Genomic DNA, 72,089 nt, shown 5'->3' with positions numbered 1-72,089 from the left:
TCCCGTCAAACGAAGGGGTTTGCAGCAACAGTTTCGGTCGATGACGGGAATTTTTCCGACAATTTTGGACTACCTGTTGTACAAAAAAGAAAGTCACATTTTTTTGAGAAATCTTTAACGCGATGCGTCAATAAAACTATATATTTTCGTAATATAGAAGTGTATGATACGGTGCTTGTGTTTTGCAAACAATCTAGTCTCGCCGCAAGCTTCATTCACAGAATACTAAAAATAATATTGAAAAAGTATTCTCAATGTTATTTTTTACCGTTTGCGTGACGTCACGTGCCCCTTGCTGTTATTGGCTGATGGAGGGAAACCGAGTGGATGCGATGTTGATTTGCGTATCTGTGACTTGTAACTTGATGGAAAGTTTCTATAGGACCAAACTGTTGAGGTCATCGGTCCCTATGCTTACACTCTACTTAATCTAACTTTAACTTACGCTAAGGACAACACACACCCATGCCCGAGGGAGAACTTGAACCTCCGACGGGGGGAGCCACGCGAACCGAGGCAAGTCGCGCTCAGACCGCGCGGCTGCCCCCCGCTGCTGCTTGTCTGTGCAGCTGAATTGTCGCATTTGGTGATTTTCGTGTTTATATTTGATCACTGCAAAATATACAATTCAACAGATGCATCATGTCGAATAGCTCTCCAAACCGCGTCGTTTTTAGTACAATTTCTTACGCAAAATATCGGAAAATCCGATTTGCCGGATAAAAAGTTACCTGAATTCCAAGTTAAAAGTGAATATTTCTGCATTACAAGATTTTTTTGTGATCGGACTAGTAATCGCAAAAGAAAACTTTCTGAAAACTTGAAACAGTACATGGCTGCAAAGCTATTTTTTCTTTAGTTGATTGGATCTAATGGGTTGTATTAACAACTTATCTACAGCGGTACCTACTATCGATATTTCGGTTTTGTAAAATCGATGTGGTGAGATTCTTAGGATGTGGTTATTTTGTACTTAACCGTTTGTTTCATTATAGCTGTGTGATATATATATATATATATATATATATATATATATATATATATTTTCAAATCGTAATTTTGGCTTAAATAATTTGTCTACTTTAAGCTATAAGTAGTTGCAGATGACAAACTGTGAAACAAAACAGTCACTGTAGAAACATAATACATCAGGAATACCACACCACGTGTTAAAAATGTATGAATACATAATGTCATGTGTTTTTTTAATATCTGTAATTACGATTTAAAATCAAATATTTGCGTGTATACAGACAGTATAGAACATTCCTTATCTTTAACAGCCATAAAATAAAAGCCCACTGAAGATGCTGCAACTGCAGTGAAACATGTTTGGGTTAAAAAACAAAATTGTGTTTTGCTAAAGGCGGACTCTATCCTAAAACATATGTATTGTTGAAGCAAACACGGGAAAAAAGAACTTCAACCCCAACATGATTATTCCTGACAATTCTTTCTGCTAATTTCCTCTATAGAAGACACTCACACAATGCACCAAGCAGGCGCTCCGTGGCGCAATGGATAGCGCATGAATGTGGACAAAGAGGTCACATCTTCGAATCCTGAAAGAGTTGTATATTTTTAAAAGTTTTCACGAAGTATGAAAACAGAGTTAGCAAAAACTAATTGTAGCAGTTGTTTCGATGGTGGAATGTATTATATATATAGCTTCACATTACTCTTAGTCTGAGAAATGAACAACAGAGGATAAATGCACTTACTTTTCGAAGAAAGCAGTTCAGTTTTCTGGAAAGAATTGCTAGTTGTGAAGATATCACCATACGCCCACAGTACAACGAGTTGTAGGACGATGAGGTTTCCTGCACAGAGGGATATAAAGCATGTACAACATGCAGGTAACACAAACAAAAGGCTTGTGATATTTGTGAGTGTAAACTAACGTCAGTGTCTGAAACAGACTTACTTCGTCTTTATGTAAGATGATGAATCTTCAAATAAGAGACACTAAGAATCGCATTGCAAAAAAATTGTTTTTAATAAAGTAAAAAGTGTGGGGTCACGTAAGCTAGAAAACATCATCTTGAATGTGACGTGTGTGAAGGGCGATTGCAAATGTAAGCGCATGTAAACAGCAAGGAAAACACAATAATACTCTTTCTGATCGGTGTCCTGAAGTTTTGTAATTACGTTTGGTTTTCATATGAAAGGACTGTCGAGTCGTTTTACAATTACGTTAAAATATTATTTCGTTATAAATTCGAATCAGCGACCTATGGCCATCATCTTTTAAAATTCGACAGTCTACCGCACTAACAACTGACCTACCAAATAAATAAAGATGGGTAATACGACAATTTTCACTGAGAGTTTAATTTCGCTGAATGACGCTATCCTCCCTTGAAACAGAGGGAAAGCATATTGGAGACGTAAATTAATGTCAACTTCACAGTGCGAAACATTTTTAACTAAGTTGTGCGTCGACGTGGTGGCAAGTTGCCGGTGCAGTGCAACTACATTTTACGCATCTTCACAATCATTGAAACACTCGAAAAGAACTTTCAGCAGTTTTTAATACAGTGTGAGACTACACACGATTTGTAACCCATTTTCCGAAACGTAAATTTCAAACAAGATGTCACAAGATGTACTAGCAGCGAGCTAGCCTGTGACGTCTCAGGCATCACATAACGCGAATGGAACGATTTAGCGGGCTTTCAAATTATTTGAATTTCATTTCCGATTTTATGAAAGAATACTGAAATTCAAGGGGAAAAACATGTTAGGAGCATAATTAATCATTTAAGACAGCTTCCTGCAGTGATCCACAGCCTTACTTCAAAACTGAAGAGCTTGATACAGCTGACGTACAAGTCACGAACCCATCACTAAAAAGAAGACAGCAAGTAATAAGGAAATTGAAGAATCACAAGACTTGTGGTGAAGACCTGAAATACGCCGAGTTATTAAAAGTATGGGACCATAATTGGAATTGGAACTACAGTCCTTAAAAGAAGCAACTTAGAATGGAAAAACCATACTTGAAATTATATGCCCCATATCTAAGAAGAATGGTCACCTTGTGTCAGATAAACACAGAGGAACTGCTTTATTGCATGTTACTTATATAATCCCATCGATTTGTTTATTAAACAGGCTGATTACGATAACTGAAAAACTGATTGGGGATTATTAATGCCGTTTACGTCGAAACAGATACACATTAGAGTATTGATTCACTGTGAGATCAATAACTGAGAAGGAATGGGGATTCAGTGTGAATGTCCACATATTATTTCTAGATTTCAAAAAATTTCCATTATAACATACACCGACAGACACTCCTAAATATAATGAGAAAATCTGAGATGCTCTCAGAATCAGTCAGATTATTTAAAACATGTGTAGACTGAACTGTATGTCGTATGAAGACAACTCCTGTAGGAGAAGTTTAAATTTAAAGTTATCTTAGATGAGATAGATAAAGAACTTACTAAAATTAATCCACAAGGGATACAACTGCAGTGTTACACATTACTACACTGGATTACATAGATCAGGGCTTCCCAACGTGTGGTTCGCGGACCCCTTAGGGGTCCGCCAGCTCTTTCTAGAGAGTCCGCGGCCACCTTTCACCAAATCGTGTAAAATAATGAGTAAAATTATTTAATAAAAATGTGAAAATCAAATTCATCACTATTTGTGTGTGTGTGTGTGTGAAAAACGTGTACTTTTAGTTCAGGTAGTATTCCCAAGCAGCCTTTGCGGTTCCTAAGTGAGAACGTATACACAGTTTAGTGCCGGAGAATGCGGCTTCTCTGATCGACTGTTTCGCAACAATACGGGGGTCGTTTGTGCGCCGGCTCACGGTGCTAGATGCGCTGAAATGTTTTACCCATGCGCGGAGCGAGCTTTGTCGACCAATCACAGCGCTCGCTGGCACGTATGCGGCCCCAGGCATCATCATTAAATGTTAAACTTGCTTTGTCAGTGCACTACCTATTTCATAAGCCGATTTTTGACGAGTTTATTACTTCTAACATGGATCGGTGGCTGAAGTCAGGATCATCGAAGAAGGGTGCAGTTTCTCCATCACCTTCACAACAAGGGAAGTTTCCAGTTGAAATGAATGAGGAGAGAGGACGACCAAAGGAAGACTTTACATACATTTGAACATTTTTCTTCTGATTTCACGAAAAACCACACACACACACACACACACACACACACACACACACACACGACTGTTACGAATTATGCATGCTCCTTACACAGCAGTAGCCAAACAGTGGAAGTGAACAGAACATAAGCGGCAGCTTGTCAATAGCGAACAGTGTGGACGTGACGTTGATTGATCTTGGAGGAAGACGGCTCCATCGTGTGAAATTTCAATTACCAAGTAATTTTAATCAGGCTATAGTATGTTGAACAAAGGGAGTATCCACTAGCAAGTGTCTGAATACAGTGGGAATTCAAATTGGATCAATAATTTCAAGTTGTTTTCATTCTTCTCTAAACCAAAGACTATTGATACTTCGGGGGGGGGGGGGGGGGGGGCATTGGGAACATGGCACTTGCATTAAGAAGCTTTCAGTTCCCATGGGTTTCGCTCTGAAATTTAAAGTTACTGTTCTCTTGCTTGACTAGGGGTCCGCCATGGATTTTCGACTGAAGAAGGGGTCCGCTAGCTGAAAAGGTTGGGAAGCCCTGACGTAGATGATGTGGAATTAATAAGTGATTCCAAAACCAAATTAATCATAGATACAAAATTATTACAAAATCGTTGAGAGAATACCTTTATTTGTTAATGAAGAAGAAAAAGGGTGTCTAGTCATAAGTAAGAAAATCCGAAGTAATATAATTTTAGCTCTAGATGATTCCATTCAAGACAGCCGGTCATTTAAAGTACTTAGGAAGTCTTTTTAATAACAATAGAACGGATTTAGGAATAGATGCCCGTCTAGGAACAGTGAACAAAATACTTTTAGTTTTAGCAATATCTTAAGCTAAATATCACTTAGTACTAACTTCTAAATTCGCTTGTATCGATCGACTGTTATGCCAATCACATTGAACGGATGTGAAACATTCATATTTAGTAATAAAGATGAAGAAAGTCTTTAACATTCGACAGAAAAATTCTAAGGTACATTTTCGTACCTGTATGTGATGAAAATAACATGGACTGGAGAATAAGAAGTAATGAAGAATTACGGGAGCTGTACACACACGGTAACATCGTCGAAATGCTGGTGAAGAGAAGGTTAAGCTGGACTGGTCATATAGTAAGAATGACAGAGAATAGGCTATCGATAGAAGCATTCTGGAAGGTAATAGAAAAGGAAGATCCAGAAATATATGGCAAGATAACTTCCAGGAGAACACAGGTACAATGAACATCAACAACAAATGGACAAACCGCGCACTCGACGGATAGAAATGAAAGAGACTCGCGCAGCAGGCGTATGGTTGGTGAGGCCCTTGCCCCGTGTAAAGAAAAGTAAAGTCGTCTTATGTAAACTGTAGCCTAGGATACAAAATTCTTCGGTGCAAGGATTGCACTACAGTTACATCAAGACTTGATCGAGGAGGTACACAATGTGGCGTGCTCTATCTATCTATGTAACATGAGATGTTTAATTCCATGTATAGCACCTTTTACCCTGAAACTTCCTGGCAGATTAAAACTGTGTGCCCGACCGCGACTCGAACTCGGGACCTTTGCCTTTCGCGGGCAAGTGCTCTACCATCTGAGCTACCGAAGCACGACTCACGCACGGTATAGCACTTGCCCGCGAAAGGCAAAGGTCCCGAGTTCGAGTCTCGGTCGGGCACACAGTTTTAATCTGCCAAGAAGTTTCATATCAGCGCACACTCCGCTGCAGAGTGAAAAATCTCATTCTGGAGACCATTTATCCTTTCTCCGTTGTCTTAGGGCTTGTGAGATAGAGTGATTCTGTGGTCAACGTAAATAATGTGAGCGCGAGCGCTTGACTACCATTTTATCGGTTTCCTCCTCACTGTTTGATAACATTTTCGTAATCTTATCCACGTGCGTTTCTTTAATCTGTGTATGGGGGCGCTGGTAACCTCTGCGTTGAGCGCCCGTAAGCTCCAAACACACAAACATTCACACACGCACACGCGCATCGCCACGCGCACGCGCGAACGCACGCACGCACGCACGCACGCACACACGCACACACACACACACACACACACACACACACACAAAACGAGACGTGAAGACACTGCACAATACCCGCAACTGCGCTGCGGCTTAAAGGCAGTCTTTTGACTTTCAGTTTTATAACTGGAATCGAGAGACAGTCATGTTAGGGAAGAGTGTGATGTGTGTTTGGTGATAATGCAGCATTGGTTTATTATAGTAACTTGCGTTACCACCTCCCACAAGTACCTTACGTCCATTTTTGTAAATCCTTTTAAGATGCAGTCTAATAGGAAAAGAGGTACCTCTGTTAGAATAAAGTTTTGTTTAGAAATTTAAAAAAAATGTAGTGAAGTACAGCTGTGAAAAGCGACACTGCAATCTTCTTTGATTAATTCGACTTACTTAGTTTCTCAAACCAAAAGTAAATTTAACAGATCAAAACGTGTAACTTCATTTGTATTTGAAAAGATTCGTTAATTTGATTTCTAGACTGACTGGAGTTAAATGTCATGCAAATTTCGTTCTGATAGTAAAAGCGAAACTTCATTCTTTCAAGGCAAATTTCACTAACGATTACAAGTTAAATTAAAAGTACTTTTCTCAGAGTTATTCCCTTCAGGAATGGAGACTAATTTCAATAGACAGTATTATTTACTTTCAGAAGGAAAACATTCAATGTGAGTTTCATTGGTTCGTTAGTCAGTTGTAAATATTGAGACACTGTGTTTTGGTGAAAATACTGAATTATCTGTTTCTGCATAGAAAGACACTCTAAACTCCACTGAGTGCTTCAGAATAATAACGTTAGCGTTATTAATAGTCAAACAGGTTTTGTTTTTCTTCAATCGAACTTTTACATTGTTCACAAATTGCAATACCTTCTAAGCTTTTCACACTATTACAGTCATAGAAGCACGGTCTTCTTCAGAAGTACTTCCAACAATGTTAATCATGCCTTTTGCGCTCTTGTGGTGATATTTCCATAGAAACTTTCATCCGCTAGCACTTATTTCTTTATATCTAACCGAGAAGTGAAATACCAGTTTTCACAGATTTACCTTTTTAATGTTTTTAATACAACGAAATGTTTTCTTTTTATATTTCACCCACTATTACGCCACCTAAGGGTTGAATTTCCAAGAACAGTGAGATACGTTTTTTAAATTTCAAACAAGGAAACTAAGAGCAAATTTTTATAGATTTAGCTTTCAAAATATTTTCATAATGAAATAATTTCATAAAACTTTTCATCCCCTATTTCATTCCATTGGGGACCTGAACATCCAAAAAGGCTGAAACAAGTATTTTATTATTTCTAACCGAGAAGTCAAATATCAGTTTTCATAGATTTAGCTTTAAAATGCATTAATAACGAATTATTTCCAAAAATCTTTCACTCACTATTTATCCCCTGAACGGTTGGATATCCAAAAATGCTGAGACATGATTTTTTTAATTTCTGACTGAGTTGCCAAGTACCAATTCTCGTAGTTCTATCTTCAATTGCCTTTATAGTGACATATAATCAGGAAGCTTTTCATCCCCTATTTGGACCCCATTTACGAGGGGAATTTCGAACAATACCTTCTTAAGCGATACCTGTAGTATGAGATCCACATCCTCTACAAATTTCAAGTTTCTGTCCTTAGCGGTGTCGGCTGGGCAATGATGTATGACTGGATCAGTCTGGCCCTATTTCACCCCGTTTGTGGATGAATTTCCAAATCTTGTCAAACGCGTATATCTTTACTTTCTAACTGAGAAGTCATATACCAATTTTCATAGATTTAGCTTTAAATATGGTTTCACAATGAAATATTTTCATAAAACATTTCACCTCCTATTAACAGTAACATGTGTAATTTTTATTTTCTGGCAAAGAAGCCAAATACAAATTTTCACAGATGTCTCTTCAAAAAACGTTACGCAACGAAATATTTCCACAAAGAATTTCAACCTCTGTTTCACCCCCATAGGGGCTGAATTCCCAAAAACAAGGACCCATGTATTTTTGTTTCTAACTGAGAAGCCAATTGGAAATTTTCATAGATTTAGCTTTGAAAATACGTTCGTAATGAAATATTTTATAAGACATTTCATCTCCTATTTTACCCCCTTAGCGGTTGAATTTCCGAAAATATTGTTTGTAACTGATAATTGAGATACCAATTCCATAGCTTTAAAAATACTTTACTAGTTCTTTAAGATTGGTTTCTTTGTAAAAAGAAATTTCAAACACTATTCCACTCAAATAGGTTTAAAAATTCCAAAAATGCTGAAAAACATATTTCTTTATTGCTGACCGAGAGACCAAATATCAATTTTCATAGGTGTGATTTTGAAATTGCGTTAATAGCGATATATTTTCGAAAAAGACTGTCCCCTGGTTCAGAGCCTGATGGGTGACATTTCGAAAAATACTTTTTTAAACGACGTCTGTACTATAGGATCAACACACACTGCCAATTTCAAGTTTCTGTCCTTAGTGGTTTGGGCTGGATGATGATGACTCAGTGGGTGAGCCAGTTAGTTGAGACTTTTCCTTCTACAAATAATGATTACAGGTTTCACTATGGCCTAAAATGAAACTATCAGAAGAAAAGGAAAATGCATGTTTTCACTGGACTTAACTATTCTGTGTGACATATGAACGAGTGAATTCACCAAATGGCCTCACGGTGAACTGAAACTCGCCATATGTACGAAAACAAGCCTCCTGACAGCTAGCAGAGCCTTTGCCAGCTTTCAACTGCGGTGCACAAACAGCTACAGGACAAAACAGCAATCATGAGTGGAGCTGTGACAACATTGAGGCGTTGCCGTAGAGAGATATACAAAATCACCTTACATTGACGGTTATGCGCCCAAAGCAGCTGTACCAAGCTCTTTGCAAGAATAAGGCATCTTCTTTCGCCGACTCTGCTGCAGGCAGATTAGTGTGTAATGGCGCATGGGCTCCTCACAGTAGGGAATGCTAAGGTAGGATGCGGGATATTGGACCTGAACAAAATCCAGTGCACGGTGACATTGGCCGGGGACGAGACCATATGGTCTGTAGCATTACTTGCCTGTGGAGAAGCACACAAGAACGGTTCATTTGGACTGAGTCAGCTCAGTTTGCACTAAAAGGAGTCTGACTGCCCACACCATGCTGCTCGGGATCGCCATTTGGCAGTGGTCTGCGACTGTCAAATATAGACCACTTTCAACAAACGGCCACAAAGCTATGAACGAGGAGGAATTCCTGGAACTGCCGTTTGTATTTACATAAATAAGCGACGTATTCGAAAGGACAGCTTCCAGCTACAAGACAGCTGACTCATACAAAGTCAGGTCATGACCTCTCACTCGAGCATGGGTGATTAGCGAAGTCATTTACGAATATTACACTGCAGGAAATACTCCAACCAGCTACAAGCCTTTCTTAAAAATGATTTTATTGTACCATTACTAATTTCGGACCTGAGTCCATCGTCAGGTGGAATTCTTTGCAAGTTTTACGTTTGTGATCTAAAATATACCAAAGTTTTTGTGGTGCATAGTTTACAAAATGTTTTACATTAGCGGCCTAAAATATAAGAAAGCTTTTATGATTATGTAGTTTTCGTTTATATATGCTCTGTACAATGTACTTGCTTCCTGAAGAGCCCTCCTTTACATATTATAAGACAAATGTTTTTTATTTTTTTACAATGCATACTGATAAATGAACTGAACTAAAAAAACAAGGTGGCAGAATATTTGTTTACATCGCTGCTGATCTGATGTACCAAAGAACTCGGTATGTGTATCGATATGGAACACTTATGTAGTTACTGCAAAGATACGTCTACGTAGTAGAGATAATTTGTACAGTTAGAGATTTAATTATTTTGGTTTGAAAGATGCTGGTAATGGCCGAAGAATATCCTCTCTGTCAATTAATTATTATTTCTATCATTTCAAATTAAAGGAATTGGATGGAATTTCGGAGATACATTTGGCTTTTTAATTCTAGTTGATGATTCAGTATGCAGTGAGGTTTATTGTGAATATGGCTGTATATTTCTAATTCCTCTAACAAATTCACCTGTATTTCTTTTTCGGCAAAATGTAATATCTCTACGTCTTATTCGATGCTTATCTCTGTGTGCCGGTGTTGGGCCAGGCTGACATATTTAGGTTGTTAAGCTTGAGAGTGTCCACATAAGCACGGTATCGTATATTGAATCACCTATCAGTTTCGCCAATGTAAAATGTGAGGGACACGGATCAATTTAATTTATAAGTGCCAGACCTGCAGTGTACTTCAGTTTTTAAATGTTACCTATAACAGTTCTGTGTTTTATTTTATTATTTGTGGAAAAACTGATTTTGATGTTTTTGGCACGGAGTAAATTTGCAATCTGATATCACACTTTAACAGCGAATGGTATGCAGACGTATATCACAGCCTTCAGGAGCTGTTTGTGCTAAACTGCTGTTTGCTTTGGACTTAGAGCTATATTTTATACGTATTTGTTTTCAAATCTATTGTGAAGTTTAGTGATGATGTCACAGCTGTAATCATTACTGTGGGCTATTGGTTTGAGTTTATCTTCAGCGTGCGAAGGGATCTTTTCTATTCAGTTGAGCATTCTCCTATAATATGCCATTTTCTGTTGCTCGGGGCGACATGATGAACTGTTGATTGTGACATCTGTTGTAGTGGGTTTGCCGTACGTTTTAAATTTATGTTTACCATCGTATTTAGTAATTCGTAGATCCAAGAAATTTATACCATTATCAGTTTCATGTTCAACAGTAAATTTTATGATTGGTTGGCGTTTGTTAAGCTCTTTCGGAAACTGATCAATTTCTTCTATTATTCCATCAAATCAGATTATTGTATCATCCACATAGCGTTTGTAATATATTATTTTTTGTTTATTGTCATACTGACAATGAGAAAGGATGTTTCTAAATGATTTATGTAAATGTTGACTAACAGGCTGGCTTGGCAACTGCCCGTTGCAAAGTCATCTTCCTGTTCATGAAATTTTTTTAAGGCTGAAGTAATTATGTGATAGCACTAAGTTTAGAAGTTGAACAAGCTCAAAAATTTCGGGTAGACTGATCTTTTTATATTTAAGCAAGTTATTCTTAGTACCGAAATTGTTTCTTTTACTGGTGTAACTTATTTGTATTCAAGACTACATCAAAGGACGAGAATCTGGCTGTGTTTGGTATGAGATGTCTTTGATGTTTTTTGAAAGCTAAAATAGGAAAATAATCTTCAACTGTAAAGGCCTGATTTTGTAGAAAGTGCTCTTTTGTGAGTTCGCATTCAGACGTATTTCTACAGCGTAATTTACGAAAACAGCTGCAGTGTTCCCCGATTAAAATGGATGAAGTAATTTATTTATGAATGAAAGAGACTGTGTGGAATAAATTGGTACAATCGCTCATCTGTGTGATCAGGAGACAACTAATGTGACAACCGTCACCCTGCGCAATAGACTGATTTCGGTATTTTACAAATGTGTGTCCACTTGATGAACTGAAATTTTCCGCAGTTATTTCCTCTTAGGTTCGCGGCAGTTAATTCCTGACATCTGTGAAGCGAATCTGCGTTGTGTCGAAGACTACGTGAAGCAAGGAAGAGACAAAAATAATACTTGCAGTAACGATTCTTCCTATTTGTCATTATTATTCATTTATCGAAAGAAACTGTAAAGTGCTGTCATGTGGCCGGGAGACTTGGTGACTGGCAAGATGGCGGAAACGCCAGTTTTAGGGGCGTTTAATGAGAACAGGTTAGAAATTCTATAATACAGCACCCTTACAGAAACTATTGAGAACAGAGGGACAAAATGAAAAATAATTTTGAGTTAATATATTTAGAAATAAAATTATGTAAAATGACTGAAACTGGAGCTTCAAGATCATGTATTACGTGAATACTGGAAGCAACAGTGAGTAAATGGACTTCCAACTCAGTTACTGTTCAAGCATATTTTTTGCAAAACAAGTCCTTCATAACAGAAATACTGGCTAATTAAAACAGAAAATGAACTGTCCATCAATTTTTCTGAGGAAAATTTTTGTAACAGTTGGAATTACTGTGAGTCACTTAACTGTGCCAGTTCGACGAAATGTCTGCTACTGGATGATGGTGACGGCGGTGTAGTAAGCCGAAAAATATTAAAATAAAATCGTAATATTTCTCGTAAGGTTAATATAATGTGTTTGACAACTGTAATATGTCTATGTCTGCTTCTGTTGGATAGATCTTGGTTGGAAACAACCATTACCGCCGTCTGTTTACCACTGCACTAGCAAAAAACGTTCAAATGTGTGTGAATTCCTATGGGACCAAACTGCTGAGGTCATCAGTCCCTAGACTTACACACTACTTAAACTAACTTATGCTAGGAACAAGACACACACCCATGCCCGAGGGTGGACTCGAACCTCCGGCGGGAGGGGCCGCGCAATCACCCGCAGACTAGCCGTCACCGCCTTGCTTTACGTATATGCTACAAAATTATTGTTAAGTGTTGTAAGGATTTACATAACAAGAAATTATTGCACACAAGAGAACAAATTTGTTAATAACAACGAATACGGTGTGTAGTCGGCATGTCCACGGTCACACACGGGGTACACAGCCGTGACTGCAGAGGGCGCCACAAGCTACGCAGCGTCCAGTGCGGTGCCACATAGTTAAGGCCCACGTAAACGATCAAACATTTTGTCAAACGTAACTATGCTTGTCAAATATCTGACCGGGTACGGTGCTGTTTCACGTGTTTCTCAAGCTTAGATCGTGTTTGACGTGTTTACGAGGAATTTTGGTTGAGGGAAAGTTTGACAAGATGGCGGACGTTGTTTGTGTCAATGTGTCGCCACATATATAAGTGAAAAAGTTTACCGTGAGTTTCCACAACTATGAAAAGTGCAGTCAAGTATAAAAACAGCAAAATGGCACTGAAATCTCTAAAATGGTAGAGATATCACATCATTCCCAGGCATATATTACGCATGAAGAGGTTATCAACAAAATCGATATTTTATGCATACAGTAACATACAAGCGGAGTGGAATGAAACAAAAGAAATGGAAGTTCTCCGGTTCTTCCGCGGATGATGTGGGCTGTACGTTCCCATGTTGTGGTATTTCAATGAACTGTAATTAGAGCACCAAGTATACGAGAGTAAATTTCGGCGTACTTTTGTCTTATTTTTCAATGTAAGGGCGAAGTAACGCTAAAGAAGTTATTAAACGTTTCACTGTACAAAGTTGACGTAAACATCAGAATCGGAGTGCAACGTTTCCATTAATGGGCTTTGCTCATTCCCTGGACCAGCATATTATTTTCTTCTCCTTTAAACACAGTTCCAGAGTCAGTATTAGGAATGCTTTATCTCCATTTGTAGTCATTTCCACAGCATTCACTAAAAGCATCTGCTTCAAAAGTAAGGTTAAACTGAAAAGCTTTCTTTGTGCGTGTGTCATGTTTGACACATCCGTAACTACGTGAGAGCGAACTTGACAGGCAAGTTTTTTTCTTTTAGGGTGGCCTTAACAATTTTTAAAAAGTTTCATTGTCCATTCGCAGGAAGTTGTTATAATCTTCGAGTTCTGAGAGCAATATTTCCTTTAGCACACTTTGATGGGTAAATCTCTCATTGTTAGCCATTTCCTAGACTTAGAACGCTCATAAGCGAATGAATTAGAGCCACCTACTTGTTTTATTCCAATTAATATATTCCCCTACAGAATTCACCCCCTACAGCTCCATTTAGTTCAAAAATGGTTCACATGGCTCTAAGCACAATGGGACTTAACATCTGAGGTCATCAGTACCCTAGACTTAGAACTACTTAAACCTAACTAACCTAAGGACATTACACACAACCATGCCCAAGGCAGAATTCGACCCTGCGGCCGGCCTGGTGGAAGAGCGGTTCTAGGCGCTACAGTCTGGAACTGCGCGACCGCTACGGTCGCAGGTTCGAATCCTGCTTCGGGCATGGTTGTGTCTGATGTCCTTAGGTTAGTTAGGTTTAAGTAGTTCTAAGTTCTAGGGGACTGATGACCTTAGAAGTTAAGTCCCATAGTGCTCAGAGCCATTTGAACCATTTTTTTTCGAACTTCCTATATTACGAAATATGACTGGCTGGCTGTATCCGTAGGTAAGAGCTGAACTACATATCCGCACATATGGAGCACAATGTCCGCGTGGTCTTATGATTTTTTCTGTCACTTGGCGGCTGTTCCATCTCTGGCATACATTTGTGTCAAAAATATGAAATATCGCAAGCTACAGCGTAGTTCAGAGTGCACGTTAAACTGGAGGGCCCTCTGTAACGGTGTGTGTCGCTTCACAGGTTGGAAGAAGACAAAAAGAGTTTCACCTTCAGCAGAATCGTGCCTTGTAGCACTTCTACGTTCAAACCAAACTTCGAAATGAGGACAACTTTACTTTAGATATGAAAGATTATATTGCAGTGACATGAAGAGAAAAATCTCCTTTGTTTAAAATAGCACGAGTACAAATGGCTTACTTTTTACTTTTTGTCCACATAGAAATTACATTGCTTGTTATAAACGGGGAAGAATAAGTTCCTGCACCGTGTCACACTCGGAACACTATTCTACATTTCCGAAACTGTTGAGATCCACTTAGGCACCAACTTGTTCTACGCCATACGCAAACACCTTCTACGCACCTGGTGACTAATATGTTGTCCAATATTCCTACCATCCTGTGTAAACAGATTAGTCAGCGACAAATTTGCCACAAGAGTAAGACAGAATGTGAGTGGCGAAAGCGGTTTCCGCTTTGCTGACGAGTCCGTCAGCTCGGCTCTACTTCTCGGGCTCGTTTTATTTTTCTCCAGCGGCAGGCTCTGGGCAGCCGCGTTGCACCAGGTCGCCCTCCGTCACCCGAGAAGACGTCACGGTGCGGGGGCGGGGCGGCGCGCGCAGGTGTCCAGCTGGAAGCGCCGGCCGTTTCTGAATAATTCGGTTATTTTCGGGAGGAAAATCCGAGCGGCTCGGCCCGTGGTGGGGCGAGCGGCGGGGGTGCTATATAAAGGCGCGCTGGCGGCGGCCCGCGCAGTGTGTGAACCCCAGACCCGTCGCCAACCCAAACCGCATCCACCGCACAAACGACATGTCGCTGCAACGCCAGGTCCAGGCCAAGGTAAGGCCCCCTGCCGCCGTCCGCCGCAAGATGCTTGCTGGCGACACCACGTCTCGTGATGAAGTTGTAACAGTTCTAGCTGTCACTTAGTGTGTGCGTCCACCTCAGCCAGGCCAAACAGTTCTACAATAACTGGGCGATACTCTTGCCGTGTTTCTATGTACTCTGTCCTCTCGCAATTAGCACTGTCTCTGTTTGCTCATCCGACTTCTGAAATGATTACCACACTTTAACCTGCTTCAAATTTTCGATCACGAGAGTACAGTGTGATCGCTATTTATTCGTAGCCCTTCTGTATTACGTCGAGGTGACGGCGCATGTAGTGGGACTGTTTTTAGGCCACATTTACCGTTATACATGTAACACAAAATCAGTATGTTATAACTGTCTCAAAGTTTCCATATCTAATAAAAAAGTATAAAATTTTAGTATAATTGATACATTAATGACGAGATGAATCTGTATTAAAACCAGAACGAATACATATCATTTAATATTTATTACTAACAATGAATACAGCTTTCAAAAATTTAAGTAAATAAATAAATATAGAAAACAATTTCCACATTTTCACAACACATTACCCCGTATTCTTTCTGTTCCCATTTCACATTTTGTCAGTAATTTTTCTACAATATTTACATATCAAAAGTCTAATTCTGTTATAGAATAAAATAACAATATTTCCTTTATAAAAATTCTTTCAGTCGTTGTTGCTCCAAGGAAAATTTAAAATTCCGCTTACAAGAGTGTCTCTGGTTCTGCTGCTCCTCTCTGCTAACAACTTTTACTAGCTCCTCGCCTGCATTGTTTTATAACTTTGTCCAGAGAACGCGACCCCATCGACTAATCAAAGCATCTTTCGGCAATCTATGCCCACGATAGTTACATATCAAAGAAAAAATGGTTTCATAATCATGTTTATAATATTTTGGAATAATCGTTTGAACTCATTCCCTTTATGTTACAAAATACTGTGGAGGAAAGAAAAGCGGAAGAATAAATTACGTTAGGTCCAGTTATGTCAAGAGAAAATACACCCTGACAGCGAGAATCCATCCTGACTGGCTTTAGGGAGTACCAAAGTGTGATAAGGTGCGGCGAAGCATCTCAGCAATAAAATATCATTTTTCAGTAAATGTCAGGTGAATGGCCCCACGAGACGCAAGATAAAAGTTACCCTACCGGGACGGGGGAATTCAACCACGGAATTTCTGAGACCTGAAATCCCCATATCTTCATTCAACTACAGAAAACTGGAGTCAAATGTGGTTTTTGGGAAAATAAATGGAAGCTCGTTAAATTTTACTCTTCCTCAAAATTAGATAGAGCATTCTTCTCCTTCTCCTTCTCCTTCTTCTTCTTCTTCTTCTTCTTCACTTCACGTATTAGGCAAACTGCCTGTGATAGTACTCGTAGAGCAATGCTAGTAGAGCATTGTTGAAAAGCAAAATTAAATGCGCTCTAGAGGTAATTATATGGGAGATTACCTATCATATACTAAAGAAATTGTGTTGGACCATATTAAAATTAATTTGATGTGGGCTTCTGCGATTTTTGGGTAGCGTTGCTATGCCGGACAGTTAACATTGCACATTTATTTCCTGCCTGTGCCTCTGGTTTATACGTGGCATTACCATCTGTGTGTGGTGAGAATATAGAGAACACAGATGGAAAATAATATGTGTAGCGAGATTATGAAAGTATGGTTGTGATTTCAGTAAGTCGGTTAGTTGTACGTGAGAACCTTTAATACTAGATTAATAATTACATTTCACTAAATACGGTCTAAACGTAAACAAGTGTAACTGCTAAAAATTTCATTTGTATGTGAGACACTATGATTGAAAACGTTCGGAAAGGTTGCAAGAAACTATGCACCATATTGTGGATATCTAGTTCGCAGATACGTGCGAGAAAATGTGTAACTGTGCAGAAATGTAAAATCGAGTTCGAAGGGATCTGGTAATGCAACTACTCCGATCTTCTGATATGTCTACTCAAAATCTCAGTAGAAACAAGGAAGTACGCCCATACGCGGACTCAACTTGCGCGACATGCGTGGTCTTCGGAAGGCGTTGGTGCCTTCTAAAGCGAGTTTTAGTCCATTCGTGGGCGTGGTACGTTGTTGCAAATGTGCCAGTAGTAGGCGTATGCTTGAGAATGAGAGATACAATCACGCAGATTAGTCCATAGGTTAATTGTGTGTGGCTACTATGTCGAAAGTCGGAGACAATGGCTGACAGCTGAGCGATGTGGCCGTAACACAGTTAACGCTACCATAAATGTACTTGCCTTCGCATGTGGAAGATAGCCAAAATGCGACAGCCCACACATTTATGTCTCCTTGACTAGCCAGTCTGTGTCCGTGTTTGGGGCGCAAGCAGGGGTTTGCCAGACGCGTGCTCCTCCTGCAGGCGGGCGACGCCCCAGCCTGGTCCCGCGCCGGTCGTGTTTGCTGTCAGCGCGACAGAGACGGCGTCTATTTCTGTTCGCGGGGCCCGTTGTCGCCACAGGCAAACGTGGCGCCACAGCAAACCTCACCAGCCGCTACCACTTACTGAGACCCCATCGTAATCTACATCTACACACATACTCTCAAGTCACCGCACGGTACGTGGCGGAGGGCACCTTGTACCGCAACTACTCGTTTTCTTTCCTGTGTCACTTGCAAACAGAGCCAGGGAAAAACAACTGTCTATATGCCTCCGTACGAGCCCTAATTTCAGTTATCTGTGCGATCATTATGCGAAATGTACGTTGGTGGCACTAGAATAGTTTTTCAGTCAGCTTCAAATGCCAGTTATCTAAATTTACTCAATAGTGTTCCCCGAAAAGGACGTCGGCTTCCATCCCGGGCTTCCCGTTTGGTTCCCAATGCATCTCCGCAGTACTTTCATGTTAATCGGATCTACTGGTAACAAATCTATCTGCCCGCCTCTCAACTGCTTCCATGTATTCCTTTAATGCTAACTGGAAGGGGCCCCAAAGACCCCAACAGTACTCAAGAATGGGTCACGGTAGTGTTCTACACGCGGCCTCCTGTACAAATAGCTCGTATTTCGTAAAATTCTCCCAGTAGACCGAAGTCGACAATTCGCCTCCCTTCTACAGTTCATGCTCGCTAAATTTCATATCGCTTTGTAACGGTACACCCACGCATACTGGTGGTTCATAGTATTTGATATAAAACAGGAAAAACTGTATTCTAAAACGCTATATTCGGACAATTAACGCTGCTTAAGGACTTTCTGAACAATATAAGACAAAAAGAGAACTGCGAAGTTTCATTACGCGCCACGGATGCCTACAAACATCTGTTAGCAATGGGTGGATTGGGAAGTAAGCACTGGTTCAAAATGGTTCAAATGGCTCTGAGCACTATGGGACTCAACATCTTAGGTCATAAGTCCCCTAGAACTTAGAACTACTTAAACCTAACTAACCTAAGGACATCACACACACCCATGCCCGAGGCAGGATTCGAACCTGCGACAGTAGCAGTCCCGCGGTTCCGGACTGCAGCGCCAGAACCGCACGGCCACCGCGGCCGGCAGTAAACACTGGTCATTCTCATGAAAAAATGTGAAAGGAGCCTTTTGCATCAACAGCGCTCATTTATCCGATATTTACTAGACTCAGACCTGATAGTGGCGGTATGTCTTTCGCTTCTTCTGGACCGAGAACCGGATCATGCAACTAGGAATAGCGGATCTACAGTTCATTTTAGAAACGCAGTGCGACTTCTAGAGTCTACACGCATAAAAACCGTTACGACGGCAAAACCTATTTCCTCCCGACATCAGCAAATCAGATGGAGTAAGTCTATGTACAGTTTTTGTGGCGTGTAATAATATTAGAACCAAAAGGTCCTCCTACACTATTAAATGGAAGCGGCATTTGCTATCTCAGCCAGGTCCGTTCTTGAATGGAACACAGCCTCGAGAACACCTACTGTGCATTAATCTCCAGTTTTTTTTTAAGGACATCTGTCAAATAACAAAAGGAACGAAGAATTCATTCGAATGTTGCACATACTAGCCTAAACGGAACAGCTTATACAAATACTTTAACTTACTTTTGAAGTAATTTCAGTGGCTGCCAGTATACTTTCATTACTTTGTGACAGCGGTTTATAACTGAAATCATCACCAATTTAGTAGTTATTTTCTTTTAAATTTAACTCACAACTTCGTTTGTCGAATTTATATTTTCAGTTTTAATTATCTGTAAGGACAAAACAATTACTCTCTTTATCTTTGCGAACATTTTACTGTATCGTAAATGAGTCTCCATAGATCAGCATCGAGAGCGTGACCCCGTCAGTCGATCCAATACGTCACCTGTGCTCTGTATAAAAATAGGAAAGGGCGCATATTTAGGTCGTTATAAGTTATTCTCTGCCACGATGTAGACAGTGAGTAGTGGAAAAGGAAATATGAAAGGCCGATTGAGTAAGCTGCTACTGCTGGACAACATACTTGAAGTTTACTTACAGCATTCACAGTTTGCCTACTGAAGTGTAAACGAATTGTATATAACGATATTCGTTCGTTTTCTGCTTTGTGCTACTCAGTTAGGAATGTGGGGACTGTTACTCGAACAATACTGCTGTCGATGAGGAGCTGAAGTTGGAGGAGAAAAGCAGGTCGCGGAGTGCTTGAGGCATCTGACCGGATTCCGCGCCGGCAGCGACGAGTCAAACCCAGCCAACTCGGTACAAGTGGAAGCTGCCAGAAGCACTTCACCCCGTTTCTCGGAATGTAGTCATCTGCCCTCCCGTTTATTTTTGATACTTTTCACCACTACCCAATCCGACTATCGTTTGGAATCCACTGTGGACGAACAGTTTCGTCAATAAAAGGGCGCTCCGCTGTGGATGACAGGTGCGAAGGTTCACGCTGTGGAGACGGTCGAGGTGTCGCAACGCGGGTCGGTGTGAGGTTGTGCGCAGCAGTTGCTCCAAAAACAGCCAGCGGCGTTGGCAGGCGCGCCTGCCCCGTCCTTGTCAGGAATTCACGCCAGCCGCCAAAACACAATGGACTGCGCCGGCAAGCCCCACCTCACGGGCACGACCACTGCTCTGCCGACCCCTTCCTCTGAAGCTGCTCCATGTGCTCTTACCCAAGACAACAACGTACACTGTCTTTCCGACGATTCATGGTGTTACCAAAATTGGTAACGTCGTTGTTGTGCGTGGTGGGCAAAGATAAAACTGGCCCGTAAAATATTTCGTGCACTTTGAGATAGTCAACCCAACTTACATCATCTGCTTGCGGGGTAACTGATGTAGGATGGGGTTACCACTCTTTAAAGTGCTTGAAATATTTTTCGGTACAGTTTTGTTTCGACCACCCTATATTTAGTTCGTCGGGCCTGGTGGTCTAATGTAAAGTGTGTGGCTGGAAACCGTGAGGTTGCAGGACCGAGTCCCAATAGGAAATTTTCAGCCTGCCTTTAATCTACCCTTCATCTCTCAACGATGTGAGGAGTCACCACAAACGACACGTGACTTGCATTCCACCATAAACTGTAGGCCCTTTTTCCCCAATTATACATTAGGGGCATGCAAACCACCGAAGTGGCATCCAATTGAAATGAGGCGCTGAGAACCATAAGGGCCCAAAACACAGAAACAAAGTTTTGAGAAAAATAGTTGTTTGTGAAAATCAATTTTGTAGGCAAACTGCCAGTCTTTTAGGTTTGACTTGCTTTTAAACGAGTCTCAACATGCTTTGTTTCCTATGAAAACTCATGTAACAAATTCATATTATGAAATTTCAGTTAATATTTAGAATTATTATTAATATTAATCCACAAAATGTTCATACACTGGCGATAGTGTCCTTTGTCTGTTCTGTGGTTTGTAATTAATGTGAAGATAGAATCAGAACATAAAGAATAGATACTAAATGCAGAACTCACACAATTACGATGTATACCAACATTTCATGACCCTCGTTACCACCATTTTCATGAAGCACATTCTCTGATTTGAGGTTATGATAAAGCTCTTCACTTTAGGCTTGAAATCTATTAGTTCTGTGGAGCTTGATCTAGTCATATTGTCAAGTATTTGTGTTTCGAGCTTGGTATTTGCCTTCCACCCAAGTATTTGGGCATTAGGTTTTCCAAGGCATCTACAAAGTGTGAGGAAAACTGTCACTTGAAGAAAATGGTGACCTCCCACGGCTACAGTGAAGACTATGCTACATTAAACAACAGTTCATCGCAATCAGTTGAAAACTTCATCTTTGTAAAATTTCTGAAATGTGTACTCGTATTATTATCGTGAACATCAACTTTTGGGTTGAAGGTGACGACGGTAACACTTCTGAAGGTTCTGAAACCATGGAAACTGAGGCTACGATCCCTTCAACAGCTTCCGGCTTTTGTGAATAAATGGGAATCGGGGTGACTGCGAGCGTTTCTACAACAATGGAAATTTGTGCTTTGGGCTCTTATGGATGTGAATATCAGGGAAATCTGTGAAACAGCTTTTCGCAAATTTTCGTGTGTAGAGTGTAAGAGTACAACATTCATAAAGCTTTTTCACTTTAAGATCAACAGATGTCAGGAGCGTGCATACATGCAAAATCGACGACAGTGTGCTTTAGGTCCTTATGGTTTTCAGCGCCTCAAATACTTGCACAGGCCACTGGCCCACACGCAATTAATGCGATATCTGACTTCAGCTGACATAAGCAGAGTGGGAAAATCAGTCACTCCCCTCTCGTTAGGGACGCCACACTGATACCGTCTGAGACCGATTCCAGCCTTGGCAGTGGCTTCATTTCAGCGAAGAAGAGAACCCACAAGATTTTTCAGATGTGCCACACCCAGCTATAGCTTCACAGTGATGACTGCATGCCACAGAGCTAACAAATTGCGGGGAATACTTCCCGCTCGGTGATTCGTATAGTCCCAGATATTTCCTGTCGTATTGAGAGCAGATGATATAGCGGACCGGTCGAGGTACGATGCTGTGCCTCAGTGTTCGTCAGTTAGGAGAAGTACGCACACACCCTCTGAACGCGAGTCTTGCCATCTTCCTGGAAGAAGGCAGGCCTACATCATGGAGATGCAGAAGAAAGGGGAACACTCGGTCAGCAAGAATGTTGAAATATACATCTTGGTTAATGTTCGTGGTAACATGAATTAGCGCGCTCAAGTCGTGGTACGAAACGCACTCTGAAAAATCTTTGAACCACCTCCAGCCTAAGCTACGCCTCTGTTACACATTGGGCCGGCCGAAGTGGCCGTGCGGTTAAAGGCGCTGCAGTATGGAACCGCAAGACCGCTACGGTCGCAGGTTCGAATCCTGCCTCAGGCATGGATGTTTGTGATGTCCTTAGGCTAGTTAGGTTTAACTAGTTCTAAGTTCTAGAGGACTAATGACCTCAGCAGTTGAGTCCCATAGTGCTCAGAGCCATTTGAACCATTTTTGCTACACATTGCGGGTTAAGCCCGTCATCCGCCCTTTGACGCCTAGCGCCATTTGGAAACAAGCAAAACTGGGACACGTCGGACCACGCTAAATGCCTCCAGGCAGCGACTGGCCAATTCCGGTGTTGTTTGGGCCAATTAAGGCTCTAAACTCCATTGCATGCAGTTTCCTTCGCAATGTTCACTCTGAAACTGCGTGAAGCGGACGTCCACTCACAGAAAGCAGCAATACCTGTCAGTTTTCAAACCAACTGTCACTCACAAGGCTTGACATTTATCAACGGTCCCTGTAGGTTAGGATGGTTTCACGAGTGCTGTTCTCACGCCGTGTTACTCGGCTGCGAGTGGTACACCATTGTCTGTCGCCACATTGGGCAGTCCGTGTTGATACAACAACAAACCGGGCAGCTTCATTCACGGTGTCATCAAGGGAAGGTCTAAGTACGACAGCTGCTTTCTGCTGCCCAGTAACGTCTCTATGTCGACTCACGTTACTTCGCTGACTCCGTTCAACCGACTGGCACAGACACACAATTTCACTGACACGACTTAACGTCGGTGATGGAGGCGCAGATGCCCGCCTGGTACTAGTTCTACACTATCTAAAAGCGACCAGTGTGCTCTTTTAATAAGGTGCCTAATATGTTGTCTATTGAGCTTATCACATCAAGCATCGTCACATTTTTCACACCTTGTCCTAGGAATCAGGTGAGCAACCGAGACTCGCTGAGTTTCGGAAGATATTACCCATCTGCTTTCGCCATTAAAAAAGTCTATTTTTAATGTCGTCAGTTATCAAGAACGCCAGTTTGTTGTTTAAGATGCGTTCACGTTCGTCCTATCTAATTCGTATTCACTTTCTGGCCGTTCAAGATACGTATTATTCCTACAACTGACCCTGTTGAGAGGAACTGTGTTCTCAGGTTTTCCATTTTGTGTCCGACAATTTCCACGCCGTAGAGCGTGTGATGCTGAATCGAGGAGTCCGTGCTTTACAGTTTCTCTAACAGTGTGGGCGACGGGACCCTTACGTGATGAGTTCCGCAATTACATTTCTTTCAGAGACTACAGAAACTTTCTTTTTAATGAATGATACATTTTTAACTTAAATCTATATCACCTAGAAAATATTGTTAACTATTGTGAAGAGATGTCACACTCAGGCTGGGATGAGAATTAAGAATGTTCGTTTTCGTTTGAATTGGGTTTTCTAAAGTCATCTTGAGGTTCATCTTCAAAAAAGATTTGCAACTACTATGTCTTCAAACAGTTACTATTTATCTTTTAACCGTTTTCAACAAGGGCGAATAACGCAGATTTCGTGAAAAAATTATTCTGGGGTCTACATATATAACGCATCTAAATACTCCTGTTACTCTCAAGAATACACAGTACTTAAATTGTTTGTTTGTCTTGATTATAGATATAGCAGGCGAAGACAATTGTCACTATAAAAGAAAACTGAAGACAAAGATGCAAGTACAAAACAGGTTTTACTACGTTTTTACGTAGATGTAAAGTTAAATTGTAACATCAAGTTTTGAAATGTATAATGATTCGCGCTAACTGTGCAGGTGCATATAAACGATATAAATTTGTGTTATTCAAGCTCTTGTGTGCATTATTCGCACATTTCTAGTCTCCTCGGGATAATAACAATCCTCAGGGCCAGAAGTAAACAGCTATCCAGCGTCACCAACAACCAGTGTTAGCAGTCTAACAGCGGGCCCACAAGCTGACGAGGTTGTTTCAACTATGCTGCAGAAATTTCGCTGGGGAGCCCTTACACATCCACCATACTGTCCTGATCCCTCCCATGCGATTTCCACATTTTTGGAGCCCTGCAGAAATTTCGCTGGGGAGCCCTTACACATCCACCATACTGTCCTGATCCCTCCCATGCGATTTCCACATTTTTGGAGCCCTGAAGGACATTCGTGGCTGTCGATTTGCTTCGGGCGAAGAGGTGCACGCCTTAGGACAATGATGGAACCGCAGGCAGTCACAGACATTTTTTAAAAAATGGCTCTGAGCACTATGGGACTTAACATCTGTGGTCATCAGTCCCCTAGAACTTAGAAGTACTTAACCCTAACTAACCTAAGGACATCATACACATCCATGTCCGAGGCAGGATTCGAACCTGCGACCGTAGCAGTCGCGCGGTTCCGGACTGAGCGCCTAGAACCTCAAGACCACCGCGGCCGGCACAGACATTTTTCCGTGAAGGTACTGACCATCTCGTCTCTCAGTGGGATAAGTGGTTAAAAGTTATCGAGAGTAGTTTTGAAATAATAAACAGTTTACTTATTTTCTTCCATCTGCCTCCTTTTTATTTGACTCCCCCTTATACGCTAGGGGCACATGGCTTACTCATTGTGCATTGTACCTCTCCCAACACCAGGCAAAGTACGGGATGAAACCCTCTACTCCCTGTATCCCACTCCAATTCCGATCTACATGACTGCGCAGACAGTACTTTCCAAAGGCCAATATCCACTTTTTTAAACGCAAACGTGTCACGAATTGCTGTGAGGTATGTCGTGTTGCGAGGTCGGCAGCGCGGCTAACGGCGACCGTATCTGTTGACAGCTCGCTGGGAAGAGAGACCCCCAGCAGGAGAAGGAGGCTCAGGCATGGATTGAAGCTGTACTGGGGAAGAAGTTCCCGCCAGGAGAGGCCTACGAGGACGTCATCCGGGACGGCGTCGTCCTGTGTGAGGTCATGAACAAACTGAAGCCCGGGGCCATCCCCAAGATCAACACCTCTGGCGGGCAGTTCAAGATGATGGAGAACATCAACAAGTAAGTTTACTGCAAAAACTCTTTACCCTGTCTCCTTCCTATCTAGCTGTCTGCAGGATTTCATCAGCATATATATTGGGCGAACAAAATAAAACTGGCGCAGGAAATATTTCCTGTAGCTTAAGATAAACATCCCTGCTTATATCATCCACTCTTGTGGCAGATATGTAAGTTAGTTTGCCTATTTAAGGTGTGTGATATATTTTTCAAGTCAGTATTTGTATCTTGCCACAGATCATTACTCTAGTTTATTTTCAGGAAAGGAAATATTTACAGTATAAAGGAGCTGTACCACATTGTCAACTAACGACCGAGATGGCGCAGTGGCTAGACACTGGACTCGCATTCGGGAGGACGACGGTTCAATCCCGCGTCCGGCCATCCTGACTTAGATTTTCCGTGATTTCCCTCAATCACTCCAGGCAAATGCCAGGATGCTTCTGTACTGTCTGAAAGAAAATCATGCAACGAATAACTAATTAAATACCGTGATTGAAACAGGGGTGGCCCAATTAAACATAAAATATGAGTACCAAAACTCACACAGATATAACGATAAAAGCGTCCATCAAGCTACTAAATGAAATTAAGAAATGGGTACAAGACTGCATAAGTATGTACAGAAGACTTGGGTAGAGGTTGGTGGATTTGAGATAGAAATGATACAAACACTGTGGCCACAAAAAACGCCGGTGATTGCCGAATAAGTTCACAGCCTAAAAAAAAAAAATCCATAAAAATACGTACAGTTCTCTTGCCTAAGCTCATCTTGAGTGCAGCTTGCTGGTTGTATGAGTTAATTCATAAAAACGAAACTTTGATGTGAAACAAATAATTCGTGGTCCCCCTCATCACGACATACACAAATGCAGCCCATGTTTATCACTATCCTGATACTCAGGTACAGAGGATGGGTGCGATAGTGACTGAGAATTTTAAGTTCAGCCCCAACATCTGTGGTCAGCTCTAAAGTGAAGAGATCTTCCTCTGCAACACTACAGTGCAGTCATCGCCTCTTTAAGATCTAGGATGAAGAGGCGTACTGTAGCATGCCTTGAGATTATCTTTCTCCTCTCACCCACAAAACCTAGCTGGTTCTGCCAGAGTTGGATTGTCGGTAGCCACTAGCAGCATACTTTCCAATTTCTCACCAATGGAAAGTTTATTACAATTGCAACATACTTCCCATCTGCTAACGAAACAGCCGTGGTTAACCAATACTCAGTTCTGTCTTAGTGTGGGGCAGCACACAGAAATTCTCTTCCACTATATCTGTGTTTTAGCGTTACATCCAATAGAACTGGTTTCATTTCCGAGCTCACGAGTCTGCAAAACCACAGCAACACTGTTGTCAGCCAACCGTATGCCTCCTTACAAAATTCAAACATTTACACCTGTGTCCTCCTCCAGCCCCCAACTGCTAAGTCCCATGCTAAATGCATTGCGTTTTCCTCTTAACTCCAAAGATGTCAGGGTATTGCCTCTGTCGACAAACAGCACTCGGTTCCCGTCATGTATCTTTCTGAATCCTGGCCTCCTGCAGAAACATTTTTTTTGGTCTGTGTGCTATGATCTGCGCAGCGCTCTTGTGCTTTGTCACAGCCAGCCAGTCATCTCAAGTTATGGAACAGCACTGCAAGGACCTGTGCCACACAGAAATAAAGGAAACAGTACCGCTTAGATTTGCAATCATTGTTGTTATATTTAATTGTGTGCGTACTTTGATGTAGCATTAATAATTTAAATTGATTGGCTATCCTCATCTGAACACTTGTTTATCAGTAAGGATACAGAACGGTATTAGCTAAACTGTCCTGTAAAACAAAGTACGATCATACAGCATAGGTTCGAATACCTATGATTGGCTCAATGATATTACATTAATAGAGCCTAGTACGTTATACTAGATGAAGAATGTTCGACAGAAACAAAAATTACACAGGGAGTGCACTAAGGAACCACAACATAACTTCTAATGTACTCAATGTAAGTAAAGGATTTATCAGAGAGAATAATCTAATTCACATATAGTGCTGATGTCTACAGGAGAGCGTCGTCGTTGGCCGATCGTAAGGAAATACAGGAAGACTTGGATAAAATTTTTACTTCGTGAAATGAATGGCTGCTCTCCTGAAATGTTGACTAACGCAAGATAACGAATACAAAAAAGAAAGAACTCGCTAGGGTCCCATTACATCAGGTCTCAATGTACATTGTGGTAATACCAAGACCACATGAAATGGGACGATCACATGTGCCCCTCTTAGTGACTGACGCACGGATGTGTGATGCAAGAGGGCAAGATGTAAGCATTTTGTACCCAGATCCGTCCAACCTACGTGAGCTGTGGACAGTGGAATCCTGGTCCAATGTTATAGACAGCCTGGAGACCATAATGTGTAATTTTAGTCACTTGACGTGGCCATTGTCTTCAGGGCGAAAACGTATCCTATACATTACTAGGCAGGTGTGTCGAATTGAATGTCTATGATTATACACGGTCTGCTAAATAGTCACTGGAGACCTACATCAGTTCGCTCCTAAGGCGCCATCGTTGGAAATAATGGCATCTGTCTCGAGCAATTGACCGTGGAACAAGGATCCTCTACTAAGTACCGCTACAACGAAGTACTGTGGGAAGTTGTGAGTTTCTGGCAAATTGACCTGGCACACACTCTGCTGCATTTGAAAAGTGTTCAGTGGGAATAAGATTGGGACATTGAATAGAGCAATCTGATAAATACACCTGATTTTTTTCCGAACCATGATACAATGGACCTTCCTTTGTCCACACGATCGCTGTCATGTTGCTGCAGGGCAGACACGATTGCAAATTAAATATTGTATTAAGGGACTGCTTTTTTCACAAAGAAGTTGTCTGTATTGAATGTAGCACCTTTTTATTATAATTACACCTTAATATAAAATGAGATGCGAAACAGAGAAAAGTGGTCTTTTATTTTGATGGTTTATATCGTGACTAAATTTTCAGGTAACTCAAATAAAATTGATAGGGAAATCATGAAAACTTCGGCGTGTTGTTCATTATAAAAGGGTCCTGAATCTATCATCTGATAGACTGCTTATTACCCCCTACTCAACTTTTTTTGTCTGGGGCCTTGTACGGCCGCCCACATGCGCGACTCGCCACGTGGTTGTCCTGATAAGTTCATTGTGTTACAATCAGGTTCGCCCAAGTAGCGAGCGTTAACTATACGTCCTCCACACATTATCTGATTGTCCCTCGTAAAACCTTCCACTTGTGAGGACACCAAGTGACTCCGATCAAAACTTGTTAGGGTGTGTCCCATTTGAGTGGCGAACTAATGGTGACAATAACACCAATTCGAACCCCAGTCTATACATCACAGTTAATGGTGGTCATCACCTCTTGTCGAAGCCAAGCTACTTCTCTGACCTTAACTGTAATACAAAGGCACCTTCCCAGGAAAAGAAAGAGTCAAGTAGAAAGTAACAAGCAATGAATCAGATTCAGGACTCCTTGATTATAAATAGCCCACCGACGCAACAATAACTTCGCTATCAGTTTTATTCGAGTTTCTTGAAGATTACTCGTGATTTAAACTGTCAAAGAAATTTCCTACTGGAAAGAAACTTCAGATATTGCTTGCTGACAGACTGAGGTATCAAAATCTGGAAACCATCATTTTGGGAGTAGCTGATAATTTCCACAGAATGGCGTCGACCGTCAGAAACTAGTCAAGTTTTATACAGTCTTTCCTCTTCCTCTCAGAGGCGTGGAGATACATTGAGAACTACATTTCCGACTGTTTGAACTGAGGCAGAACAGGGAACCTCTGTCGCCAAAAAGGCGTGGTCAACTCCCATGTATTAGTAGGGAAGCCCTCCTACATACTTGACAACGGCCTTTTTTTTTTAAGTCGGAAATTTACAGCAGTTTTTGCGTCAGCTAAACTATAAAAGGTCTGGCCGTCGCAACGTCCAGCCCATTTTCAGTTTGAGCTTCGAAACAGAGAAGCAGCTGCAGCTTTGTCACCACCCCGGCCGCGTTCTGCTAAAGGCATTTACGACCTTACAGTTAGTAGCAGATTGGCTGTTTATCACGTTATACAGAGCAGAGCAATGTCGCTCACGAATGCATGTCATTTTCGGCGAACACGAGTGCCCCGCGCTACGATCACTAACCATGCCATGTGGTAAGATTCACCAGAACCTGCTCTTTTGTCAGCCTGATCTGCTCTCTAGGTTCAGTACTCTCTCTTCTGCTTGATCATAGTTCTACGTACCTAGCTGTGGCTTCAGCACATGTGCTCTCCGTCGTCTACCATTGCGTAACGTCAGTGAATGCTATCCTCTGCTAAATATTGTTTTCCTTAGATCTAATTTCACGATACATCAATATTCTTTTATTCTTTACTTCTTTCTGACAAGAACAGTGATATCCTCCTACCTTTCTCCGTATCTAAAAAATCAGAGAGCCGCTGCAAGTAGGAACGTTGCCGACGGTCTAATACTAAGTAGGTAATCAATCTGAAATTCCAGCGATCTGTTAACATTTACCGCGCCCACAAAATGGAGCAAGCTCTTTCGTTTTCGTCGTTTGGCATTGCAAGAGCTGTGGAGGACAACGAAGTGAGGTAGCCACGTGATAGCAGGATGTGAACGCCTAACCGCACAAATCGTTGTGAGAGAGTGAGGTGCGCCTTGTGCGCAGACAGCCCAGACCGCAGTATAGCTGAGCAGGCGGCTCACGTGCAGGCGAAACATCTTAAGATAACGTCTGGCTTTCGAAGAGCAGCGGAGGAGAGTCTATTCAGACGAAACACAAAGAGAGAAAAAAAAACAACATTAAAAACACTACGGATCTCTGTGGCACCAGAGTGTTTACAAAACAAGAGACGCCTTACAGCATCACTGCAGAAATAACAACTTGATTTTCAGCTTTTTTTCTTCATATACGCCTATCCGATATTGGCCTGTTTTCCAGTTTTAGAATTACTACCTTTACCAACAAAGACACATATATGTTTGTAAGTTATTGAAGTGCAGCCCATTTTTTTCTGTTTCGCAGCTCATTTTATGCTAAGGCGTTATTACGCTAAAATGGTGCTACGTCTTAATGGTGATAACTTTTTGTGAATTAAACGGTATAGATCTCTTAATACCTTACTTTATTTGCAATCGCACCTTCCCTGTACCGACATGGCAGCGATCCTTTAGACAAAGCAAGGCCCATTATATCGTGGTTCGGAAAAATTAGGTGAATTTGTCGGACTCTTCTATTCCCATTGTACACATCTGAAATGCACCAGAATGTGTGCCAGATCAGTTTGCCAGAAACTCACAACTTCTCGCAGTACTTTGTTGTAGCGCTACTTAATAAAAGAACCATGTCCCAAGGGTCAATTGCTCCAAGGGTGAATTGCTCGTGAGTTAGACTTAAGAGTAAACTGATGTAGGTGCCCAGTGACTCTTCGGCACACCGCGTATAATCATGGACATTCAACAAGTGGAAGGTTTTACGAGGGGACAATCAGATACGTGTGTGGAGGACGTATAGTTACCCTGATTGTAACACAATGAACTTATCAGGACAACCACGTGGCGAGTCGTGCGTGTGGGCGGCCATACAAGGCCTCAAACAAAAAAGTCGAGTAGAAAATAGTAAGCAGTCTATCAGATGACAGATTCGGGACCATTTTGTAATGAACAACACGCCGAAGTATTCATAATTTCCCTACAATTTTATTTGAGTTCCCTGAAAATTTAGTCATGATTTCAACCATCAAAGTAAAAGACCATTTTTCTCTGTTTCGCATCTGTAATTACAATAAAAAGGTGCTACATCCAATGCAGATAACTTCTTTGTGAAAAAAGCAGTCGCTTAGTATATTATTTTATTTGCAATCGCATCTTCCCTCTAGCAACATGACAGCGATCCTGTGGACAAAGCAAGGTCCATTATACCGTGGTTCGGAGAAAATCAGGCGAATTTGTCAGACTGCTCTATTCAGTGTCCCAATCTTATTCTCACTGAACACTTTTCAATTGCAGCAGAGTGCGTGCCAGATCAATTTGCCAGAAACTCGCAACTTCCCACAGTACTTCGTTGTAGCGGTACTTAGTGGAGGATCCTTGTTCCTCGGTCAATTTCTCGAAACTTAGGCGCCTCTATTTCCAACGATGGCGTCTTAGGAGCGAACTGATGATTAGCACACCGTGTATAATAATAGACATTGAATTCGACACACCTGCCTAGTAGTGTATAGGATACACTTTCGCCATGAAGACAATGGTCGCATCAAGTGAGTAAAATTACACATTATGGTGTTCAGGCTGTCTATAACATTGGACCAAGATGCCAATGTCCACAGATCACGTAGGTTGGCCGGATCTGGGCACAAGATGCGTACATCTTCCTCTCTCGCATCATACATAAGTCCATCAGGAACTGTGACCCAAGATAGCGGGAACAGAACTACAAACAAACACCTTAATGTCTGTAGGCAGTCACTCCAACTGTTTTCACAGTGAATGAAATTTTCACTCTCCAGCAGAGTGTGCGCAGATATGAAAATTCCTGGCGGATTAAAACTTTGTTCCGCATCGATAGCGTCTGTTAGGAGGGATACCATCTCATCGAAAGTCCCATCCAGTTTTTCTTGATTTCTCTTATAATCTGCAGCAGTCTTCTCTAACCAATATTTTTCGACACTCTTTCGTGACTTAGTCTTTCCAGCCAGCTTATCCTTTACATTCTCCTCCACATCTAAAATGATTCTATCCCTTTCTGATGCTCTCGTCGCATTTTCCATGTTTTGCCCCGTAGCATTCCAAACCACAGAAAAACACTTGCCAAGTCTTTTCCTCAGACTCTCATCTAGTGTGCCACATTAAAATCTCCTCTTTCTATTCAATGCCTCCTTTACTATAGAAATGTGAGTTTTTATCTCCTAATGGGATCTTAAGTCTGCAGTAATCGTACTTACAAGATATTTAAATGCTGTTACTTGGCTAATAACAACTTGTCCTTTCTTAAGATGTGCCACTCTCCTTGCTTTGCCGATCACCATACTCTCTCTTTTTGCTGTATTGATTCTCATCCCATATTCCATATGAGCTTTATTCAGATATTTTAACAATTTATTTACAGTTCGTTCACTTTCTGCCGCTAGTACCATGTCATCGGCAAATCGTTTACATTCTGTTCTCTTTCCACCAATATCCACTCCTCTTTTTCCACCCAAGCCGTTCCTTGAAAAATCGCTTTACATTACTATACAACCCGGTTATGAATACTGGTGCTCGGGTCTAAAATAAATTTCTGTTATGCAGAAAAGTAGCACTTACGAATCTGTGTTCTTAGCAAACAACATTTGCTCCAGTGATCCTCGAAATGAACCCAAATTATTAGAAAAATTTCATCTAGATGAGCCTCAAATAATCTGTATTTCTAGAGCAGAGGAGCCTAACGTTCCTGATGCTGTATGCAAGATTTTTGTGTGGGCATTGTGTACGATTCTATCAATTCTACTGCAGCAGTACATCTATATAAAAAAAAAACCTTCAAATTGACGGGAATTTGACTTATAAAGCGAATATACCAATTATTGCTGTTACACAGAACAAAGTGTATAGAGTGGAAAACTGACTACAGCAACACTTAATGATCAGTAAGAAAGAAAGATGACGATGGATTTACTGCATACAGTGGCCACAATCAGGATACGATGACTACATTTCTGATCGATGTCTGTGATGTTAGATGTTTAATTAAAATCGTACTAGTGACTATGCACAATAGATTAATCGTGAATTTTTATCACGGCCAGTATTATAGCAAGTGTCTCAGTAAAAGTGCTACAGGGGTTGGACGAAAATATGGAAACATGAAAAATAGAACACATTACTAGGCCTATTATCGTGTGGGGAGCGGAATGACATTCGAATCAGCTTCCAGACGTCTAGGATAGGATAAATATAGATTCCCCATGGTCTTTGAATGATTCTTATACCATTCTTGATGCAAAACAGTGACAAACTACGGTAACGATGATGGAGTTGGATAGCTATCATACACCCTTCTCCAAATGTAGTCCACAAAGGCTCAATAATATAGACATTTGGTAACTGTAGTCACCATGGGAGATGTGAAAATTCATCCTCGTGCTCGAAACACCAGCTCTGGCCGATACGAGCAGTGTGGACAGGAGTCCTGTCCTCTTGGAACACAGCATCATCATCAGGAAACAAAATTTATAGCATGGAATGGACCTGATCGGCTAGAAGGATCGCAAATCCTTTGCAGTAATTCGATCTTGCAGGGTACCCATGGGGCACATGGAATACTACGACATGGCTGCCCAAATCAAGGTCTAACTCCTGCCGTTTCTCAGTTGTTGGACGTAAACTCGGTCAGAAGATTGAATCAGTGCGAAACAACTCAACCTATCAAATAACGCCGGCCGGAGTGGGCGAGCGGTTCTAGGCGCTTCAGTCTGGAACCGCGCGACCGCTACGGTCGCAGGTTCGAATCCTGCCTCGGGCATGGATGTGTGTGAAGTTCTTAGATTAGTTAGGTTTAAGTAGTTCCAAGTTCTAGGGGACTGATGACCTTAGCAGTTAAGTCCCATAGTGCTCAGAGCCATTTGAACCATTTTTTTGATCAAATAACGCACTTCCATCGTTCATTAGTCAAGGTTTTCAGGATTCGTTATCACATTTTTCTCTTACGGGTATCACTGATGAGTGGTTTTGAAATTCCAGGTCGGCCACAATTTAGAGCTGATGGAACTGCCTTTGTGTTGATTCGGTGTTGACAGGGATCGCGAGTGCGACATTGAGTTCTGCTATGACATTTGCAGCTGTGGTCCTCTTATATTTCGCCACAGTCCTCTTCTCTGACCGTCTGTCACGATCACTCAATACAATTTCGCCCGCGTAGTGACTTAGCGGACGATGTTTTCGCCTACGTTGGTATAATGCACTCGCAATCATACAGGACACTGTTCTTACAGGACTCCAACATACTGAGAACAGTGCGCAAGTGCCGTTCGTGGCGAAATACGAGAGCGCAATCTGCCGGCTTGGCTACCATCTGTATTCACATAAAGGAAGTACGTTTAGAGTTTAACTCCCTGTCGACAGCGAGATCAATAGAGACTGATGTGCATTTATGTTCAAGCATCCATTTCTCTGGGTGTTCCCATATTTTCGTCCAACCCCTGTAAATCAGTCGCAGTTGTGTTGTCACCGTCAAGCTATGCACACAGTTTTCCCCCCATACTTATCTGTGGGGGGTGTTAAAGGCCAAAGTCCTCAATAGAAATGTGTAAACAACTGATGAACAGATTACTCGCTTTTTAAAGGTTACTGTGTATTTCAAGGAGTCACACAACATCCGTCTGTAGGTTATATAATCTCTGGCAGCATATGGATTTTTCATGAGTTCGTGACGTCCCCAAGAAGTAAATAGACCAACTAAAGTACGTAGCGGTCTATTGAAATATCTCTTGGCGATAACAATAACAGATCAGAAGTGGCAAAAATTTAGTGAAGCATTTCTTCAAGAATGTTGCCACGAAAACTGCGTGCTAATAATTGTTTATTACGAACTAGTTTCCGCCTTATTAGGGATTACTCTGACGATGGCCTAATAATCCGAAATTCGTTTCGTAGCAAACAAATATTAATTGATTAATCTTAAATATAAAATTCTACTACAAGTAAATGATGGGAGAATCCATTAAAATGATAGCCTCTTTAGTTTACTATCGTTTGCACTATTACCATACCTGTCAGTTTTAAACAGATGTAGCTCGTGAACTATTGGGAAACGAGCTATCACATGATGTGTTAGTCTCATAACGGTCTATATGGTTTTCTCTTAACGGGCTATATTGTTTTCTCTTTATATATTATTGTGTGCCATCGAGAAATCACACTGTACATCTCTGGCAACAAAACCTTGTGGCTCGCTGCTGTTTTGGTTTGGAGTTGGCGGATAAATATTTACCCATCGTTGGAGATGCCAATGGCAGTCTGCTGTTACATTCTGCATATTAATACGCAAAGTCAGACAGCAGGTCCTCGGAATATCGTCCTTCCAGTTATTTACTTAAAGCCGCAATGACTGACTGTTTCTCTTGTCAATTCCAGGTTCCAGCAAGCACTGAAGGACTACGGAGTACCTGACGTCGACGTGTTCCAGACTGTCGACCTGTGGGAGAAGAAAGACATCGCGCAGGTCACCACCACCCTCTTCGCTCTGGGCAGGACGGTAAGCTCTACAACCCAACATTCCGAAACAAACTCTGACTTTGGACCCATCTTCAGGAAATGAAGCACACCTATGCTAAGGATTTCGTAAGACCATAAAATGTAGTTAGGCGCCTCAGAGAACTTTGGGAAAGAGCTGCTATCTGGAATCATAAGTGCCCTCTACCTTCTGCCGGTACTGGACGGCCTACAGCGTAAAACGCTGCTGACGTAACACTATGCCACTAAATTCCTTGGGCTGAGGGAATATACAAATGGAAAGAGGGTCAGATGAAAGGTGACATTTCTCTGTTACCATTCCGGCCAAATTCTAACGAAGGAACCTGCGTTGGTTAAACTGATCGAAAGCTTAAAATACTCTTTAAGCGTCCTGCATTTGCTATAGAAAAGTTTCTGAACAGATGTAGCTGTCTAACATAGTTCGCCATTTTCATTCATTTTAAGTAAAAATACGAAGCAGATCGAGTTGTTGTAGAATTGTAGTTACAGTAGTAACATATATATCCCACATTTACATGCTGAATATTTTTTAACTATAGATGTAGTGCGCTGTTACAGCCTGATATCTAAATTTTTAACTAAGGCAGAAGAATAATACTTTGGTGGTGATTCTTCCAATTGGTATAATTTCACTTCATTCTTTGTTCTTTAGTTTAGGTTGATTTTGTTATTACTACACATTCAACAAATTTTACTTACAGAGGTGGTATATCTTAAATGTAATAAACACAGATCCATGTAACTCTTAGATACGGTCTGTTAGATGGCGGATGTAACAGAGAGTAACGTGTAATAAGTACAATGCCATTTCAGCCTCGAATCGTTGGACAAGAATCACATACTCTGTGCATTAAACTGTCCCTGGATATACGTATCCGATGAGAAGGACATTAATATTCATTAGTTTTTACTAAGACTTGAAATATCATGGGAGTAGTTTAATTGTCTGAATCTCTATGAAGAAATTGTAGCTCATTACTCCTTAAGTGCCGAAACCACAAAAGGTGGTGATGTCACAAGCAAGGGATGCTGGAGCGAAATTCACTTTCTAACGCTGCCCAGAGGTGTTTCATTGCGATGTGGACTGTGGGCAGCCGTTGCCTCACGGCTGCTTTATGACAGGTTGCATTGTTGTGCTGATATAAACAGTGATCATCTCCGAACTGTTCCTCTATTCTACGCAGTACTTAATGCTGTAAATCGTGTTGGAATCCTATCGATATAGTTCATTGTGTCAATATCCTCCTCCACCTAGCGTTTTCTTAAGCGCTATGAGGAGACAACGAAAAACATCCAGAGACTGTAACACAGCTTCCTCTGTACTTCACCGTTGCGACTACACACGATGGCATATAATGTTCTCCAGGTATTCGCCAAACCCAAACCTTTCTATCGAATTACCATAGATTACAGTGTGATTCATCAGTCCAGGTCACTCTTCCAGAAATGCGTGGCATATGAAGAGCTGCTCGACCACTGTAACCTGTTCTTCTTAATTCCCTATGCGCCAGTTATGATGTACTGCTGGTAGCACTTTAGAACTCACGAGTGTTTCTTTCCGCTGATTTCAAGTGTGTGTCTACAACCAGCCTCCGTAATTCTCGAAGTTGCCCACTCGTCAGTACATGAGCTCTACCTGCTCTTCCTTTAGCTGCTTCGCGTTTCCGCTTCACAATCATATTAGCGGCAATCGATTTGAGCAGATTTAGAAGAGCTGAAATGTCTGTGATGGAACCCTACGAAAAGCGTCCAGCGTCATAAGTGCAAGGTATGGAATAATGCTACGGAAAACTGCAAATCACTGTTATTAAGTGCACTACCTCCATGCATTTCACGCTTACGCACAAACTGAGACACCTAAATTCTTCCTGTCGTACACCATTTTGCTTACTTCGTAAGAGCCAGTGCGCTCGCCATGGAAAATAATCACCTCTGAATATCAAAGTTTTGCATCATGGCTGTAAAGAGTATACGGTGGTTTTATATAGTGTTGTATCATGTTTTAGCGCCATAGAACAATAACGCAGCGTTCATAAGGTATTCCCGTTATCTTGTGTTCCATCTAGCGTAAATGCTTGTCCACAGGTACAAGTGAATGCCAGTGAACACTGGCAAATTGTCTGAGGAAGTTCGTCGGCTTGTGCTCGCTTCCAGTCAAATGGAAATGGCTCTCAGCACTATGGGACTTAACATCAATGGTCATCAGTCCCCTAGAACTTAGAACTACTTAAACCTAACTAACCTAAGGACATCACACAACACCCAGCCATCACGAGGCAGAGAAAATCCCTGACCCCGCCGGGAATCGAACCCGGGAACCCGGGAACTTCCAGTCACTGCAGTGGAAATCAGGCTCGACACAGACTGTAAGGTGCATTTTAGAACACTTGCCTCCACATATATATCATTAAATGACCATGGCAATAAAATTATGAAACTATAAGATGATAGGGAGACATACAATCATCAGTACCAATAATTGACTACAAACGGAAGAGTGGAAAAGGACGTAGGGAAATTATCCTACGCCACGCACCACACTGTGGCGCCGAGCCAGGTGACGCAGTGGCTGAGGCACAGAATTTGCGTTCAACAGGAGCGGATTCATTTCCTCATTTCCACGTAATAATGCAAACGCCAGAATGGTTCCTTCCTCCACTCTCGACCTGCCAGTGCTTGTGCTCGCTCCATAATGAGGTGATCGCAGGCGTGCTTTACATGTTAATCTTCTTTTCTTACGGCAGCTTGTCGGGTACTGACATCCACTTGTTTATTCCCCCCGCCTCTGTCGCAGAGAACGTTCACTAGTGAGCCAGAACATTACGACTACTGCCCACCGCGACACATAATTCCGCCTACTGCTGTTGTGGAAAGGAAAGGATACAAGCGGGGAATCTTTCTGGCAACTAAACAAGCCGCAAAAGAGGAAATCCAGTGGCACAGGCGGTTTTGACAGAGGCCAGATTGTTATGGCCTGGCGCCTGGGAACGAACATATCGGAAACCGTGGAGATGGCCAGCAGTTCGCGTGCTGCTGTCGTCAGCACATATGGAAAGCGGTTGAAGTGCGCTACAATCACGAGTAGGCGACACGGTTCTGGACTTCGACGACTCGTCGCTGAACGTGGAGGTCGGGAGCGAGCAGGGCACGCGGCGATGTGTGGCATATCTGATGACAGAGGACAATGCTGGTACAGCACACGTGTTTCAGGGATACACCATTCGGCGCACATTTTATAACACTGGGCTTTGCAACAAACGCAAACGTCTCCTATGTGTTCGGGTGTTGACCCAATGATATCGTCACTTAAGACTCCAGCGGGACAGGATCATCGAAATTGGACCCCGGATCAATGGAAGTGTGTCCCTGGTCAGATAAATAAAGTTTCTTCTTACAGCGTGACAGCGATCGTGTCCAGACACACCGTAATCCAGGCGAACGGCTAGTCTCGAGACACGCACAGCGCCACGGACCAGGTCGGTGGCGCCAGTGTGGGGGCTGTCACCGCGGCTCCGTGGAGCCTGCGGTAGTAATCCGAGGCCCTATCTGTCGACTGCATGAACTTCACTGCGGAACACCTGCAGCTGTTAATGCTTGAAGTCTTCCCCGACGGCGATGGCAACTTCCAGAGGTTTAACTGTCAGTCTCACAAGGCCACAATCGTGCTTTAGTGGTTTGAGGATCGTGACAGTAAACCAACGTTAACGTCCTGGCCGCAAAATCGTCGTATTTGAACCTGATGGAATACGTGTGGGACGCTTTGGCGCCAGCTCCACACCCTCAACGTGTCTTCTGATGCCATATACCGACGGGAACTTGCGGAGGACCTGTTCAATGCATGCCACGCAGAATCTCTGCCGTATCCCGTTACAATGGTGGACCAATGCTCTGTTAACTAGTGATCATAATGTTTTAGCTCATCAGTGCAAATTCAACATGATACCGTACTTCTCGTTATTACACTGGATGGTTTTAGGTAGAAACTTTACGCTTCGCGGCAACTGTGTAAGTAAAGTAAAATAGCATTGTTGAGCTACCGGTAGAACCCGAACACAGCTACAGCATGCGAGTAAAGTCTTCTTACTGACCCAGAAACTGCGCAGCTCAGTATTCGTGGACGTGCTTTTAGGAGAGTTCCGTCAGTTTGTTGCTGTATTTCACGCCGTGTCGTTGCGACTGTTTATTTCTGTCAGCCGGCAGCTCGCGTTAGAAAGCGGCAACAAGAGTCAGTCTCAGATAAACAGATCCTGGGAAAGAAAGCTGCGCCCGTGCCAGGGTTAGACAAACAACTTTGCAAAAGGCTGACGCCTATTCTTGGAGCGAGCGATCTGCATCACTGCTTCGGTACTTTCTGTCACACCCACAACTTCTTCCGAGGGTAACGACTACTCATTTTTAACGTTATAATTATAGGCAGACGTGTTTGCAACTAGTTCACGGGCACTCAGCAGTACTGACAGCTCCAGCGTAATTCCGACCCAATGATATACGTGAATTTAATATATATGTTTGAAAGCAGCAGCAATTGTATTCCGTTATTTACTGAGACCAAGATAAATGTTGTATCACTCTTCCCACCATCTGTCGTAGTGATTACGTGCAGTACTCCACTGATATATTGCTGAGATAGCCTGGGTTCAGGAAGAACTATAAAGCACAGCAATATGATAAACCACTGTTGCAGAAAAAACTGCCAACAGTTGGTACGAAAGACACCAGGATCTCAATTTGATTCCGACTGCGGTTTTCAAATTTACATAGCGCTCTCGTTCCCTGTTAAATTACGCTTTTATAACGTTGTAAACCATACGACGAGCATTCTACCTGCTGTACTTGTTACAAATATTATAGCAGATTTTTAACTGGAGAGCTGCCACGTAACTGAATTTAAATCTACTGTCATACCCCAAAGTCTCTGTGAAATGATTGTCGAAGGGTACACGGTGGATCAGAATAACTCACATCGTCCCCCCCCCCCTTTTCCGTCTCTGTTCAAATGTGAAAGGAGCGATATCGGTACCCCTCTGTTTAAGCCTATTTTTTCTTTGATTTTGCACCCCTGAGTATTACGTAAGATGTACGGAGTAACATTTTACTTGGCTCCTACTGTTTTCGAAAGGTTGTGAGTGTGGTTCTCCACGGACAACAGCGCCATTCTAAACAAAGCGGAGACGATTCGCGCGGCCCGTCTTTGAATCTCCCCTACATATTTCGTTAGTTCAGCTTGATAAGCATTCCAGATTAGCTTGGTAAGCATTCCAGATCAACGCACAACAACGAGGGATTTGAAAGCAACCACACTGGCAGGTCAATGAACCTAAGTGTGACATCAGCTTTTCGCTGCCGCTACATACAGGTGAAGGTAAAACGGTAAAGTTCCACATTGTGTTCCTAGACGGGCCAACACGGATTCGAACGTGGGACTTCCGCATGGCGGTCATCACGGCTGAACACTTTTTTTAAAAATCGAATAAAAAATCACGACGAAGAATCGAACACGGACCGCTTTATACTTTTTTCTAAATATAGCAGAACACAACAGTTGAATAGCTTTCCAAAGATAGAAACGAGATATGATCATATACGTGGACAGGGCGTCACGACATCCGTATCGGGTAAAGGCCACACCCGCTGTCCACATGAACCAACATCCTGTCTACTAAACGTGGGATTTAGCTTGTAAGCAATATTGTTCCGATATCGGGACAACTGCTAGTCGTCCTAGTATGCAGTAAGCATCTCCTGCTGAAATGTCAAAAAATAATCCTCTTCCCTCCCACACATACATTAGCAACAACAAAATCTTTAAAATGAGCATTTAATGACATGACGGAATTAGTCTTCGACTTCGGAAAGGAGGTGGAATCCGGCCGCAGAGTACTATCGGTGGTGTAAGCAGTGACAGAAGGAAGGCAAGCTGATTGCGTAGCCTGAGCCAGTTCGCCAGGTGATCACTGCAGGTTAATCTAAGCGGAAGCGTATCCAAGGAACCACAGCGACAACATGTAGCCGTGTCCCTAAGTCCAATTCGGTGTAGACGTTCATTAGTAGGTAATAAGTTATTAATGACTTTGTACCAAGAGCAAGCCACTTCCATCGTGTAAATCGGGAGACTGATGCCGCTCCATACAACCTTCCAACGAACACGCAGTGATAACAGTTCAGCGGGGTTGGGCAGACCACCCCGCCCCCGTGAGCAAGCAGGATTTGAGTCGTCACCACTTGCCGCCTCAAAATGTCATCCTCCAGATAGCTCACCACAACATAAAATTCTTGAAATTGATTCAGTTTCAAATGAAAGCGACCTACATCAACAGGCGAATCAAAACTCACTGGATGTAGGAGAGTGAAGAGGCGAGACGTGGCAGTATGCAATTCACGGGTAATGCGTCCGATGTAGAATGCAGACGCCTTGAGTGTGTTAGCTAAGATCTAACCTCCTTCCGTGCGCGGCTTCATCAGAATCTCGTAACGTAGTTTAAACATATGGCTTTTCCTTATAAATCGGCAAGACAGTTGCAACAATGTCATCGCTACCATTTTGGGAAGGGGGAAGATCTGCACGATATAATGTGCCTTACACAAAACATAGGTATTCAATATACGTACTTTCTACTCAGTGATAAGGGAGCGTCGTCCATCTTTCACTGCAGCACCCTGAATACTGTCAGTTTCATATTTCCAATTCAAAGCCGGCATCTTCTATGGGCAACGATTAATGACAACCTCCAAAGATGTATGCCGAACCAAAGTACGTGCTCAAGAAAGAACGGCCTCCTCGAAGCCGCGTAGCTCGAGGAATTCGCATTTGTCTTCATTTAAGCGCCCACCTAAAGTACCACAAAATCATCGAGTATCACTTTTAACAAGGAGACTTCCTCCCTTCGACGAAGGAGGACCACACGACATCGGCACACTTCCTAGTTTTGAGTTTCCCCCACAAGAGTATTAAATGTGACAGCCGATCAGCAACTTGCGGCAACAACGATTCAAGAGACAGGGTAAACAAGGCACAGAGAGAGAGGACGGTCCAAAGGCATTCACCAACAGAGAACAACCGGTAGCGTCAGGCTTCTACTGAGCACCACTGACGCTGGAATGTCCTCGTACACGCTAGGAAGGACGACACGTGCAGTTACGGTGAAGCTGTCTCCAACAGGCGAGCGACATACGCGTGACTAACGAGATAGAATGCCTTAGAAACATCGAAGAAGCCAGATGCACAATAAGTAGATGTAGCAGCCGACACCGAAAACACGCCCCTATATTTCTGCGCCGGAGTTAAAATTGTACGGCCAAGGAGGCAACACTGATGTTTAACAACTACACAACCAAGCAATAAGAATAGTCTGCTGCTCATAGCCCATGCAACAGGTTTGTAGCCAAACTGAGTAGCATGGGGAGACGAAAATCTGCCGCTGTAAAAGGCCATGGTGCTGTGGAATGAGAATAATTTTCCCCATCTTGAATCTCGCAGGCACTGCTCTCCCCCTCCAAACCTCGTTTAAAATGGAAGTAAAAGTAGAATCCAAGAGATGCCAAAAACGTAAATAAAATTCTTTCGGAAGGTCGTCCAGATCAGGGAATTTATGGGAGAAAGAATTAGCAATAAAATCAAACACTTCACCTTCCTGGAAAATGCGCTAAAAACATTCGACTCAGACGCAATCATCTCAGAGAGGATCCCAAAACTAGCATCTGAAGGGGGGTCGACAACGTCGTCCTCCGCATACATCTGTGTGCAGTACTGACGTAAAACTTGAGTCACCTCGTCTCGAGCAATCAATTGACGGTCATCGTGCGTAGTGATGGAGGTAATAAGAGAGCGACAACGACGAATGTGGTGGCGAAGCAGTCGATACAAGGATGTCAGTTTCTTATTAATGAGAGCACGTGGGTTACATTTCACCGTCAGACCCTTCCGCCTGTTGATCCTCAGCAACTTAACCTTGATTCGCTGAAAGTCAGCTATCCTCAGAGGGGATTACTTGCTCTTGCGTATAATTCACGAAAAACGGTATAATAAAACATACGTGTTCCGTTATGGACATGTTAAACATACTACTGTATTCAGTAAGAGCGATCAGTTGTGGTATTTTAAGAACACAATGACAGAATATCATTCTCAAAACAAAACAGTCTACAGAACAGATGCCTAAATCGACCTTCCTGCCTATACAAACATTTAGCGACTCGATAGATCATGTTTCCCTGAACTCTTTGCTTAAAACTAGAATAATGAAAACTACCGTATTCTCATTAATACTCAAAAAACTGCATCAGACCTTGTAGTGGTCGAACTTTTAAGTCTGCACTTCCCTGTGGCGTTAGCATATTCAATATAAACGATGAGGAGAACCAGCAGGAAGAATTTAAGGAGATTAGCCATAAATATTTATTTGTAGAAGCAAAATACCTTTGGAGCACGGTTATTCGAATAAATTTATAAATTGCTCATTACCAACTACAGAATTTTTAGGGTCGTCTTCCAGAGCGATGTGCCTTGGCATGGCCACGCATTCAATAGGGTGGCTGATATTCTTCTTCTGGCCAACCACATCATTGTTAAACATTTTTGTGCCACCCACAATTTTCACATCTCGCAGAGGCTTTCGAATAGGATTTTCAAAACTTGAACATTGACTGTTCTGTGAATTCACGTACTCCCATAACCGCAGCAATGCATTATAAAAAAAGAGCATTAGAGGATCAATCTCTCCATCATGTTATGACTGCAATAGCCAGTTGCTAAACCGTCGCTGAGGAAGAGTATGTAAGCTGCGCTGCCGTCCCTCTGCGGTTTCAGTCTGGGCTAGTGCACAGCTCTGCGAACACAGCAACTAACTACCTGGGACTTCTTTCGCAGGCCGCTCGTAATGTGTCTAGTTTCTTTCCTCGGTTAAAAGCGATAGGCCACCTGCCACGCTTAATGAAGCGATCGAGGACTAGCTGCAGGGGTGGTGGTTCCCGCACAGTGCCAGAGACAGTATCGTTCGTGAAACGCCGTGTATAATGTGTGGTCATAATGTGTACTGTTCAGGTTAATGAATCGAAGAAGAGAAAGAAAGAAACTGAGAAAAATGGTCAAATGTTTCGTGGACTCATTTGCCGAAAAGCAAGAAACGAAATATAGTAGAGAAACAGCTCGATACCATGTACAGCAAATGCAGGGTGTCAAATATTTTCTAATCCATTTAATTTTTTACTTTTAAACAAATCATTTCACAAAAGATTTGACCGTTTTTTCAATATTTTATTTTCAAATTTTCTTCAGGAAAATATGAAATATGATATACTTACATATCGATCGGTATTCCATTATTATCAACAGCATACAGGGTGATTGAGCTGTCCCTACTGAAATCGTTTTATGGAACCCGCAATGTTATGTTTGGCCTTCACTGTACAAAAATTGCCGACTACGCTATTTCCGATATTCGACGTTTTTTAGCCTCTACTGATTGGGCTGTTACGCAACCAGCGCATTCGGCGATTAATATAAACGTGCCCGTGAGGGTAACGAAAGAAAAATGACTTTAGTAAACGTTACGCTAAAAGTAATTGCGTCGACGTTTCGATCGAAATTTAACCCTTACAAGGAGAGTAGTTTTTTAGTCAGAAGGCCTGACGAATAAAACCCTGTAACTACTTACTTTATACTGTTAAAATTCGCAACATTGTTAGGTTAAATTTACACAAACGCCAATTTCAAGTTTGTAAGTGTTCGTCTAAGCCGGTGGCGCAATAAGGTCAGTGAATGGAGACCAACAAAGATCGAATGTGGGAAATAATTCTTGTAGTTGCTAATGATAGAAGGGAGTGCCATGAACAATGTACTAGAAATCCTGACCGGTGAGGGCTGAGTGTGAGCGACGGGCTACGTTTAGAGGTCACTTTTGTACGTTTCTCTCGAATAATTCGAAAAGTATGGCTTCTAGCGAAAACGTACCCCAGTATAAAATTTAACTACCTTCAATTTCCTATAAAATACATCCTTTTTTTTTTTTTTACTGTAGGACTAATATTTTGCGCGTAGCGAGCGAGAGAATACGAGAATCTCGCTCGTGCTTTTTCAAGGCCAGATACAACATTGCGGGTTGCATAAAACGACGTCGGTAGGGGCAGCCGACTCATATGTATACATCAAAAGAAAGTAGACAAGTTTCAATTTATGATACAATTTGAAACCTCTTCTACTTTTTGAGCACGAAAGAAACAATTCCACAGTTTCTACACCAATGTAACTTTTTATGCACAAAATAGCTATGCCTGAAGAGATGCAGATTAGGACACTATATTTCAGTATTTTCTCAAATCATTAAGTAAACTTTGCTTAATTACTCTGATTACTTCCAAGCTGTTTCTTTTTCAAAAGTAGACCTCGCGCTGGTCAGTTTGATACCTCATTTGTCTGTTCCCACTCTCATTTCGCTATGAAAAAAGCCACAGTTTAATTTTGTGGGAGCCTCGTTTTCGCTCTGCTCAGAGCACGTGCCAGACTCCCGATGGCCCAGTGTCATTGTGCCGTGTTTGCCCGCAGACCTACCGCCACCCAGAGTGGAAGGGACCCTACCTGGGGCCAAAGCCGTCCGAGGAGCACAAGCGCGAGTTCACGGAGGAGCAGCTGCGCGCCGGCGAAGCCATCATCGGCCTGCAGGCGGGCACCAACAAGGGCGCGTCGCAGGCGGGGCAGAACATCGGCGCCCCGCGCAAGATCCTGCTCGGCAAGTGAGCGCCGACGCCGACGCCGACGCCACCGTCACCGTCACCGTCACCGTCATCCCTCCACCGCCACCACTAGCGCGCGCGCCCTCGCACGCGCCCGCCGCCTCACGCACATCGCCTCCTCACAGCATGCACACGCACCACACTCACCCGCTCACACACGCACGTTCGCACGCACGCCGCTCGACCCCCTGCGCCGCCTAGCCGGCTGCCGGCGACGACACCCGCACCCGGAGACAGCCGGGGCTCCCGCGCAGTCGGTACCAGTCCCGCTCCTCGGCAGCCGCCGACCGCAGGGGATGATGAATACACTGATAATGATTGCTCCCTTGGAAAAGAAACGTACGATAAATGCCCTGAAAAATCGCAACATCGTCTCTGAAACAGGAAAATAAAGAAAGATCGTAGATTGCATAACATTCGTACAGACCAAACTTCGGTGTATTAATTTGTAGAAACCTTTAGGTTATGTAATTATTTTAAATGTGTGGTACCATTACTATCACTCCTTTTATTCTTTCTTTTGTAAGATCGTAATTAGATTAAATAATCATTAATATTAATGTTTTTCTTGTTTGCCTTAAACATAACAGTAACAATAAGTAATAACGTAATGATTAAACCTAGATGTTACTTCTTCTTTTGTTTTCAAAGTTATATCGTTGAATTAATATTATCAATTTTATTTTTGCACTTAGACTTAATGGCGCGATTATTTAAAATGCACGTAATCGTGATATCTGACAATTTGACATGAAAACTATACAGAGTTGTGAGTTCGTCACCGAAACAAATCAGATACCGTGCCGATAGGGATATCAATAGGGAAGTAAGCAAAATTAAGCAGAGTGTATGTGTGTGCATGAATTGTGTTTGAAACATTGTTGAGACCTGTGTCTATCCATTATGGAATCATTCTTTGTATTGTATCTATTTCGATTCAATTAAAACTTTTCTTGCATCACTCATAGTCAACTGTGTAAATATTTCTTTTAGTAATAATTTCCGCACTAACAGTATCCACATCCAGATCTAAACATCTGAAGACGATAACATAACAGCCATTAGTAACATACACAGGTCTACATTTTCTACGATTGCAATTTCTCCGAAAAAATATTAAAACTCAGCCACTGAACTATAATTCAGAATGTTCCAGCACACCGTGTACAGGTAAGTGATTCTTGTATAAGGCTGCAACAAACGACAAATTATTTCTGTATATGAAAGACGACGACGCTATACCTCTAAATAAGATTCAGTTCTCATATCTGACTGTTTTAAATGTTTACCGTGCTCTTTTTAAGTGTAAATACAGAATGTGGAAAATCCGCCAATGATTAACCAACGGCCTCTTGTAATGTTGATCTAAATGGGTAACAAAAGTTCTTCTGATATTAGCCTCATACTTACATTAACACCTTCGACTAAAAAGGGCTGTCAGCGTCTGGTAATAATACCATGCTAAGGTATGATACAAATGACGCAAGCAGTATTCCAACGAAGGGACCCTAGTGGAAGACTTGCGATTACCTTTCATGTTCAGCATGCTAATAGGAAACACTTGTCCCTTAAGACACATGTGTCGCTTTCATCACATTATATGGACGCGTAGAAAAGTTGCGCCCTACACTAGTATATACGCCTTTCCTTCTACTCACTTTTCAGTGAATTCTAAGCTATATGATCCGTTCCAACTTCCACCATTTCCATCTTTTTGTACTTCTTTCAGTTCTCCTTCGACCCACATGCTTGTGGTTGTAAACTGTTTCCGGTATTCTGCTATCTCCCGTCCTCTTTAAATGTCCCTTCCATTCTTTCTGCTATAATTTATTATTGTTTCTCAAAACGTTAAGTTTCTTGTCTGACTACATCCTTTTGATATCTTATCCATTGCAGTACGAGGGCTATTCGGAAAGTAAGGAACCTTTGGTTATGAAATGTAAATCACAGTGAAAATCCGATGAAAGTTTGCGCATATGTGTTGGGCAGTGTCTCTAGTATGTCCGTAGATAGCGTCTCGTTCCTCTTCTCAATTCTGTGTGCACAGCGAGCGCGTAAAGATGCCTACAAAATAATGACTCCCACCTAGTATGGGTGCCTGCTGGGAGATTTCTCCTGATTTCGTGCAACCCCACATTTTGATGGGAAGTGTTTTATTATCCACCGTAGAGCCTGGACTTGGATCCCTCTCATATTCACCTCTGCTCAAATGAACCGCTGGCTATGAAGACAACATTTTTTAAGACAACATTTTGGCATCGACAACGAGCTGCAGGTCAGCGTAGATAATTAGCGGAAATCAAAAACGGCTGCCTTCCATGACGTAGGTAGTGGAAAGTTGGTACAACGCTACGACAAGTGTCTAAGTCGGGTCGGAGGCTAAGTAGAGAAGTTGCTGGGAAATAAAACTGTCACAAATAAGTTTTCATTCTCACTGTGGTTCCATTTTGCGAACGATCATTCCTTACATCCCGGACAGCCCTTGTATATCCTTTGACTGATCTAAGGCATTTAATGTGTACTACCTCTATATGGCTTTCGTCATTTTTAGTCATTACCATGCCTCGCTTGCATAAAAAAGTGCTGGTACAATCGTTACTTTATAGAAATTGAGGTGTTTCTCTTCCTGCCTTTCGTTTCAGAGTGTCTTTGACTGTTCCGCTCGTAGATTGGAATCTGGTTTTACCTATATCCGTCAAGTTTAAAATAAGGCTTTTCATTAGATAAAGAATCTTTTACGACCACCAGCGACCGATACAATCGCCATCGACCGATACGTGTAAATTATATTTTTGTTCATATCAAATTATATTTATGTTCATATCGTGCTCCAGTAGTCACGAAACGTTTTTTTCATCACTGATGCTACATGCACAGTGTTCCCTCTGTCGGATTCCGCACTTCAGGGTTTAGGCGGCTGCGTGTAGGAGTTTAATTGCACTGAATCGTAATTTATATATTAATGTGGCATTTATACCATCCACTAAATAAGAGTTACACTGATGTCTCCATCTTTAACAATCATGTAGAGTTTAAATCTGTTGTATTATTCAAAATGCCTAGGATTTCACCATATTGTCTACCCTAGGAGCTGCGAGAAAACAAATACAGACACATCTGTAAATAAATAGAAACTGCGGCAGTACCTCAAGCTTCGTTTAACAGTAGACCGTTGGCACTATGAGTAAAGCAACGGTAGAAACTCGCTCGCCAGGCGGTATCATCAAGCACGGCTCAGGATTTGAAGTAAAGCCGAATAGCCCACTTGTCTTTATAATAATAACAGCGTCACTAAAGTCTCCACCGTGTTCTTCAGCATTGTGGTATTATTCGCTGAAAAATTGCTCCATAACATTTTTTGGAGTAAGATTTCCACATGTGGAAAATGAGCGTACGCCAGCGTTATGAAAATTAGTCCATCTTTAACACGAAAATGAACAAAGGAGCAGATTCAACTTGGCCCGATCATACGACATGGATCTCGCGACCTGACTACGCGGACGTCAAACGGGAAGTTGGCTTAGCGGTTCAGTGGCTCGTTCCCATCACACACTACCTTAGAAGCCAACATGTAGTACGTTCTGGGCATTGATTTAGTTAATCTGTGCAGCTGGTGTGTAAAATATCAAATGATGCATGCTTATATACAGCTATTTTCGCGCATATCAGTAAGCGAGCAGTCTTAGGTGTCTTGTCACGGTCCGCGCGGCTCCCCCCGTCGGAGGTTCGAGTCCTCCCTCGAGCGTGGGTGTGTGTGTGTTGTCCTTAGCGTAAGTTGAAGTTAGATTAAGTAGTGTGTAAGCTTAGGGACCGATGACCTCAGCAGTTTGGTCCCCCCCCCCTCCCCCCCAAAAAAAAACAAACTGGTAGACATAAGCATCTCTGCCGCTCACAAATTGGTCACATCTTTCTCTCTTCCGCCATAAACGTCCAAGCGACAAGTATGACTTACTTGTTGCCGAAGACCGTAAGTGTTCATCGGGTGGGGATCTCATCTCTTTAGGAATACACATTTTCCTCCATTCCTTGCCGGGAATCAGATTAGCTAATGATTGAGACAGTTTAAACAAAAAAAGTTAGTAATGTACACGTCGTTACAAACGGAGAGGTCCACTTTGAGTGTCTACCCGTACAAACTGTGCGTTATTATGAGCATCACGATAGATACTGGCTAGTATGGTCTACCTAGTGAAACCAGACGCTAAATTATTTTTTCAAACAATCGTGCTGCAAAGCATGCTACGATCAGAATGTCCTCTTCAGAACTTCTACTCATTTTATTTATTTCTGTGAAGGACTTCTACACATTTTATTTATTTCATTGAATCGACTAATCCTTATTCCGATTTTTCTTTTTGTCAGCAACTTTCCACTTACTACTCTGAGTTAGTTGCTGCTTTCACAGATCTGTATGCAATAAGCATTTGCACGTTATTGATTTCCTACATGTGTATTTGGGTTTAGATTCTCTACCGCCACGACCATTCAACAATACCCATTTGCGAAATCACGCCTATGTGAACTGTGTAGTGTGTGCGTTCTAAGCAATTACGTATTTTAACTATTTAAGGATTGAACGTCCAGAGCAGAGCTGGCGAATGAGTTCTTAACTTATGTAACGGATAATTATTTTATTGGAGAAAAATAGCAGAACAAAATCAGAACCAGCCACGAATTCTTCGGGATTTTTTCTGTTGATGCTTCATATCTAGTATCGAGCGAGAGTCGAACACCCTGTGCTCGGACGTGTATTTACATAAGCACTTTATGGCTGCAACTGTATGCTGACATAAAGAAAACGAACTCGCTCGCATTACCATCGAAAGTGTTAACCCGTGACTGATTGTCAATTATGGACTGTCTCCTTTGGCAGTGACAAGTTTCGTCAAATCCATCTCGTCAGTGATAGTGAAAAAGCTGTTCAGCTCAGAATTGCTCATAAACTTCAGTGGAAGACGAAACAGCCTCACAGAAATATTTTGACTATTGGAAGGAGGGAACGTGGATAGTTGTGAATTGAAATTAGTGCTACTTGGAAGGATTCCTCCATTAGCAGAACGTATTTGGTAAGTACACACACGTACCATCAGTCTAGATTTGTTATGGAAGACGTTGTATGGGACATGTCTCTGAGGTGATCGATATCGATGAGCGCCACAGCCGTGCACTAGGAAGCCAAGGCCAATAGCTCGCCAACAAGGCGAAGACTCTCGTTTCTATTATTTCATGGCAAAATGAACATCAAAGAATTACAATACTTATATCGGTTAGTCGTAAGTACAAGGGTAACACTTAGAAAACACAGCATGCAATGTGGAAACGCATAGTTCAGTACTTCCTGAAGGGAGCCATCTGTAAACCTTTACACAAATTTAGAAATCACAAGGCGCACTGAATTAGCGTTCATTTTGCACCTCACTAATCAACACTCACATTCAGAAAAAACAACGACTAGAGATAGGACGTTCATATTCAGAGGACATATACATTAGTATGTTCTGCAGAAATGATTAGCATTTCGGTCACCTTGGTTCAGTATGTGCCCTGTTGCCTAGCAGCACAGAGTCCGCCATGGGCCCTGATAACTTGCTCCATGCGTGATGGCATCGATGTGTGTAAGGTGCGAATGGCGTCCTGTGGTACAGCCATCCATTCTGCATTCAGCTGGTTCCGAAGTTCATTTGTAGTGTTTGGCATTTGGTCACAGCGCTGCACCCATCGTTTCACCATATTCCACACATTTTCGATTGGCGAAAAGTCTGGTGATATGGCGGACAAGGGCAAAAGGCTGACATCGTGTGATACCAAGAAAGCACATGTTTGTGTAGTAACATGTGGTTGTGCATTGTCTTGCTGAAAAATGGGCTCTGGGGTGTTGTGCAAAAAGGGCGTGGCCACGGGTAGCAGGATGTCATTCACATAGGTCACACTGCTCACGGTGCTGTGGACACGCACCAACCGTGATTTCTGGTTGTACCAAATAGCACCCCACACCATAAGGCCTGGAGTTGGCGCTGTATATCTTGTGCGAATGCAGTTACTGTGATGCTGCTCTCCCTGTCTGTGGCGAATCAAAATGCGACCATAATTTTCAAATAAACAGAACCTGGATTCGTCCGAAAACACGGTGGAGATGCCATTCCTGTCCTCAGTGACGTCGCTCCATACACCATCGCCGTCTAGCATGTTTCTGCACATTCGTCAAAGGTAGGCAGAGAAGTGGACGACGTGCACTTCCCCCATGCCGAATAAACGGCGACGAACTGTCACTCCTGATAGTGTGCGATGTCTTACACTGTTCCAATGTTGCGCCAAAGCCGAGGAGGACGCAGATCTGACCTGCAATGACATTCGGACGAGGGGATGGTCTGGGTGGTGCGATCTGACGCAACTCCTCATGTTTTATGCCCTACCATGAACCATTCTGCTCACACCCGTTGGACTGCCGAAACACTTCGTCCCACACGAACATCAATTTCCCGCACAGATGAATTACATTCTCTCATGCCAATACTGAGCCCTCTTTCAAACTTACTGATTTGACGGTACGGTTCGCGCATACGTCTGCGAGACATCCTGCACGTCTGATCAAGTCACACTGATCCATTACCTTCTGTTTGTAGCGACAATGAGAGGCGCAGACATTTTATAGGCAGGCGGTGTTGCGCCGCGATATCAATGTGGAACTCGAACGGGCGGTCCGTCATGGTTCAAAGGGTAATCATTTCTGCAGAACATTCTAATGTACGTGTCGTACGAATATGAAAGTCCTATCTCTAGTCGTTCAATGTGTTCTGTTTTTTTTCTGAACATGAGTGTATTATATTAGCGCAATTGATGTCACTGTTGTAGATAGTTCGTAACACATTATGTGTTAAGCTGAGGAGATAAATATTTCTCCAAGACATTCCTGGTTGCTGAGGAGTATTTCAGCAATCCTTAATTGAATAGCAGCCAATGAACTCCAAGAGATCCGTCATGGAAAAAACCGATTGCCGTTAACAGAATTTCCCCTGGGGCCTGCTTAAGTCACGACCATAGCGCTAGGGTCGTTGGGTGCATTCGCAACGCTCGTATCCTTAATGCCCCTCTCTCTTATCACTGATCTACAGAAGCGGTACGGCGTGCCTAGTTGATCGGGTGCGCAACAACGCTCTCTACCGTGAATTTTTAAGGATATGGGTAAGATTTTTTTAAATCTAATAATGGAGGAGTGACGTTGACGGAATACGTGTTTCGTAGATCGTTCGCCATGTTTTCTCCGCCCTCGAGGTACGGTTGGCGAACAGCAAAAAGGCAGACGGGCCCAGCCCTGCAGCATGTGGCTCCGGGTTCGCTCCCTGCGCGGGCCCCGACGACGACGCATGCGCAGCTATTCGGGGAGGGGCAAGGACGCTCATAAAAGGTCTAATAAGGACCGGTGCCGCATCGCGTTTCACGTGGCGTTCTGAAATAGCGCGCGGGGCGCGAAAGGGAGGAGGGGGGGGGGGGGGGAACGGGGGAGGGGAAAGGGGGCAAGCGAGGAGGCGTGGGCGTCGGCAGGGCCGCTGGGCTTCTGCGTCGTAGGAAAGCCCCGCAGCGCTAGGCCGGTGACGAGTAGGCACAACGGAGGAGCTTTCGTATTATCCACAGGTCTTTCCCTTATCAAAGAGCCATCGTCTCTTTCCATGCTGGAGAGACATTAATGGAATGTCAACGGCCAGTTCTGTACCCCTCGAAACACTGTCATACATCGTTGCTGTTTGGCGTAAAGCGACTGCTTTTCACAGCATCCCGACTGCCTGATGGAGGATCAAGAGCAGCTACTAGTCAACAAAGTATATTGCAGACCTAAGCGCGGCTACTGACAGTCTGGACGGCGACTGCGTCGCGCAAGCGATAAAACCAGGATGAAATATCCACAACATTCTTCATATTTCATAAACAGTGTGAGACATCGAAATGAAATTTTGACAAATGATAGCATGCAAAGAGGAGGATATTTTGCCGCATGGTTACTACGCAAAACTCTATTTTCACCGCGTTATTTCGCTAACTATAGACTTTTTCAACAAAAGAATGTAATTTTTAAGGGCCAACGATAGCTAGTGAAACGAGAAATGGATTTTGGAACAACGTAAGTGCAGACATTACATGTTTATTTTGTACCTTGAATGTGCTTTTGTATAAAATATTGACTTTACTTTTCCTTAGTTCCTCACTTAATAAACTTAATAAACCACTGTTTCTGATTCTCTGACAACTGTGTCTGTACAACATGTTAGTGCCATGGGAATCTGTAAACTCTGCTGTGTTTTGGGAAAAGAAGCAAACTGTAACTTAGTAACAAGAGAAATATGTAGGTTTTACTCGGAACTCGCCACTTGTGACACTTTTCTGAAAGTTGCAAATGGTTCAAAGCCAGGAGAAAATAAATCGCTGCATTTTCTGCGGAATTCTTTTTAGACACTAACGAAAGCAGAGGTGACAGGTGCTTTTAAATGGTCACCATACAAGCGTGGGCATGAAAATGAAAAATGTGAGTGTAGGGTTCAGTTTAGAATGGCGCTTCCCCTCCAGCGTCTGCCCGTAACCTCCACCACTACAGCTCGCTCCACGCGTGCTCTGCCTTCTGGGCGCCTACCCACCGGTCACGGTATTCTGCGCAGACTGTACGAAAGGAGGGATACGATACTGAGAAGAGTGCACAAAAATAGATATCTCACTGACAATACACATAAATGTGTCACTGTGCATCAGCTACTGCAATGTTATGAACAATACAATGAAATATCAACTTTGCGAAAACAAATTTTACTGCGCAGCACTGCACTTCATGGCTAACAAAGAAACTCCCAGAAAAATTTGTTGTGTCTATGGGATTTGATTTTTGAAAGGTGGTAGAATAAACAAGTCGTCATGTGCAAGTCGACATTGTTTCAAAATAGGTATACTACATTAGATTTTTACGAAATAATGAGCATCAGAGTTCAACTTGCCTACGGTTTATTCAAGCAAAATGTGTGGTCGCACACATTATATTATGAATAAATGCTGTCACGCTGATAGCGTGCGAGGAATATTTTGAAAGAAATGTGGCGATCAATGTTTAATTGTTGTGCTGTGCCGGATATTACGTCTGCAAGTGTAGTGTGCGACAGCGCTACACTGGAGTGTATGCCGTTAACTGCCTCCCCTCCCTGGAAAGACGGCGCGGCTGCCACACTAGCTAGGCGCTCAGGTCGATTTGCCAGGTAAGTACTGCGCAATCACTGATCCTGCCGCTCATGGCTTTCACACGACAGCATTAAACAGAGCTTTAACGTTGACAGCAACACCGAAGCTGTTACTGAGAAGTTCTGAAGGGTAGGGGTGGAGCTGGGAAATGATCGTCAAAGAAACTGGTTGGCTGATTACGCATATGATCCCTACTTCTCAAGAATACTTATCCGCTGTTTTAGCTGCTGCGCTACTTAGCTTTGCGCAATATGGGCGAAAGATCATACGTCATGGAAACAAAATATTTGTTATGACGTTAAGCTGCAGCCGGCTTCGGTATCACTCCAGAAAAGACTGTAGTACTTGTTCTCTACTATGCAGCCTATCGTCTGCTAAACCACGGTTCAACACATTCGTACGAGAAGACATGGGACTCTGTAGAGAATGCTCCCCAACAATCGATTCTCAGCATCTATTCCCGATCCTATTATCTATATGGACCACATTCCAGCCACTGCATCTTGTCGGCTTACAAGCAGAAGTTCCCAGCGGTGGTATCGAGTTTTTGAAATCAAATATACGGGGACATACAGTAGGTTGAGATCCCAGATATCTTACCCTGCAGCCATTCACCCTGGTGGGCCCTCGTTTGCGAGTAATTAACTTTAAAAAAATTCGGAATTTCCGTGACGCTGAATAACATTAATTCAGGTGAAATACGTAAGCTGGTTGCGTGGGATAGTGGACGCCATAGCAGCTACATGCGCAGTAGGTTGCGTGTTCGCATTTTTTCAGGTGTGGTAATTTTTTTTCTTTCTAAATCTTTATTGAAATGACTTTGGTCAGCATTTTTATGTAGTTAATTGGTTTATATGTAATTTTTTATTTCTATTCCTCCATCACATCATTTAATCACTGTATGAACGTTTACATTTATTTCATTTTTTCTTTATTTCATTATTTTTCGAATCAGATTTTTTTTGAATATGAATTTAATATATTTATCTGTTATTATATTCAGTTTTTTGAAAATTCTGATCTGTTAGTTAAAAAATAAAAGATGAAATAATTCATTTATACTGACTGCGCAATGGTGCGAAAAATGTATTTTTCGTTACCATCTGTGCAATTTTTTTGCGCAGTAATCACCACAGTAACATTTAAAACGTAACCCAAATACCTACGGCACTATGGACAAAATAACGCAGATGAAGATTTAAATGAAAGAAGGGTTTACAAGTAAAACGAAATTCCAGCAATATGAGTGTTGTGTCTAGACAAGACAGCCTAGACACAATGAGAGGAAGCCGAAAGGCACGCGCTTAAACTCACGCAGGCTGGCGTGAGGTCTGAAACAGGATACGTAATGAATGCTATAAAGAAAAGTACGTAGCTGCTGGAATACTTAACTTTAATCCACAATTGGTGAACATTGGTCTTGTTGATACAGTATTATCATCTCAATATAACTTGGTGATGGCGCCTTGCTAGGTCGTAGCAATTGACTTAGCTGAAGGCTATGCTAACTATCGTCTCGGCAAATGAGAGCGTATTTGTCAGTGTGGCGTCGCTAGCAAAGTCGGCTGTACAACTGGGACGAGTGCTAGTACGTGTCTCTAGACCTGCCGTGTGGTGGCGCTCGGTCTGCTATCACTGACAGTGGCGACACGCGGGTCCGACGTATACTAATGGACCGCGGCCGATTTAAAGGCTACCACCTAGCAAGTGTGGTGTCTGGCGGTGACACCACAATGAGAAAGTAATAAAATAACGCAATAATGTGGACGAAAAAACAGAATGATAATACAAAATAAATTAAATCGAAATTGATACATAAAGCCGGCCTCTATGGCCGAGCGGTTCTAGGCGCTTCAGTCCGGAACCGCGCTGCTGTTACGGTCGCAGATTCGAATCCTGCCTCGGGCATGGATGTGTGTGATGTCCTTAGGTTAGTTAGGTTTAAGTAGTTCTAAGTCTAAGGGACTGATGACCTCAGATGTTAAGTCCCACAGTGCTTGGAGCCATTTGAAATTTGATACATAAAATTAATTAAAACCACATGAACAGAGATTTCAATTGGAAGAAGAATGACGGGAAGAAAAATGAGAGCAAACGAAGAAGTTGATATAATGTTTAAGATTATGTGACAAACAAATGGAAATAAAAAAATTACATTAAAATCAGTTACCTGAATAAAAATGATGCTGTACGGCTGGTCCCGGCGGAGGTTCGAGTCCTCCCTCGGGCATGGGTGTGTGTGTTTGTCCTTAGGATAATTTAGGTTAAGTAGTGTGTAAGCTTAGGGACTGATGACCTTAGCAGTTAAGTCCCATAAGATTCCCACATATTTGAACATTTTTGAAAAATGACGATCAAAGTCATTTCGGTAAAGATTTAAAGATGAAAAGAAAATTACTGCATCCAACAACATTCGAACCTACAGCACGTGAAGCTATTAGGCCTATTCTATACATAACACCACGCAACGAGATCACATAATATAATTTTTATTAACCCTATGGAGTACCATACAAAATCTCAAAATTTTTTGGTCAATTACCCGAAAACGAGGGCCCATCAGGATGAATGGCTGCAGTATGTCTTAACCCACAAAACCGTACACATGGTTTCAAGATGATGATCCCACGGCTGGGGATCTCTCCTCGTTAGATGCAGTGCCATCCTTTAGGTTCAAATTTCATAAGGGCTAAAGTTCACAAGAGCTCGTATTGTTGTTATTCGCTATCAGTCACCACGCACCATTGCTACCAGTGTCACCTGATACTCAAAGACCCATGCTACATCGTAGTTCGGCGCCATTTCTCGAGGTATGGTGATCTGTCTACTCGCAAGAAACATACATATTGAGAACAGTTAGCTTTATGGGTTGCTTCAGAAATACTGTCTTGATCCACAAGGGGAAAACTATTCCTTTCTCCACTTACAGTAATCACATTTTTTCTCCGTAATATCAGAGAATAGTTAATACAAGAGTTAATCAAAAGGTGTGCGGGAGCTTTGCATGTTTCATAAAATCTAGGATCTGACCATGGTAATCTTTTCCGCTGTTTAAGATATGATTTAAATTCAGCCATGCAGGGCACATACGATGCACATAGGACACATATGTGACTCCACACGTCGTATGTGTAGGTTTAATTTAAATATAACTTTTAGCCAATTAAGAGATTTTCCTCGACAATGTATACCGATGAGAAAATTGCAACTTGTATACATGAAGCACACACTGGCGAACGAAAGTCAAAATTACAGAGACAGTGTTTTCAAATGTAAAGTCAAAACAAAATACCAAAGTGGTTGTCAAATCACAAATAAAGAGAAACAGAAACGTCACAGAATGTCAGTGGTTTTACGCGTCAGAAAATCTCAGGAACATTTCATTAGCAAAATACACCGGGAAAGTCTATTGTCATTAAAAATTAACAGATTGCTTAATCTCCTCTACACAGAATGGACTGCCGAAATGATAAAACCTTACCGTGCCTTTGAGTCCACTACAGGAACAAGTTACATAATGTCATAATTCTTAGCCTCTGAACTTCGCAATCTCTTTGAGTCTTTCTTTTTGCGCCGATGGTCATTGTGAGAGGTAACAATGTCTCGAACCTTTGAGGCTATAGTGTAAAAAGTAACCAGAAACTGCGCTACAAAAAATTAGTGATGGCTGAGCAAATATTTGTTATTACGGCAAATGTCGGTACCTCAGACCTCCTGTTGATTATACACTATGCATTCACCAGTTAAGGTGACACTAGACACCTAAGTTGCTATCCTGCTGATGAGAAATCAGACTTGCTTACTGCCAAAATGACAACAGCAAAACGGGACAAAATTCAGTAGCTTCATCAAGAACCATGATCTGTTTTTCAGCTCCGAATATGATCCTATAGAGATCTTGGTTACCAATTCGAAATTTTTGTTCACATACGGTAAAACAAACGTTTGAACATTTACTTTAATAAAACGGGATGTTTCATGGATCAAAAAGTCTTCTTAATTACAAAAACGAAATTAAAGATGGAATACTAAGAAAAAAAGTCGTTCCTTGACCCAGTAACGAAAGCTATAAATTTCACTGAAAGACATGCAACGAAATGCACAACATGATATGCAACTAGTGTTTGTAGCAGCCTCAGATGTTCATGAGTACAGGAAAGCGTTTAAAGGAAAATGTGGAATATCCACACGGCTGTTAATCATAGATAAAAAATTCAAAATAACAGATTACATAAACAAATCCTTGATGTTCCAAAACTTCTCAGGAAACGCAGACGTAGAAAAGTACCGGTAGAAGCAACTACGAAACGAATTTGATATTGTACTTTTGAGAGGGTGAAGTTAATGTCTCTAATCATACGATAAAATACTGCATCGTATAAAAGGGTCAAATTTACTTAAAAACATTGTTAGAATTTAGCCTTGTTGAAATGTCTACGATTATGGACTTTCTTAAACTTAACCTACAAAACCGACCGAAATGAATGAATTGTTAGGCTGAAACTTGAAGCTGACAAGAACTACACGGATCAGAAGATCAATGAAAGGGTACAGCATGTGTTTCTTCAAAGGAAAGCTTCCTGTGTGCATTACGGAATTTACGCCTCTAGTAGTTGCTAACTGCATTCTAGCGGAACACACAACCTTCGATGTGAACAGCAATGTACAAAATAACAAGGATCTTAGAAAAGTTTCACAGGAAAAAGGATCGATACATCCACGGAAACCTGCTCGCTTTCTTCACAGAGACTGCGAATTGGAATATCTTACACAGACTTATGTAACATATTTACGCATTTGTAAACGTTCTATTGAATTATAAGTATTAAATCACCTAAATCCGTGCTTGCGTGAATGAATATGTAACTAAACAAATTGTAATTTACTACCTGAAAAGCAAATACAGATGTGACTATAGTTACTTACCGAAAAAAACAGTGTAGTGCCCGTGATAGTTGATAACCACTGAACCCGATAAACGTGGGCGTAAATGAGTTACATTTTCAGCTGTCGTTCATGCTTCAGTTATCAGCTCAAAAGTAGTCATTGTGAGCTACAGATCGCATCACAAAACGTTGAAGACGCCCAAACTGGAAACAATAATAACAGAATTTGCGAATGTTCGTCAGTTAAACTCGCATCAAATCTAGCTTTGGAACTATATTAATAATCATTCGTAAGGAGAATACCGCTTACAATAACTTTCATGTTACCTGTAGATGAGAACAAAGCCTTGTTAATAATCTCTAACGAAGCACTAATTCTGCGTTGTTCTGCAACACATTTTCTAATACAAATCATAATAAGCTAACAATTGACACTCAACCAACGATATTGTATGCAGTGTCAATACGTTTTCAGTGAAGAACTGTGACGTATAAATAGCGCCTTGCATCAGGTTACTTGCTTTTAGCAGTTTCCCCTTTCACTTAAAAACAAATAAACTCTATAAATTATTCACAATAAATGGGAACAATAAAAGACAACGGTAGTGTAGTTTTCTAAGGTAAGACAGGCGTAAATACAAGAATAACTTCAGTGATAGGCCTATGCATTATTTGTGACCATCACCAGATGAATCAATGTGTATAAAAAGAGAAAATCCACATGATTAAAAGGAAATCTGACGATCATTAGATTGTGTTGCCCTGACAGAAAAGAACATGACGGAAACGATGAGGCTCAATAAATACTCACGTATTCTACAATTAGTTTTTATCAATACTGAACGAATGTTGATGAAACTGCTGAGGAATGACAAGAGGTTAAATGTCAATGACTCACCCAAAGACCTTGTAAAAAATAACTAGACTCACTGATGGCGCTGCAGTCACGGGATAATTTGAACCTTCGGCTGGACGCCATTATAGTGGTTGTAGTCTGATACCGGCACAGTAACTCAGCGTGTTCGGTCAGAGGGTTAGCTGCCCTCTGTAATAAAAAAAAAAACTGAGTTAATGGATCAGCTACGAACTGAAACGGGTGTCTTTCGACGTCCGCCCCGAGCAAATACAACGAACGAAAACGAACAAAATGAGATTAAAAAAAAAGATGGGTTGTGTAGTATTGTTGTTTATGAAGACGCTGATTCAACGTTGTATATTTGTTCGGGCGTACATACAGTATTTGTTACTCGTAATTCTACTGTCTGTACGTTCCAATCAAAAGAAGTACAATGGTGAAGAGTTGTGCAGCGATTAATTGTACAAATAAATTCGAGAAAGGAACGAATATTACATTTTTCAGGTATGTGAATATTTGAAGTTGTTTTGTATGTCAGTGCACTTGCTTAATAAATGTTTTTGTAACACAGTATTAGCATAATGTCTGTGCATCTATTTGCAGGTTTCCTTTCTCAAAACCACAGCTGTTACAAAAATGGTTACACGCTGTCAGGAGGCAAGATTTCCGACCGACAGAATACCGTTTTATACGTTCTGATCATTTTGAAGAAAGTTGGCTGATCGGTAGTGTTGTCATGGTCTAGGTTAGGTCGAAACTTGATAATTTGGTCGTGAGTTGCCAAAGCACTATGCCACATGAAACTCACTTCTCGTCATAAAATCTAAAGCAAGGTAGAGTCAGAAAGTATCTATTAAAACAGTGGGCAAATCTTCGAGTATTTTGATGCATTTTGCGTACATCTATCGTAAATGAACTACGAAAAATGCTAGGGGTCCAGTACATAACTTTTAGCTACGGCAGATTCCATGTAGTACGTAAGATAAATTCATAAACAGTGACTAGTTGCCGTTCGTTCATAAATTAAAAAGTATATTGTAGTAACGTATTTAAATGAGGCATTATGTTTGTAACCTAACTCAAGGGAAGGCATTTTATAACCAAAAGCGATGTATAAACATTCGAACTCCGCGCGTCAGTTTACCACTCTAATGGCCGCCGCCCAGCTATTCAATTTGTCCGCTCTTCACAGTCGACCACTCGTGCGGTTGTGGGGGCCTGGACTCACCTGAGACTTGTAAATTGGAGCACACCCTTTACCACATGTGCAAATGGGACCCACATCTGCGGATTTCTACTTGTGCCTCTGTTAGCATCACTGAATTTGTTGCTTGCGCTATGGACTGAGAAAGGGGGCACTGTCGTCACGGGGGTGAAAGCTATATGGACGAAGAGGCAACAAGCCACGTAGTTCCATTCCAGACCACTAGAGGCGCTAGGGGTCAAACGAAGCTGGAATTGACCAATGAGAGCTGTCTAAACTCCAGTGGTGGTTGTTTTGAAATATTCTATCGTCTTGCTCTGCACGGAAGTCTGTGGTCCTCGGTTACAGTCGTCTTTGTATTTGTTTCATATTTACATACTACTCATCTTCATTATAAACAGATTTTTTACTTTAAATTCATAAAGTTCACAGCGGAACTGAAGAGATTTCCTGCTGAAAAATGTCCACAATTAATTGTAAGGTAAGACATTTAATTTTTCATTAAATAATCTCGTAGCCTGTAAATGAAATGTACTCTCTTCTATCGTGAATTAAGCAGTGTGGTTTCCGTTTGTTTATTTAAATAACTTTGATATGTCTGTAGTAGTTTTATTTAATGAAGACTTTTACGTTTTTTTTCAGAATATTCAACACAACAGATTGACGTTGAAATACTCCTGCAAGTTCCCCGGCTTTTCATCTGGCTATTACGTGGGTTCAACAGAGGAAATTTGCAACAAGCATTTCTACAGGTTTCCAAAACAACCTCAAGAGTTTCTTTTAAATTGGAAGAGTGTTTGTAAACTGTCACCAGATGTGAACTGTGCTTCTTATTTTGTTTGTGAAGATCATTTTTTCGAAGAAGATTTTATGAATAAAAGTAGGCATAGGCTAAACAGGGGTGTGTTTCCAAAACATGTGATAGATGTTCCTTGTGAAATTGCTAAAATCGGTAGTGAATCACGTGACACTGTTGTTAATAGTGAATTGGGCCTACCAAGCACTAGTGGTGCTATGGCAACTGTTCATTTTACAGCTGCTAACACCAGAAGTGAAACTGGTGTTAATGAACTACAAAGCCTTCGTTGTGCTGTGGCAAGTAGTTCTCATGTAGGTGTTTGTGCCAGAAGTGAATCAGGTGAAACTGGTGTTAATAGTGAATTAGACTTACCAAGCACTAGTGGAACCATGGAAAATCTTTATTATACAGGTGCCAATACCAGAGGTGAAACTGGTGTTACAGAATTACCTAGCACTAGTTGTGCTGAGGAGAGTAATTCATTCAGTGATGCACCTCTCAAAATTTTTATCTCCCCTCAAAATGAATCTGCAGATAGTGAGTACACATTCTTATCTGAAACATTTTGTAATGAGGAAAGTGGGGTTTTAGGTACAGGGGTTTCAAAAGCAGACTTAACTCCAACAAATAAAAAATGTACAAGATTCTTAGGAATACTCTAACAAGGCTATCAAAACTGAAAGCAAAGCTACATCATGAAAAATCAGAACTGAAAGCACTTACAGATTTATATGACAGCAATACTCACTCTTTCATATAATGTAATTTAAACTCTGTTGCCAAAGATTTCATAAACAGCCAATTACAAAATGCTCATCGATCAGCAAATGCAAGGCAATGGACACCCGAGGACAAAGTATTTGCTTTATCCTTATACAAAGTCCCCTCCTATACAAATATTTGTCAGTTCATTTTTATCTTCCTTCTGTGAGGTATCTGAATTGTCTGTTGTCTTCTATACCTTTTGAACCAGGATTGAATACTTTGGTCATGAATGTAATGAAAGCAGAAGTTGAAGTAATGAACACAAATATTGTGCTTTGTTGTTTGATGGAATGTCTTTAGAAAGAGGTTTGTATTATAATGCAATTAAACAAGAAATTTCAGGGTTTCAAGATTTAGGGCATTTAGGGAGGTCAAATGTTCATGTAAATCACGCATTAGTTTCCATGGTTAGAGGCATACATAAAAGCTGGAGGCAGGTTGTTGCTTATTATTTCACTCACAACCCAGTTTCAAGTATCACTTTAAAAAGTCATTTTACCTATGTCATAAGGCAATTGCAAGAAACAGGGCTAAAGGTAGTTTGTACAGTTTGTGACCAGGGTGCAACCAACCAGAGAGCACTGAAGGAACTCTGCTGTGAGAAATCTACTGAGTCCAGTCCATTTCATTTTGTAGTCAGAGATGAACCTATTGCAGTCATTTATGATGTCCCACATCTATTAATAAATACTAGAAATGCTCTGCTGGGAAATAAAACACAGTTTGGGTTTAAAAAAAGAGGCCAGTTTTGAATATATTCACAGGGCTTTTCTTCTGGATCAGCAGAAGATGTTTAAGACATTGCCAAAACTACATAGGAATCATTTTGAGTTAAAGTATTATTTTACTAAAATGAAAGTCAAGGTAGCTCTATTGTTATCCACAAGATGGCAAGTCTTATAAGTGTGCCCTCTCTGCAGAGTCCCCACATACTGAAATGTGGTACAGTCTGTTAATGGAAATGGAAAATTTGAAAGTGTTGGAGCTAGGCACAGGGAGAGATAAGACAAATATATTCAGTTTCATAAGTGTGTGGCAAACTACAATAAGATCACTGATGTTCATTTGGAACAGATTTAAAAAAATGGCTTTAATTTTTTAAGCATGAGGGCTTTCAATCATGACCCAGTGGAGAATGTATTTTGTTGTGTGAGGCACCATGGTGTTGCAAACATCAACCCAACTTGCTTTCAGTTCAAAGCAGCATTGAAAACAGTTATAGTCAATAACATGTCCTTGCCTACAAATTCACTAGGTAATTGTGAGGATGATAGATGCACGACATTAAGCAATTTAAGGCAATTTTTGGGAGCTAGTGATGACAACTTTCTTGACTCCACAACAGACCATTCCCCTATGGATCAAGTGCTTTATATTGTGCCCTTGCTGATAATGAAGCTGCTGCTGGAAGTGGTGGGGCTGATGTAAGAAATGACAGACAAGCACTAGCATATGTAGCTGGTTACATTCTACAAAAGATGGGGGTAACACCTGAAACCAACCGTAGTGACTGTAAAACAACTCTGTTCTCACCAACACCTAGAGATCATCATTTATTTACAAGTTTCAAAGAATATAATGCTTTAAACCCAAAATTATTGTATGCTAGTGACAGCGTAATGCCCTTTGTAGCAAATGTTCATAGTCAGTTGTATGCATTCTTAGATAAATGTGGACACCAGGAACAATTGGAGAATACATTCTATTCACTGTTTCAGTTTCCAGAGGAAATAACATTTTGCAAGGCCCATTTTTCTGAACAGTATATTTTAAGACAATGTGTACCTCTATCGCTTTACAAGTATGTGAAAGACTGGAAGCACACCATCAGTAATAAAAGACTTGATATTGTTAAAGACAAATTCAGTAAACGGTTTAAAGCTTTATAACAGTAAAAAGAAAATTGGTCTTGTGTGCTTGAGAAATAAAAAGTAAGTTTTGTTTTCTATTCACTGTTTTCATTTCACTCTTTTTATCCAACTTTCCTGCTTTTGGTATTTGATATTGATGTTTTCTTTTTTGTGTTGAAGTATTTAGAGTAGTAAGATGTAGGAACCTTTTTAAGAAATTAATGGTCAGTAGTGCAAGTTTGCTGGGCAGTTACTCAGAATTTTTAGTCCTGAAACATAGTAGTAACTAATTTTCGAATTTTTCATTAATTAATACTGTGATAAATATTTCTTAATTGAACCTCTTTAACTGCTGCTTATTCTCTTAATAATAGACTTTTTTTATCCATTGATCCAGCAGCTTGTATGACGTAAAAATTATGACATTATTCAGGAATATTTGTAGTCCAGTTTAGCTGCTATAATGCTATTTTTCATTTGCTTCAGTTATTTACACTACAAGCTTGTTTTGACTTACTCTCAGTTTCAAGTGTTGCATCTAGTTCTTATGAACCATAAAACTTGCTGGAGCTTTCACATGTTGATAGATAACAATATAAGCATGTCAATTTAAAAGTCTATTTTTGACGTTTGCGCCTGACAGTCGCTACGCCTATCGTGTTTTCTTGGCTGTCAGACGCAAACGTCAAAAATAGACTGAAAATTATACTGAATAGGTTTCTCTCTGCTGTAGTACAGTGTGCCATAGCTGTGTTTCAATTATTTTATTATGATGCCAGCCAAAATAATTACATAGCACGCCCAAAAAAATAAGGTAATAGAATTAAAAGAACACTAAAAACCTAAGGGGGGGGGATGCAACCCGCAATGTTTTTAATATTTTAGTTCATCTCCATACCACTTGAGGCGCTGCTGTCGGTCTGTGTTTCCCACTTTCAACACGGGAGTCGTGTTTCTCTTTTTTCTTGTTCTGTGACTGTCGTTAGACAGTGGAATAATAGAGTCTCTTGCAAGCATACTCATGCATCGTCTTGCAACACATCTATTAATTTATTGTATATTTAGATGGACCATGCACTCTCTTTTTCGTTAGTAAGCGTTGACGTGGTACTGAATCAACTGAGTTTTGGTAGTGTAGAGATACTGTACCTACCTGATTGCCTTGGTGAATGGTTTTCAGAATGCCTCGTAACCGTTGTCGTACTCTGATGACGGTTATGAGGAAGTCATGCACTGTTTCATTTGCATACGACGTTCTTTGACTTACCAGTCACTTTTCTTATACTCATAATGACTCATTTGGTGTTGCCCTTAGGCTTAACAATCTGAGGTTAATTAACGTTGGAGTTAAGTTCAAATATCAACGAAAAGTCAACCAGAAGGAATTTATAAACTTGGTATACGGAACAACTGCTACACAAAACTCTGAAGTCGACAGAGACAATTTATGCCTTATCAAGCAGAAGACGAAATTAGTCAAATGTTTTCCGATTTTCATCTGAGATGCATGTGTATACCTAAATTTCAAAAGTCTCAATTAAAATAAAATGCAGTGCAGCTTACTGATTTTTCTAGACGAGAAAGTAGCACATGCCTTGACACAGGAGAAGGTACGCTAGCGTTCGCTTTTTAGTCTGATGAAGAAGTAGATGAGAGTGTCAGGAAGTAAACGGAGTGCAGCACCCATCCAAAACCAAGGCCCAGGTCCACCCACAGGAAAGGCGACTGATGAATACCAAGCATTTCTCAAAATTTGAGATTTGTCAGCAGCGCTGCGGTACTTTTTCTGCTTCTGGACCCACGGCAGTAACCCCTTACGGAATAAGGTGTCTGTAGAAACAACTCTAAAGAAAAAGGCGAAAAGAGCATAAGGCTATAGTTATAGAAGAAGTAAAGTCGTATGGCATTGTTTACTGCAGTACTCGGAAGGGAAAGTTCTACCGCTTAATACGATAAATTCTTCTGCCCTTCCACGCACAGTGGAACCTTTTCTTCGTGGTGGTGGTGGTGGTGTGTTGGGGCTTATGGGCGCTCAACATCGAGGTCATCAGCGCCCTGACACACATTAAAAGGAACGAATGTGGACAGACCTAAGAAAACTAAGGCACACACTCAAAGAAAGCAGGAAAAGAAGGAAAATGCTACATAAGAAAGTAAAACCTAAGGAAAGGGGAAACATGTCACAGGAAATTGTTATTGACTAGCCACTTACATAAAATATGGGTGAGCTTGTCACACAGTGAGCAAATTAAAATCCTCTCCCTAAAATCTTTGTAAAAACATTTGACAGGGCACAGAACTTTAAAACTTTAACCACATTCGTCCGAGTGTTGCCTAAAAGAGACGGCAGGTCCGCTGGCAAGTCAGCCGCGACCCGCTGGTCAGAAAATAAAACGCAATCCAATAAAACGTGGCGCACAGTGACCTGGACGCCGCAAGCACCACACATTGGAGGGTCCTCTCGCCGGAGCAGGAAGCCATGCGTCATAGGGCTGTGGCCTATTCGAAGCCGAGTGAGGAGAACCTCGTCCCGTCGATGGGGCTGAAAGGAAGTACACCACACACGCGTTGTGGGCTTGACTATACGGAGCTTATTGTCAGTCACTTCCAGCCACTCATCCTCCCACCGACGCATGACCCGTGAGCTCAACAGCGAGGTGAGTGCGTGCAAGGGGATAGCACACTGAGATACTTGTGGGGCGAGACACGCCTCCTTGGCTGCGAGATCTGCCCTTTCATTCCCAGCAATGCCGACATGCCCCGGAACCCAGCAGAAAGTTACAACCTTCCCCAGTCGCTGTAGTCGGAGGAGGGCATCCTGGATGGTCTGGACGATTTTGTCTGCCGGATACAAACGTTGCAATGAGTAAAGGGCACTGAGTGAATCGGAACAGACAAGAAATTTAGGAGAGGAAGAATGTCACATGTGCTCCAGTGCCCGCAATATCGCAAACAATTCTGCATCTGGCTTTCAAGTCACGACAACCTGGAGTCAAAAATTAGGCCCAGAAACCGCACTGTGTCTCTAAAATGTAGGACAGTATCCCCCATATGCAAGGCAGGCAAAGTAAAAAGATGACGAGAACGATTAAAATGAACACAAACACACTTATCGGCAGAAAATCGAAAACCCGTCTTTGCAGCCCACTCCTCTAACCGCCGCACTGTTAGCTGCAACTGACGGTTCACGGTTGCAACACTGGAGGAGGAACAAAAAACAGCAAAGTCGCCCACAAATAAGGAGCACTGTACTGGACTCCTCACTGTAGACGTTATACTGTTGATGGCTATGGCAAAGAGGGTAACGCTTAAAACACTGCCCTGGGGGACACCGTTCTCTTGCTCAAAGCGATCGGACAGTGAGTTACCAACGCGGGTCCGAAAAAACCGCTGAGACAGGAAAGACCGAATGAAAATCGGGAGGCGGCCACGAAAGCCCCATTGATGCATTTGTGCAAGAATACAGTGTCTCCAAGTAGTATCATATGCCTTACTGATATCAAAGAAGATACCGATACAGTGATGCTGACGGAGGAAAGCCTGCTGAATAGCCGCCTCTAGGAGGGTCAGGTTGTCGACCGTGGACCGAAATTTTCGGAATCCACACTGAAAGCGGCTAAGGAGCTGTCTGGTCTCTAACAGCCAGACCAGACGCCGGTTAACCATCCGTTTCAGGGTCTTTCCGACACAGCTTGTCAAGGCGATACTACGATAACTACCGGGACATGTGCGGTCCTTTCCTGGTTTGAGGAGAGGTATGAGGATTGCCTCCCTCCACGAGGTGGAGAACACTCCTGTCTGCCATATGAGATTAAAACATTCGAGGAGGATTTCCTTTGACGCCGCTGGCAGATGTCGAAGCATGGAGTACCGGATGCGGTCGTAACCTGGTGCAGTGTCAGAAGTCACAGTAAGTGCCGATTCAAGTTCCCACATGGAGAAAGGGGAATTGTAGGCCTCAGAACTGTTCGACCGAAAGTCCAAGGTCGCTCTTTCGACAGTCGCACGGTAGCGACGAAACGCTGGATCCTGATTTGCAGTGGCAGTACTTTGTGCAAAATGCTCTGCCAGCGTCTGAGCAATGGCTCTGGGTGTCGTTCGGAGGCATCCCTGGCTCAGGACAGCAGCTATTGGTAAACGGCTATGTTTACCGGAAATCCTCCGGATGGCTTCCCATACTCTTGTGGAACAAGTGGAACGGTTGATGGAGTCCAGGAACTCCTGCCATGACCTTTTCTTGCTCTCTTTAATGACACGGCGTGCCCTGGCTCTCGCGATTCGAAAGGCGGTAAGATTGACCGCTGTTGGGCGGCATTTAAATCGGCGAAGTGTGAGAGTTATGTGTTTCATTGTACCAAGTAAGTGAAGGGCAGCTGAATCCCGGTGAATCAGGTGAATCCCGGTGCCGACACATAGCCGACTCCACTCGAATAGCACCAAGGTTGGCTGGGACTACGTCCTCGTCCGATAGACGCTGATCATCTTCGCTAGTGTCACTTGCCCTCCCTCCGTGATACGCCGCGGAGAGCTTTTGAATTTAGGACATTAGCGCAAACTCTGGTGATCCGAAATTCTCAGCCAGCCTCCTCCCCCCCCCCCCCGCCCCCCTCCTTTTTGACGTAAAAGCGAGGGAAAGCAGCCATCAACACGTGGCGTACCCAGCCAACGGTCACGGCGTTGCAAAACTTCGGCAAACTGATGGTCATTGGTGAATTCAACGACGCGAAGCCAGTAACATACACAGAGAGATGCTAAATGGTGTGCGTTTGGCTGTCAAAAGGACGAAGTGTGAAGCTTTCAACGACTATGGTAACCCTATCTTATCGAAATACCTCTCAAAACCCAAAGAAATTTTGGTTTTATGTAAAACGTATCTGTGGTACAAAGCTAGTTTCGAGACACTAATGTATGACAAAGGAGCTGAAATTGCTGGTGACAAAAAAAGAATTCTATTTTCAAATCTTCCTTTACCAAGAAATTCCCCCATAATGCTAAGATGAGTGAAACAGATATTAGTGTCAGAGGCATTGTAAAACGGATGGAATAGTTAAAATATAACAACGCTTTTGGGAGGAATAGCGTTCGTATCAGACTCTACACAGGATGTGCCTCTGAGTTAGCGCCTGGTTTAACCATCACATACCGTACGTCTTTTTGTTGTGGTATTCAGTCCAAAGACACTAATCTGTCCTGTGCAAACGTCTTCCTTTCTGCATAACTGCTGAACGTACATTCATTTGAACTTGTTTATTGTAATCATCCGTTGCTCTGCCTCTACAATTTTATCCCCCATGCAACATTCCTTTACCAAACTTCCGATTCCTCGATGACTCTGGATGTGCTCTATCGAGAGAACGCATGTTTTTAAATTTCTTTTTCCCCAGCTTTATTCAGTATTGCTCTGTTATTTATTCGATCAGTTATCTAATCTTCGGCAGTGTACTCTATCACTACATTTCAAAAGCTCGAATTCTCTTTTTTTCTGAACTGTTTATCGACCACATTTCACTTCCGCACGGGACTACAAGCCAAACAACTACGTTCAGGAAAGGATTGTTAACAATTAAATACATCCATTGCTAATAAACATCTCTTTTTCAGGAACGCTTTTCTTACTGTTCACAGTCTGTATTTTCCATCTTCTCTACTTCAGCCATCCTCACTTATTTTTCCGCCCAAACAGCAAATCTCATCTACTCCTTGCAGTACCTCATTTCCTAAGCTAAAATGTCTTAATACATTCTATTAGCATTATTTTGCTTTTGTTGGTGTTCGTTTTATTATCTCTTCTCAAGACACTATCCACTCTGTTCAAGTATCCTTCGAGAAAGTTCATTCTTGACTCTGAGAGAATTCCAACGTCATCAGAAAACCTCAAAGCTTTCATTTATTCTTGGTGAATTTTTATTCCCTATCGACATTTCTCCATGTATTTGACAGCTTACTCAGATGAAAAACACAGCGGATTGGTTGCAA

General features: G+C 41.9%; 1 protein-coding gene across 1 annotated transcript; it reads left to right on the top strand.

The window, feature by feature from the left end:
- The first annotated feature begins 15,141 nt into the window (after nt 1–15,141).
- Nucleotides 15,142–47,504, top strand: LOC124621848 (muscle-specific protein 20). The gene is made up of 4 exons (XM_047147291.1): nt 15,142–15,299; nt 25,338–25,549; nt 35,690–35,810; nt 46,350–47,504. The coding sequence occupies exons 1-4, from the start codon at nt 15,270–15,272 to the stop codon at nt 46,539–46,541; spliced, it is 555 nt and encodes a 184-aa protein (XP_047003247.1). The 5' UTR covers nt 15,142–15,269; the 3' UTR covers nt 46,542–47,504.
- The last annotated feature ends 24,585 nt before the right edge of the window (nt 47,505–72,089 follow it).

Source organism: Schistocerca americana, chromosome 7 (genome assembly GCF_021461395.2).
Source record: "Schistocerca americana isolate TAMUIC-IGC-003095 chromosome 7, iqSchAmer2.1, whole genome shotgun sequence".
Classification (NCBI taxonomy): Eukaryota; Metazoa; Arthropoda; class Insecta; order Orthoptera; family Acrididae; genus Schistocerca; species Schistocerca americana.
This window is presented reverse-complemented; position numbering and strand designations above follow the sequence as displayed.

Excerpts from the sequence above, each read along its gene's own strand:
- LOC124621848 (XM_047147291.1), top strand. The coding sequence starts at position 15,270 with ATGTCGCTGCAACGCCAGGTCCAGGCCAAG. Across the intron at positions 15,300-25,337 it reads AACGCCAGGTCCAGGCCAAG|CTCGCTGGGAAGAGAGACCC; the intron begins GTAAGGCCCCCT and ends ATCTGTTGACAG. Across the intron at positions 25,550-35,689 it reads ATGATGGAGAACATCAACAA|GTTCCAGCAAGCACTGAAGG; the intron begins GTAAGTTTACTG and ends TGTCAATTCCAG.